The following is a 72089-nucleotide window of genomic DNA, read 5'->3' as shown; positions in this document are numbered from 1 at the left end:
TTTTACGAAAGCTTACAGTAACGAGTTTCCATCAATACTCGAGTCACGTAAAGGAAGCAATTTTGCATTTTGTGGCATGTGCCGTGCTGATTTTTCTATCTCGCATAGTGGAAGAGGAGACATTGTGAAACATGTCGCTACAAAAAAACACAACTAACACGTGAAGTGTATTGCTTCCAATAAAAAGATTAATTTTGCTGTGAACAGTGATAATAGTGTTACACGAGCAGAATGTTATTTTACATCTTTTTTAGTTGCGGCCCTGCATGATCACTACACGACAGCGCTAAATTATGTTCATCTAAATTAAATCTGCAATCTATAATTTGTTGAAATAAATTTTGAAGCAGAGACCATGTAACATATTATGTACAGGTATGTCACTTAAATTTAAAGATTCTCATTTGTTGTTTTTTATTTCTAATTTGTATTTATGGGCCTGAAAATTTTTATCGAGGACCTCATGATTTGTTAAATTGGAATGTTGGCAGGTCTGTGTATATATATTGAAATATGTCTGGGGTGACCATTTATTAGGTAATCAAGTGTCTCTTTTTTTCGGGTTCGAATATCTTATACTCAGTTTCAGTATATAATTAAAATGAACATAAGTTTTTCCTCGGCTATATCAAATAACTTACATCAGTAGAGCTCTGATGCTCTCTCTCCCAGACCACAGGGTAACTAAGGTTGTGTGTTTAATTGTGTGTCAGATTAAATTTACGTAGTTAATTTTAAACTACTTCAGTTTCTCAATATTTTTCTTGAAATTAGGCCACAGAATAACTAAGTATGGATGTGCTACGTGTTTCGTACCAACGTAATGGAGTAACAGATATAGTCATTTCTTACTCTCGTATTTATACACTTCTAATATCTTTATCCTTTTGGATAAAGCCCTATTAATGTTCACTGATGCTTAAACAATACATTTATTACATCCTTTGGTGCGGATGCCTATTCCTGACTAGCTATTTTTCAGGATAAATTTCAGACGATATCTTATGCGTGTTCATCCATTAATAGGCCATTACATTCTTATTAAAACCTTCTTAATTTAAGTAGTTTAACAATGTGTGCCACATTTAATATATGACTCCTGATTGGCCGAGAACTAATGATAGTTACAAATATTTTAAATAAAATACATCAATTCCACGCGCAACAATAGCGCGGAACACAAAATCTTTCATTAAATTTAAATTAAATACATGTACAGTAGAACCCTGATTTAACGAAGTGCTATAGTTACTGAAAATGTTTACTCTAAATCGATGTTTCGTTAAATCCGATTTACCGATTTTCAATGACCCCCGCACTCATAATCGCGTCCCTACGTTTCCATATCGTAGGAAGTGTTGACGCTGATATCTTATGCTGCCGTGCTATCTCAGACTTTGTCAACTTTCCATCTTAAACGTTTTTGATCTCGCTCGTACGGCCCCCGGTTCGTACGTACACCTCGGTCGTACATACAATTTTCAGAAACCGTGAAAAAAGAGGCATAAAAAAAAATTTTTTTAAATTTGAAAAGTGTAAGAAATACGTTAAAGTTTATTAAAATACAGTCGCAACCTGCAGCGTTTATAACAAATACGAGCTACATACACATTGCGTCACAGTAAAAAATTTAAAAAAAAATGGCCGCAAATTGATGGAAATTTACCGTCAATAGCGCGCCGTACGCGGAGAAAGGTCATTGTACTCGGTCAGCTGCTGTTACGGCGCGGCGTAGCCGCCGGCTGGCTCTCTCTGTTCGCTGAGCTGAGTATAACTCACTCTACGCTCTGCCTAGACTCATGACCTTTCATCAGCAGCCAGCCAATAGACGCGAGCTTAACGGAAAAAAATAAAAGCTCCACCGCCCATGTTCCAGTTTTTTCCAGTTCTAATACCAGTTTATTGGTATACGCACCAGTTTTCTCACTGCCTTGACATGTTCAAATTTACGTTCATCTTGACGTCTTGATACCAATGATTAATTATTTACAATCCCCAGAAAGAAATGGTTAGTAAATAAAGTCATGTAAAATAAAAAAGCTAAGCAGGTCGTCAACAGGCAGTGTAGTCAATTCCAATCGCAATCTGTAGTAAAAATCCAAGAAGAAAAGCAAAAAATCGAAGTCCAAACAGCACTTATAAAAAACGTATTCCAAAAACTAAACACCGCACACAAAGCTCTTACTGAGAATAATAGAGCTCTAGCAAATCGTATGTATTCGGTACTGAGTAACGGGTGCGCCGTTTAGTAACGAGAAATGAAACGTTACACAAGGTTGCATCTCGTTACTCACATTTTTCGTATGTTTTACGCATGCGCGTGCATATTCGATGAATTTGCGTTACAAAGAACGATGTTTGTTTATTAAGTAAAGTATAATTTGGAAATTCGTCATCAAAGTTTTTTACTGTTTATTAAAGGTATTGTGTGTGTAGACAAAGTTTTAGATTGGAAGAGAAACAACGTAAGAAAGAATTGTTTACAAATTAGAAATATGTATGTTTTTGTTTTTATTATCGCGTATTTTCACGTTTTTTTGTTCTTATCTTAAAAGAGATAATATAAAAAAGCCGCTCTAATGAGATTTAATTGTTTTTAGTTAACAAAAACTGTTAATTATCAAATATTGTTAATTGTTTATATTCTATTTATTATTTACGCGACATCATACTGTACGCGTACGCAATACGACTCGATTCATTGCTGCAACATAACATAGCATGTTGTTCGGTATCAGAAGTAACGAGTAACGTAACGATACGATAGTAACGAGTACTAATTGTTATAGTAATGAACACATACAGGTACGCTTTTTTTCGTTACTTTTACACCTGTAGAGAATAATGATAGTATTGGTGTGACGTCACAAGTTGAAAAAACCTGGAGGATGGGAAAGGGAATATTTAGAAACGTGTGATTATTGGCTAGCACTGTTACTATGCGTGCATGTTTGGAAGATAACGTGGTGAGTCAAGCCAGGGATAGAGGAGGGGGAGGGGGATGCAGACAAAGAAACTCTTCATGACGTCATGTGTCGCGGACAGTCTATCTATCCAGGCGCGCACAATGGCACGCACCTACACAATTCAGTTACAGCGCCCGGAGTTTTTAAGCAATTTGAACAATTTTTTAAAATTTTTTTTGTATTTGGACAGATGATTCAAAGGCACATATTAATATATAGTACCTCCATTCTATTACTGACACCACACAGTTTTTTTTTTATAAGATTCCATTACAATTTAGTTTCATTTTTTGGAAATCTATATTATTATTTTAATAAATTGGTGTTTTTTGATGGTTCCTGAAAACCTTTACGCTAAATCGCTGTTTTCGTTAAATCCGTGTTCACAAAATCGGGGTTCTACTGTAGTTATAAAATTTTACATTAATAAACACGGTGTCACATTAGCAATTTACCGTTACCATTCCAATTGTTCCTATAGGGATCCTTGTAATTGCTAGTTCTCTAACGTTCGTTTTAGTCATAGAGTTTCAATTACATAGATATACATATCAAATCCAAAAAGTTTTCAAAAAATAATAATATATACACGGAACGAAGAAATATAAATTAAAATTAATTATTGACTTAATCTGGGCTGGAAATTTACATAGTTGCAGTACACAAACAAAGAAGCATCTTTGTTCTTGACATCATCTTTCTCATTGGCTCTTTCCGACAAATAAAAAATTAAGTTACTTGTCCGTTTGGAAAATAAACGCCACTCAGCTCAGTTTCCAAACATGGTGGAACACAGCAAGTGGTAAATAATTACGTAGAAGTATTCCGAAAAGTTTTAATTGTTCTATTTTTTTATATTTCCTATATACCTTATACCAATACGAAAATGGACGAGTAATTAAATATACTTTACTAGTTTCGCGGTGTTCTCCATCTATTTATTTTATTTATTTTCATCCATCTGACCATACAGACATTTGCGCAAATGGTATAGGACATGTCAAGAAATATAAGAAATACAATAACTAGGAAGTCACACAACAATTTTAATAAATGTGCTCGAAAGCAAAGAGAAACATGTCTTCTACAGCTCAATAAGGAAATATTTCATTACTGCATACGATTACATGATTAATAAGTTTCCTTTAAAGAGTGAAGTCTTAAAACATGCAGAAGTGGCACGAGTGAAGGGAATTGAAAATGGACAATTTGGTAAGGGTAATGCTTTCCATTTTAAGTATACCACACAGTAATGCAAACGTATCTTTCGATATACAGTAAAACCTCGTTCGTACGGCCCCTAGTTCATATATACACCTCGGTCGTATGTACAGATTTTCGAGGAAAAAAAAAAGTTTAAAAATATGAAAAATTGTAAGAAATACGTTAAAGTTAATAAATTAAAATACACTCGCATCCTGCAGCATTCAGAACAAATACTGGCTACATTACACATTCGCATTGCACCACAGTAAAAAAAAAGTTTTAAAAAAAATAGCCGCAAATTGATGGAAATTTACCGTCAATAGCGCGCCGTGCGCGGAGAAAGGTCATTGTACTCGATCAGCTGTTGTTACAGCGCAGCGTAGCCGCTGGCTGGCTCTCTCTGTTCTCTGAGCTGCGCATGCGCAGTAAAACACACTCAATGCTCCGCCCAGACTCGTGATCTTCCATCAGCAGCCAGCCAATAGATGCAACTTAGCGAAAAAAAATATATAAGCTCCACCTCCCGTGTACCAGTTTTGTCCAGTTCAAATACCAATGTATTGGTATACGCACCAGCTTTCTCGCTGCCGTGACATGTTCAAATTTACGTTCATCTTGATGTCTTGATACCAATAATTAATTATTTACGATCCCCAGAAATTAATGGTTGTTTTAAAAAATAAACTTCCGAAATTATAAAATACGTATAAAACAGTTACCAAGACTCCGCTCATTTTATCTTGTGAAGTTTATGTCTCGTACCAGTATTTTGGCTAAGTTGTGAAATAAGTACAGTATCAGAACATACAAGCAGCCACGTAATATTCGCGACATTCCCGTTACGTTTATACATTCGTGAGTTTACGTTTTTCCCTCGTGCATTTTAGATTGTCTCCTGCTATAATTACTCGGGCTTTTACACGCCTAGGCTTAAATAATTACATGTTTAGAAATAAATGCAACTTTTCATGTTATAAAATATGTAAAATTTGGAATTTAAAATGTTCATTGCCAACTATAAACGTTACGTTTTTCACGATGTTTTTAGGCCTACTAGCTAATCTTATCTACACTTAAAGTACCCACGGTATTTTTTTATTTGAGCAAATATATTGTGTCAGTGTCGAGTTTTTTATTTTTTTAATTTTTACGTTTGATTAGCTCAAGTGTGGTTTCTGCACGAATACGATATAATTTTGATCAAAAATACATCAGCATAATATATAGACATGGCAGGTCATTTCCCATGGCAGCAGGACACTGCAACGGCAATTCATTTCACGCGGCAGCGGTGAGATAAATTGTGGGGGAGGGGGGGGATAGCCACAAATAGACGTAATTTGGTCTCGCTGGTTCGTACGTACAACTCGGTCGTAAGGACAAATTTTGGAGAACCGTGAGTGTACGTAGAATCGAGTTTTCACTGTATTTTTAAAAAAAAGGGGGGTCATCATTGTAAAGAGAAACACTCCAGTCAATCTCTGTTCTCAAATGCAAGAGGTCTGGACCATGTTATCAACAAAACTTCAGCAGTGTTTTCCTGTAAGCAGCAAAGAAGGCCACTTCATAATTTCAAATGAAGCAGAACACTACAGATAAATTTTTTTCCACATAAAATCATGAATCATTCATCCATCAGTCCAACATTTTGTTTAAGGTAAGACCACCTTAATTTTGGTTTATTGTTCTCAGTGTCAGTTTTTTGTGTAGTTGTTAACATTGTTGTGCTAAGTCTTTAAAAATATTATTACAGCAGTACTAGAAAATATATTTTTAGAGTAGTTTTGCATAAGATTTTGTTGGGTCGAATATAAGGTTATGGGAAAGTCGAGAAATTGATATTGCAGGGTGTCTTCCCAGAATTTCATTATTCATTTTAGTGACTTTTAGTGACCTCTTTTCCCAAATTTTAGTGACCTTCTCAGGAACCATTCAAATACTTGAATAACATAAAAATAATCATATGTCTGCAACCTTGTAAGGTTATACAGTTTGCCAATAAAAAAAAAAGTTTAAGTGCATAAATATCAGGCAAAAATAATTCATTTAAGTTATATACACTAGACACTTTTAAATTGAATCATGCTTACCTTAATATTTTTTTAGTGTTGATTACTCTCCACAGCTCATTAGTCAATTAAAAAAACATTCTAGAGTGCACGACACTTTAAAAACTTAATTATCTCAAAACAGATGTGTAAATCAAAATTTTGCTCAATTACACTCACATTTAAAACACTGCACTCACAGTAAAAAAATTTCAAAAATAATAAATGTTAATGATTTCAGGCAAATTTACAACTGCTGTGATTTTTTGCTAAGAGCTGAAATTTTGTCATCCAGCAACTTAAGCTCTTCTTTTTGTTTCTCAAGCATTTTCCTCTTAGCAAACTGTAATTCTCTTATCTCATCATAACTTCTGTTCTTCGTCCTTTAATTTCTAGCCTTCTCTTCTGCCATCTTGGACAATGCTTCCTTTCGTCTTGCTGAAGAATTTCTGACAAAATGAATCATATATTTTGAAATAACTACATTGGATACATTTCCTACTGAAGAAATTGCTCCATAAACAGATCTATGTGCCACAAAGGTGTCTTCTGTCATATGTTCCACCAAACATTCCTTATTTACAGAAAATCCCCTTTCAACAGCTGCATTTCCATGGAACATTACCAGTATTTTCTGGAAGAAAGCAAGTAGTGCTGTACTATCCATTTTCAGATCAGAAATGAGATTCACAAGGAAACTGTCCAGTCTGTGTTCTTTTTGGTTGAATTTCTCAACAGCCTCGACAACAACAGGGTTTTCACAAAACTTCATGTAAACCCTCTTCACGCAATCAGCAACTGAAGGCGTCATCTGTTGTTTTGTCACAAACACTTCAAGGGCTACAGTGATTCGTGAGCTTCGCAGCACCTGACTTCTCATTATATCAGGATCTATACATGAAGCACCCTTAACAATCTTATATGACAAAGGACATTTTGCCACAAGCTTTGAAAACAAATGTTGAAGGTAGCATTTGCAATCAGTCCAAAATTTCATTACTGTCACTTCTTTTATTCCTTTACTACAAGCTGCTTTAGCACCAAACCCAACATCAATATTTTGAAGTGTCTAAAGAGAAGAGACTTCAATAACATCTAAACTTGCAAAATGAGAACCAGATTTTATACCTTCAACAACAGATTTCTTTACAAATCTGGATGCAATACCTTGCAAAAGGCTGAAAAGCCCCTGGTGCAAAAATGGTAGCAACGGTGCATTTGACTGAAATTCAATCAAAAATGGCTCAAGCTGCAATGCTACCGACAGCAAAAACTCAAGTTTGGCTAGTAAAAGTTCATCAGCTAAAGCTTCCTTTACTTTGTTGAAGTTCTCAGAATTTGGTGGTTTCTTTTCAATGGATTTCACATACTTTTTCAGGTGTGGCAACATTTCTATGGCTTGTTTCAGTACTTTTGAGTTCGCCACCCACCTTACCTGACAGAATTTCAATGCAAATACTGGGGACCCTGTTATCTGCTCTTCTCGATGGAAAATCTTTGAAGAGGTAAAAAAGGGAACAAAGATATCCATGAATATTCCATCGTGTTTTACTGTGAGCAGTTTAATATGCTCCTTGAACAATGTTCAACGAACATGTTCCTACATCAAAAATCTCTCGCCCATCTCCTCCATCTTTCAAAATTTGCTGAATATCTCGCAAAAACTTTAAATTGACATTTGGCCCATCAACAGAAATTTGCAGGATATTCCCCAAGGGTACACTCAGATCAACCAGAGCACTTCTGAACTTGTCAACCAAGTCCTTTGCTGTAGCTCCTTCTAGGAAGGCTGAAGTTAAGTACCTAGTCGAGACTGTGTTAGAATCACTATTCCAAAATCTCACAACTAAATCTATTTGGCTTTTCTGGGAAACTTTGTTCAAGCTCTCGTCAAAGGAGATGGCAAAAAAAGGACACAAATTTACTTGATCTGCAAGGTTGCATTGAAAATATGGACCTAGACCATATGTTACCGCATAAGACAGTTTATCTTTTTGCATTTGAAATTTCTGTGCTATCATACTATCGGGGAACATGAGCGGGAAGAGATCACTACTTGCACCTCCACCCCTAACAGAAGAATTACTCATCACCTTGTGAAGGGCCCAAATAATTTCAGCTTTTGTGACCTCGTCCCTTAGAAGAAATTGTTGTAAACCTGTACTTCCACATGGCACTACAGAAGCAGATGATGGTTCAACAGTTACTGGTACTTCACGCACAGTTTCCTTTTCAGTGTTTGAGACTGTAGCAGAATGTAATGCAGGACTTGTTTCTGGAACATTTGACCTACATCTTTGGTCCACAATGTTTGTTCCAGTCTCCACAGATGCGACACTTTTACAAACAGCTTTTTCTCCTTCGTTGGCACGAGAAAAATTGATTACAGTCTGTTTAGAACTTAGAAGTTGACACATTAAATTTGAGTGACGTTTTCCATTCTCGTGAACCTTAACACTGTTAACCCCAGCATGCGCAATGTCAAAATCAGTGCAACATACACTACAATAGGCACGATGTTTATCATTATTCACGGGCCGTAACCATTTTTTCCAATGTCCTGCGAATGGAAAATTGTTCCAATTTGCTTGAAATCGACACTTCCCGTTCCCCGGCATAATTGGCAGCTACTGTGTTGACGCACTTCACAATGCAGATGAAAACGTTGCACTAACGTATTTTTTACCCGAGGTAATGAAACAGATTCTCTACAAAATTGGACACAATAAATTATGTTGGCGGTACTATAACGTGCCATAACGATGACATTTTACAAGTACTCCTAACATAATTTGCATCTAATAAACTTACTATCTCTCCCGCGCATAAAAACAAACAATAACACTGGTCATGACGCCACCCTTGAATCAATATCTCAACCGCCCTCGATATCTCTCTGGTTTTTTACGTTACCATTTTAGCCGACTTGAAAAACTTTCGTACATACAAAAATACAAGTCGATACTGTGACGACGTTTCGTGGCGAGACGATTTCACGGAAATATGGGATATGGCACCAATGTTTGCCATCTACTGGTGTTCACTCGTCGCTATTACAAAATGGCTGCAGATTTAAGATGATTTTTAATACTTCTGAATGTTATCGTTACTGTTTTTAACACGTTTTCTTTTTAAAATATAAATATTTATGCAAAATCTTAATAGTTAAACTATCATTGACTATAATTTATAGTGACGGGAACATATAGTTTGTACGATCAATACAGGAAAAACGATAATTTGAACATTGGTACAAGCAGACTCTTTTTAACCTTAGTTGTATAGCAATTTCGCCGGGACCATAGCAAGTATACGATAAACACGGACAATCGATACATGCGAGTTCGATAGATAGAGGTTCGATGTAGTTAACATTTCACAATATGGCTTTCATTCTCGTTTGTAAACACATTTTGACGGCGTTTTAAATTATTTCCGCATGTTTAGAAATAAAGAGTACAGTATTATTAAAGCTTCCTAAACCAGAAAAAAATCTCTAGCATGTATTAAGTACTGAAATTTATGACTGCATGAAATATTTTTTCTCTCCCCGATTTTCGTGTCCACTGCTTCAATAACGTGACTTTCCGTGGCTTTCGTGACCACCTTCACGAAAACGTAACTTTTTCGTGACTTTCGGGATTTTCGTGACCGGTAGACATCCTGTATTGGTTACCAGTGCTTAGTAATTGCCGCACATGATTTACGCCATATTTTATAAATTCTAAAAGTTTTACTGATGGGAGTTTCAACTAGTTGGTAGGTATGCAAATACAAAACTGCCCGATGTGAAAATTATCTTTCAGACATGTTTTCAAGTATCTGTATAGCCTGTATAAAGTGTGTGCACGTAGTTGAGTATCGATGTTGATAGTTCACCTATTGTTTTCAGCGTGCTGACTCTGTCTCTTCCCAAGTGAACTAACTTAAAGGGCACACTCTTTCATGGTGTGTATTACGACGATAGTTATCGGTATGCTATGTTAGTTCTGTGTCGTATTTGGGTCACATTTTTAAGTTGATACAAAATAATTTTGTTCCATAGGGTAATATTTATTTACTAGTTAGAGGGTCCAATAAAATTGAAATTAAATGTGAATGTAGCATATTTGTTTGATGAGTAAATTCTCATTCGAAAACTTTTAAACAACTCAATTTTTTATAGATGCTTTATTAACCATATAATACAAATAAGATGAATTAATTTTTTATGTCATGTATTTTGGGCATGGCTTGAATATTGATGGTATACTAGTAGGCTATTATTCATTAAATTTTTCTTTAATACAGAGGCAAAGTATATATTTAAGAAAGAATACCTAAGTACTGGAAATGAGGTACGTACTTATGTATTAGATAAGTTTTTTGCTCCCTCAATTTATGCTTTCCTTCAATACTGACACTGAAACAATCAAAGCCTGACCAATTGTGTGGCTTTGCCAAAGTGTGATTAAAACAAATGAGAAGCAAACCAAATATATATTTTTTTTTACCTAAATCTTCTCAATCTATTAGACATATAATGTGTAGCAACATAACATTCAAAATTGTAAATAATTTTGTGTTAACTTTTATGTAGGCTAACTATGTTTTTACTTAAAAGAATGTTTACTTAAAAGCAGGTTTGTAGTACATAGTACAATAAAAAGGCACATATTTTTATTTTAAGTTAGAATCGAAGTTCCTTTAATTGGCTTTTGTAAACCAGCAAACAGTTACTTAAAAGTATGTATGTGAATAGCTAGCCATCGCACCCAGGTATGTACTAACCTAAAAGAAGGAAGGAGAGAGAGAGAGATGTGAGGAACTGCACCCGTCTCCTGTCATGCAATGTCACAAAAACTTAATATGAAAACTATCCAATGATCCCTCAAGGTGACCATCCAACCGAAAAATCGGGAAACCTTGAATCAGCCGTGAATTTTTGGTGCCGGGAAATCCTTGAGAAACCATTTAATTTTTGAAACCAAGGAGATTTATCCAATTGCCTAGAAAGTTAAAAAGAGCTCAGTTGAAAAATGCTTGTCGTGCCTATAAACTGCATCATTTATACCATTGTTAAGTGCTATTTACTGGTCCAATACAGATGTGAGGAATGACATCTGTCAACACTTTGTGTTGCGGGAGATTAATCAAAGGGTGAGAAATGTACTGCCCACTTTTTCTTTTTTCTCGTGTTTCTTTTTAATTTTTTTATTTTTTCTCATGTTTTTTTTTCACTTTTGCATCTGAAAATTTTCACTGACAATCAGTAAACAGAAGCCATGACCACAAAATAATTCCTTGATTTGTCCATGAAAAATAGGAGGCTCTATTATAGAGAATAAAACAAAAAAATAATTTTGTTGCAGGTGTAAGAAACTTAAGACTAGTGGTTGGTGCCATTATTATTACTTTCGTTAAGTGTCTAATACTTAAGTTACTTTAAGGGCTGCCAGAAGAAAAGATTTTACCAATACATTTAGTTTTTAGATATATATGTTCTACAGTCAGTATTAAAGTGATTTTATAATATTGAGTAGTAAAAAAATTGCATTTGTAGGTACTTTCAAAACTCAAAATGTGCAGACAGATTACTATGATAGAAAATTTCCTTGATGAAGAATTTCAAGCTAGCAACAAGATTTATAATGTTCAACTAACAAAAATACTAGTGAGAATTTTAATTTTTATTGTTAATTATTATTGTGAAGAGTAAACTATTTTTATTCCTGTCAATTGTACTTTTAGTTTGTGTCCATATAGTTTTTTACATTATTTATACCAATGTTGATTTTTCGTAAAATATTGCTATTGATTGCTACTCTTGTAGATTAAACAAAATACAATAGCTACTAAATTAATATCAGGAAAAATTCATCATAGGAGTAATAAAATTTTACATTAATACTTGCTCTATTTCTAGTAACATACTAACATTTCATGAAATCTCTCTTTTTTCTTTAAAAAAAATCCTGGAAAAAAAACCTCGAATTTGATTTTGTCAAAAGAGATGCTTCTGTCAGTTTATATTTTTAGTGTTTTTCAAACTCATATTTAGTTGGTTAAAACTCTGCCTTGTAGAACTAATTGATCTTTATGCTACACCAAGAATAAATACTGATCATCACGTGAAAATAGTGCATAATTTTATATTTATAAGACTGTTTGCTGATACCGTCAGAATAAAATGTTATGCAAAAGAAATTTTACCTCTCGTTTATGGAATTATAGGTAGGAAAAAACTGAAAAATGACAATGTTTGTTTTAGAATAGCATACCATATTTACCAGCAGAAGTCACCCCTACTTATGAGTCACACTATAGATCATTCTACAGTAGAGTACAAGAGAAGTCTTTGTTCCATGTCTCAGCTTATTGGTGTGTAAGAGATAGGGCACTGGTGTTAACCCTCAGTCTTCTTTATGTCTGATCTCTGCACTACTTTATTACTGTAGAAGGGAGTGAGGCCAGCCCATTTTTCTCAGCCTCTCCCCTACTGCGTTACCACCCCTCCTAATAACAAAAGACAGCATGTATCCCTTCCTGGCTATTGTATTTTTTTAAACCAGTCCTCTTCCAAAATAGAAAAAAAAGGCAGCAAGCTACCCTTTCTATTCTTGTCATTTTCTTTTATAAAAACTAGCATGCAGTTACAGTCATCTAGAAATTTGTGCAGGAGCTGAAGAACATAAAAAGCAGGGCTTTGAATTGCGGCTTTCAAAGCACCAAAGATTGCTGTAGTTGCATGGAATTTTGCATTTGTAAGCTGAGGAATCTCGCACAAAAAAACAATTATGTTGGGTCACATTTGCATCTTGAAAACATGTCGAAATAGACACGTGGAGATTGTGTCAGTTCATGGACATTTACATGATGGTCGAGGAGGGGGGAGGTAGGCGATGCTTGCGTGCACACACACACACACTCTTTCTCTCTCTGGCTTATGTTTAGAGTTCCCCTCGTCCAGCCCAATGCCAGCCCAGCAAGTCACATCACTCGCAGCACCAGCTGCAGCTGGGCATCTGGCGCAGCCGGGCAGAGAGCACAATGGTGCCATTCATAGTGCTTTTCACACACTGCTCGGATATTTTAACTAAACAACTCGTACTTACTCGTAACATTCTTATTAAAAACCAACACAGGAGAGTTATTTACACACATACTCACGACACACCGCAATTATACCCTTTTTTAACCCAAAGTTATAAATTCGCGTAAGAATCACACCACACTTTTTTAAACTACAAATCAGCATAAAGTATGCGACCCATATGCGGGTAAATATGGTATTTAGCAACATTTTCAGGAACATGGGTTTCACACAAATTTTAAACTTTATGCATGCTATGCAGTTATTTATTATTACCAGACACTGATACTGTTTACAGAAAATGATATATGTATTGGGTTTGATTCAAAATTTAAATAAATACTTTTGTACTTACTAATCTGAAATTTGTGTCCAGTTATTTTGTGCTAGTTAGCAATTTAAAACCACCACACACAACTAGCAAAGACATCCCTGAAATAATACTTTTCAAATGGAAGTATGTACATTTAAATGTTATCATACTACATATTTTGTAGGTCACAGTGAATGTGAAAACTTACTAATGCAAAAAGGAGATTATCTGTAGGTTCATGATTCACTAAAAATTTAGAGTGAGGGAATGGTAGCACAGTTTAAACAACTATTTAAGAAAGAGTAAATTTTATATATATAATATATATATATAATATATAATATATAATATATATATATATATATATATATAGAGAGAGAGAGAGAGAGAGAGAGAGAGAGAGAGAGAGTTAATTGGACATAGTTATGCAACAAGAGACCAACCAACAATTTGGTTGAAAATCTGATTTTGGCCCCATCTGTTGCTCACTCGCGTAATTAACTGAGAAAAAATCAAGAATTATATACATGTACTCTGCTGACATCTATGAGCATATTTTGTTGTTGCAAATTCAAAATATCTGTATTTTATTTTGCAAAAATAGACTAAGTAATGATCTAGTGTTGATTTAACTGTATAGTTGGTGATTGTTTTGCAACAACAGACCAACTGGCATATTTGAATTTGTTTTTGTTAATATTCATTTATAGTTTATCTTTGCACAGTTGGCATTATCGTTGTTGCTGTCTGATCTTTTCTGAGGAAGTTAAGTTAAGATAACAAATTCTTAGTAGATTTTATATAGTCAGTATTTTAAGTAAATATGGATAACATCTCAGATAGGACAAAACGTATTATGGAAATGTGCACAGTGCCATCTAAGTTAATATACTCTACAGGATACGAAGACAAACCAGAAAGTAGCTTAACCAAAGAGGTAAGAAGAATCCATATTGGTTATAACATGAAACAAGTTTATTGCATATAATATTAATGCATTTTTTAATGTTTCATACTATTGAAGTTAAACAATACAATTCATGCATAAACTTTACTAATTAATTATGTGTTTAGTGTCCCGTTGAAAGTTTTAACACAAATATTTATTATACAGGTGGACCAATACAATTTGAAACAAATACATCCTGTACTTAATGGCAGTGAAGGATGTATGGAAATTCTGAATGATGACAAAGTTCTGAACTCTACAAATGCTAATGAGGTATATTATAATCAATAGCATAATGTAGTCCATAGAAAAAAATAACATATTTATTACAAGGAGGTTAAGGTTGATGCAGTGCCAGTCCTGGGGTACCTGTATTCTATAATGAAATAATGTAGTTTTTAGCATTTTGTCGTAAATTAAATGGCATAGTTATCAATTATATATATTTTATTTGTGTTCCTCCGTCACTATTTTGTGCTTTAAATTATCTTAATGATGTTTATAGGTTAAGGGGCGTTCCCCGCAGTACATAAAACTGACATCACATTACTGTCTATTTGTGTATGTTATGAATCATTGCAAATTAATACATTTGTTTTCCAGGCCTGCCCAATAAATTCTGCAGAAAAATTTAAACACCGAGAAACTGGAGAAGGTGAAGAGGAGACTGTAATTTTTGATGGACTTGTGGATGTTATTGATATCACCGAAAATGAGCTGTTCAGTCATGATAGAGTAGATCTGGCAACATTGCCAGTTATTACAAATAATGAGTATGCAGATGCCATAGAAGTAGAAGAAGAAGGCCAATTCTTACAAGCAGATGAAGATGGCTTAGAACTACCACTTTCCGATTGTGTTGTGTCTATACCAGAAGAGGCTGAAGAAACAGTAGAACTACATTCTTCTGATTGTGTTGTACCTGTACCAGAAGAAGCTGAAGAAACAATAGAAATACTACCTTCTGATTGTGTCGTACCTGTACAAGAAAATGCTGAAGAAGAGACTGGAAAATGTGAGAGTTTTAAAGGACGACCCAGTAGAGGACGGAAGAGAAAGTATGCTGATCAAACAAGGCAGTCAACGAAGAAACATACGAACACAAACCAACCTTATATCAGTTCAAGAGGGGTTCCTGTTGAGCCTAAAGAATTCAGGGATTTTGTAAACTGCAGATGTCGTTGCAGTCATAAAGTTTCGTTAGATGAAAGGAAGATTATTTTCAATAAATTTTGGGGAGCTGGCTCATATGAAGCTAGATGTTTACTGATTGGAACAATGGTTTCTCAAGGAATTACGAAGAGATCAGGCAAAGCAACACATGATAAGAAGAGACATTTCTCAAGAGTTTACACCTTGGGTAGTAAAAAGACACCAGTTTGCAAACCATTCTTTCTGCAAACCCTCCGTATTTCCAGCTGCATGGTACACAGAGCTATGTCAAAGGTTATTGCAGAAAGCCCTGTCAAGGACAAGCGTGGCTCCATGGGTGGCCACAATGCAATTAAAAAAGAACGAAAGGAAGAAGTTGTGAACCATTACAGCAAGTACCCACGGTATATCTCACATTATTCAAGATCAACCAATAATGACCAGTTCCTACCAGCCGAAACCACCCTCCCTATCCTGTACAACATGTATAAAGAAGAGATTGATGAACCTGTTTCATTTGCCACCTATAAGAAAATGTTTTATACCAAATTTAACTTGAAACGAAAACCTTTGAAAAAAGATACCTGTAGTATTTGCGACTCTTTTAGTGCACAGCTCAAAAATGCTTCTACTGAGAATCAAAAGGCAGATTTGAAGGGAAGACATTCTAAACACCTTTTTGCGGCAACTACAGCACGTGACTTAATGAAAAAAAACATGCTTGAAGCTAACAAGACAGTAGAGTGTCTCACATTCGATTTGGAAAAAACACTTCCTCTCCCTCGAATCCCAACAAACGTAGTGTACCTACTACAAACGGCAGCTGATGCTCTACAACTGTGGAATACATTCAGGATCCGCTAATAAGGGCTTTTGCTATTGTTAGCTTGAAGGAGAGGCTGGACGAGGTGCTCAGGAGGTCGGATCATGTCTCAGACAGCACCTCATGGAAGAATGCCCTGAAATACGAGAACTTACATTATGGTCCGACTCTTGTGGGGGCCAGAACCACAACATTAAGATCGTACTGCTTTTAAAAGCTGTCATTGAAGATCATCCAACATTTCAGTGTATCACTCAACGGTTTTTGTTGTCTGGTCATTCTTTCTTGCCAAATGACTCAGATTTCGGTGATATAGAGTCTGCTCTCAAGTACCAGCAACGAATTTATACAGCGGTTGACTACATGAACATCATGAAGTCTTGCAGGAAGAAGAACCCTTTGACTGTAAAGGAAATGAAGAAGCAGCATTTTGTTGGAACTGAAAAGTTAGAAACTATGATAGTCAACAGAAAACACGACACTGACAGAAATAAAATTAACTGGTTGCAAATCAGGGAACTGAAAATCACAAGAGTACAACCATACTCCATATTCATAAAAACAGATTTCACACAAATTGACTACGTAGAGATCAATTTGCAAAAAAAGAATCAGCCTGCTCAACCATATTTCCATAAATGTCTCGCTCAACTCTGGCCAAATGGGAAGCCAATAACACCAGCAAAACTTAAAGATCTCAGATCTCTGATGCATCTTATTCCAAGTGACTGCAGGAAAATGTACAGGAGTCTCGTTGCTCAAGAAGGAATCAAAGATGATATTGATGGTTTTGGCAGGGAGCCAGACTTTGACATAGAAATCCAATAAGAACCTTGTTCCACAAGGATTCTTTAATACAAATGTAGTTTACCAACAACTGAATTTTTATTTATTTAGTTTTAAAATAATAATAATAATAAAAAGCAAAGAAAGATTACTGTTTATTTACTGTTCATTTTATTTATCAATCGGAATATGCAACAAACGACCAACTACATAATATGTCAGAAAATGTCTAGTTCTGTACTATGTAACAGTAGACCAACTGCTCATATCAGTACATTTTTGTCAAAAAAGGTATGTAATGAGTTATACAGAGTACAATATACTGACTAATTAGATACATATAATTATTTTACATATTAAATCACTTATGTGTACAAACATCGATTACTGTGGAATAAATAAGGTACTTCCATCTTTGATGGTCAATATCTCAAAACATTGGTTTTGTCGGTTGGTCTCTTGTTGCATAACTCCATCCAATTATACAAGCAAAGCTACAGAAGTATCACTGCAAATCAAAAACTTGAATTTTCAGGTAAGTGTATTAAATGATGAGGAACTTAAGTGATTATGTACTCTTGGCTCCTATCCCTTCATTGATAGGCAAAATTTTTCCCTGGAAGTATAAACTCAATCATCACTAGGTTTTTGGAACATTTTCTTCTTGTTTTTAGTTTCATATGAAGGGTTGGATTCATTAGCACGTTTGTGAGGTGCTGGGTGGCTTCGCTTGGCAAACTTATTGCTGATGTTCCCCACCAGCGTGCTGTATCTGTTTGCCATTTCCTCTTCTGAAACATCAGCTTCCAGCTTGGGCTGCAACTTCCTCAGCTTCTCCTCTTCCTCTTCCTGCATTATCCTCTCGATGTAGGGGTTCATCCCTTGGAATGACAGTCGGCCCACAATCAGATCTTCACACGGCACGTAACTGCGCTCTATCAGGAACTTGCTCCTGAAACAAGAAAACAAGTCTTCAACAGCAAAGAAATTTGAACTACAAATACCTTAAATACATCAAATACTTAAAGCTGTGCAGTTGTTTCTTAACATTATTAATTAGAAACAACATTATCTGCCAAGCTTATAGTGAAGCATCCTGGAAGAAGTAACCCTTCATGGACAAGTATTACACTAAAGTGTCTACCATCAACAAAGACTTGCTTGTATGAACATCTAATTGCAAATAAATTTGCACATCACATGGAAGAGCCATAATTTATTACTTGTCATGAATATATGAACGAGTCAATGGAGAGGGGAGTGTAATCTAATCTACTCTGAGATGAAGTGTACAATAGAGACGTACTACCTTTTTCGAGACTATGAGAAGGGTCAAGCTTTACAGGATGATATAGTGAAATGTACGCACATCAACTCATCTTGGTAATCAAATCTCTGCAATGTTGAATTTGCATATGCAGTAACACTACATTAAGATATACACATACCCATAAAACAATCTAAATGTATACAGTGATATTTACTGATTTATATTAGCACTGAGACAAGAATTGGATAATAACTTATAATGATAAATCTTTGAATTACTTAAATAGCACTATGAAATAGAGAAATGTAATGTCAATTGCTTAAATTCCTTGTATTTACAGAGATTTGTCATCAGCAACACTATAGGGATATTCAGAATATAATACAATAAACACTCATAAAATGTACCAACACATTATTTACTAAGAACAATGACAGATAAATTAATTAATTTTTCAGGAGAGATATGCAAATGACAATATACACGAAAATTCAAGTATGTCGTGCTATTGTTCTTATACAAACTTTTGATTAATTTTAGTGTCTAGGAAAGTTTATTCAACCATAAATAGTATCCAGAAAAATGATATCAATTATTATGTATACCTGGCTATATCTTGCTCGGTCTTGCACAATATAACTACACTTGAGACCACTGAGTTTTGGTAGAATTTAATGAATATAAAGTTCTAAGTTCTAAGTTTGGACTAATCATGATGACACAATCTTGCCAAACAGGATTTAAACCCACGCTTAAATTTGTGTATCAAATAGTCTGACATTTTTATCAGTTCATCACTTGATTTTCATACATATTGTAGGTGTAGGAATTCAAATTAACAGTATAACTCATCAAATCTCTCCCAATTTATCACAATTACATAAACTGTAATGTTAAATCAATCATATCAGCGATATTCTCAAACTTTAAATACTTCATTTTTTTTTAAACTAGATTTTTAGAACATTTTAATGTTGACTACATTAGTTACTCCTATCTGCATTAAATCCAAAACAAACATAAATTTTCATGCCCATAGACATAACTTTGTAAAGCGATATCTATCACAGATTTTAACTTAGTGAAAGTTTAATAAAAAGTTATATAAATATCATTAGTGCTCCTAAAATGCAGAAATAAATAAAATATTTATATTGTATGACTGTAGGTGTACAATGATAAACAATGATTTATGTTATTGAATTCTAGGTTGGGCCAATGAATAGATTAGAAATTAAGGATTTATTGTTTAAAAAAGTGATTGCCGAGAGGTAGCAGTCCGGAAAAAAACACTTGAGTCACACAATTTAATTTAATTCAAAGTTCATGGTTCCAAAATAACTACAGTTTAATATGCACATCTGAAATTTGGCAGAGGAAGATGATGTTGAGATAAGATAATATTTACTTTTAAACAAGTAAAACAAGGCTTCCCTTAGACCAAAGTGTAGAAATTATTTACTTTATGGGCCTGATGCTCGCCATGTCACAGGACATTAATGTTGAGATGGACTGTGCCATTTGCAAATAGTGACTCGTGATGGTACACGTGATTGCTCATTACCAAAACCTGAACAGTGAAGAAAGGTGAGACACCTCACCTAATGCTATTCCCTTACTTCCACCGGACAACGAGCAACTATGCTCGGAGGAACAATGGAAGAACTTTGGTTTCCGACTTGGCGAGCAGATAAAATACTGGAAAACTGTGTTATAATGTGCACTGATATAAAAACATAGCAGGGAACAGAATATTAAATCTTTAATAGGATATACAGCAAAGACGATATAAATCCTAACATAAATACCATATGAACTGCTATAAATCAACCTTGGGTTATCCCACATGCACAAACTCAATGCTTAAACACAGGAAAAAGATAGTTTAATATATTTACAAATAAAATACACATACGGTGCTGAAACAATAATTAAGTTAAACATGTCCTAATGTTTATAGAGCAGCTTCAGGTAATTGAAGTTTAATTGCTCTATATTATCGTAATTTCCTTAACCTGTGACTTTACAAACATATAACGAAGTCTGTAGCAACTGTGCTTGCTCTTAGCATTCTTTATTTTACATTGTCAATATCACATTATAATGCTTTAAAATAACATAAACATAAAATTGTAGTAATAATATACATTAATTTTATACAATACGACATAACTCTTATTTAAAAACATACATGACACAACAATGTTAAAAACAGTAGATTATATTTACATTTTCTGGTCATTTTTGTATCATCAATACTTTCATTTAACGACTGTAGAAATATTTTCAAATACATCTGTCAATCGACAAAATCACCTTGAATCCGACCCTGAATATTTGGCTATAGCAGTGTCTCACCTTGTTAGTTGTGTGTATCCTGAAGCACTATTTTCATTATAAAACAAGTGAGTTACGACATTTTAACTTATCACAACAAACTATTGTTACCGTTAAATCACTCCCTAAGAGGCTGTATCAACTAAATGATAAGTTGATCTACATCAATGGGTGTCCCCTTAATCAAATGATAAGGCACTATTATTAATCTCATAAGTAGCACGTCAGGAAAATGTTCAGCTCGTGAGTCTCTGTGTTACGTTGGCACTACTGTATAGTAATAAAATGTACCTCATAATTCTTCATAACATAAATTGGAAAGTTTCATTATCATATACACTCTCAATTATTAATATTACAATATATGTATTAAACAATATAGTCTGTGTTCAGACATATTAAAATGATTTTCCTCTCATTACATTGCTAACTTTTCATTATGGATATGACTTAAAAATTTACTAATAATAATGTACAGTAAGTCCTCTATTTACGTCGTACCGATTTACGTCGTTTCGGATTAACTTCGCTAATGTTTGATTACTCATGTTTCAATTTAAGTTGTCGCCGATTCACATTAACGTCGTTTACAATGACCGTAAATCTTTATTTTAACCAAAAAACCGTATATAATTCGTTTATAATTCTTTGTTTCCTTCGGTAGTTATTTATGCTATGTAGCATAAGCTAAACGTTCACCGCTTTATCTTATCATACATCATGAGGGACGCTTCCTGCTCTCCGCGCGGTGATGCAATACTACCAGCCCGCCCGCTCGGCCACCCACGTATCTCGCACGTAGAAGTGTTATCTACTTCCCGCAACGACACAGCATTTTCTCCTACCCCTTTTCGTCCAACTCCTTGGCACTTCAGTAGAGGTGTAAAAGTAACTAAAAAAAGTGTACCCGTATGTATTCGTTACTATAACAATTAGTACTCGTTACTTTCGTATCGTTACTCGTTACTTCTGATACTGCCTAACATGCTATGTTATGTAACAGCAACGAATCGAGTCGTATTTCGTACGCGTACAGTATGACGTCGCGTAAATAATAATAAATCAAATATAAACAATTAAAAGTATTTGATAATTAACAGCTTTTGTTAACCAAGAAACAATAAAATCTCATTAGAGCAGCTTTATTATAATATCTCTTTTAAGATAAGAACAAAAAACGTGAAAATACGCGATAATAAAAAACAAAAACATACATATTTATAATTTGTAAAAAATACTTTCTTAAGTTGTTTCTGTTCCAATCTCAAACTTTGTCTACACCAGGGATGCCAACTTCTGAGTAGTCTCATCAGTAGTCACCCCTCCTCACCAATGGATCATCGACCACACTTTGTAAGAGAGGGGTCCGGAGACCCACCCCCGGAAAAATTTGAATTTCAAGGTGTAAACTGCTATTTACGCAGTTTTTGTATCTGAATATTAAATATACTACCAGTTGGAAATTTGCTATTGTTTTATAATATTTCAGGTTAAAAATTATACACATTGGTAGCCTTGAGGGAAAGAGAGAAAACAATGAACACCTTAAGTGCTATCTGCCCTCTAAAACTCACAAATGACCAAAATTGTTTTTTTGTATACATACAACGCACATGCAAACACAATGAGAGACCAAATAAATCAGAACACTTAAAACATGGTACATTACATTTACCTGCACTCACAACTAAAATATCTCATTTATGGCTAAATTATAAATAAAAAATTGCAAGCTCACCTCAACAGGAATTTCTGATCACATATTTCCGAAAGTTATGAAATAGGCCTAGGCCTACTATTTTTTTTTTTAAATAAGTTGTACACTCATTTCTGGAATGTCTATATACATTTAACTTATATACACACACATATTTACAAAATCGTCTCATTTCAGCAGTGTGCCAACAAGTTAATTTATAAATCCTCCTTATGCACCCCTCCTTGCTTCAACTGGTTAACAGTAGCATGCTTAGCCATTTCTAGTTGCTTCTTGGAAAACTTCTTTTTGTAACATTTATCTCCGTGTGCACCCATTTTTATTTTTTCAACCATTAAAGCATTTAATGTCTCAGTTCCAAGATTTGCACGAAAGTCAGTAGCATTTTGCCTTACTATACTGAAAATACGCTCTGTCGCAGCATTGCTGTGAGGAACTAATAATATGGTCAGCATAAGTTTTGGGAGAACCTTGTACTTAACACTGCCACTCGCATCTACCAATTTGGAGATTTTTCCCCAACATACGTCCATTTTTGGTGAACCTAGGATTTCTTGATTTAGTTCGTCAATCTGGTACCTACTGAATTCAAGCTCTATTTCATCCATCTCACTTTCATTGACAACCCCAGGAAATTGAGACATAAGATACTCTACAGATGAAAAGTTCTTCTCTTTCTTAAGATTGACATCCACTATCTCAGTGTGTTTCAAAAATTTATCCTTCATGGGCAGTTTAGAAATCATATAGTCACAAGCTACAACAAAAAAATTTCTGACAGACTCATAAAATGACTTCAACTGTGATGTAGAAAGTATTTCTTCATTTTCCCTTAAGTAAACTCTTGCTTTGGCTCCAATCACAAGGTTTTCATCTGATTTCTGATGCCGTTTTTTTAACTGTACCTCAGTTATGTCAGAATTAGTTGAAACAACTGCATCTGGTTTCATGAAACGAACCAACAGATCTGTGAACAAGGCCAACAGTTCTCTGCTAACAATGTGTATGGATGGAGCCTCAGATTGCAACTTTACATTGCAAGAAGTGAAAGCGGGTAATACACTACTAAGAAACAAAAAGTACAGCTTGGTGAGAGGAGATTTTAAAATGTTCCTTACACTTAAGAAACGAGAATTATGGCTATCGTTAACTGACTCATCTTCGACACCAAACAACTCTAACAATGCATCCCACTGTTCCAAAAGTCTGTTAATAGCATCCAATAATGACAGCCAGCGGGTCGAAACATATTTCAAAATTTTGTGTGTTTTCAAACCACACAGCTTTTGGCAAGCAACTAATTCCTTTTTCCTCTTTGAGCTTTTTTCAAGGTAATAGTAAATGTCAACAACTAATGTTTCGATGTCACTCCCCAACTGTTTTGCAGCCTTCTGGGCACAAATATGCAATAAATGGCACACGCAACCTTGAACTACTATGCTAGGATTTGCTGTTTTCAAGAAGGATGCTACTCCTCGCAAATGCCCTAACATTCATTGTATTACAATTGTCACTGCCAAATGCCACACAATTTTTCCAAAGTATATTTTTTTCCTTCATCTCTGAATCAATAACAGAGAAAATTCCTTTTCCAGTGTTGTCGTCTGTTTCTAAAATGGAGAGCAAAGCAGTTACTATTTCTCCTTTAGAACTGTCAAAGTAACTGACCAAAATGGGGTAGAGTTTAACACTATTTTGGTCTGTACTGCCATCAGTTGCCATGGAAAACTTACCATGTTGCAGGATGGAAACAACATCGCGTGTTGTATCTTGCGCCATCGACTTGAGAACTGCAGTTGTTTTAGTACGCGCACATGCATATTTCTTAGCAATTGTAGAGTCCGGAAACATGGCCCTAAATAAATCTCCGGCGTGGTCTGCTGATGATAGTGGTAAATTATGTTCTACTATAAAACATGTAAATAGCATTTCCGCATTCATGATGCTGTGAGAATTCTCTGTCTTGGTAAAAAACGAACTTAATGATTTTGTTCCCGCCTTAACCTTCGCAAGTTCGATGTGTTTCTTGGAAGCGATGTGTCGCCTGCAATCATCATGGCCTCCATGTTTGACTGAAAAGTCACAATTATACACGGTACAAAAAGCACTATGTTCCGACACCTCGCTGGTTTTCAAACATTGCCATTCGCGTGCATACTCAGTCCGAAACCGCTGCACTGCGACCTTTTGTCTTTTCGTGGTCGTGCATTCATCGCCCGACATGGTTGTTGAATATTTACTTCGCCTTATATCTTGACTAATTTATTTTAACAACCACTGTTCCACATTTCAACAGATAACGCAAACACAAACTACAACCGGCAAAGGCAAACTAATACTGGCAACCGGGTGTAAACAACAATGTCCCAAACTGAAGTGCGTGGCAACAGTGCAAGTAAGTTAGTCGCTTAGTGAGTATGGTACGCTCGCCGCGTAAGACAGGTACGCACGTAACAGAACATCCTGGAAACTACTGCTACGAGTACCGAAACATCGGTACGTCTACGCATCACTTTAATGGCAACGCTGCACGGATAGCGACGCGCGCGCGCCAGCCTTGTGAAGGTGAACTACACAAAACAAAGAACGCAATAAACATCTTCGCGATGCCTGGCCTGTAGTCCGCATTCTTCACTAACAAATGAATACAACGTAATTAATAAATACATAAAACAAGGAACACGGCTCTCAGAATAATGTTTGTCTGCCGATTAAAAATTTACTGAACGCCAAAAAAGAGGACTACTAACTAATTTGCCGCGCATCCGTAGTCAGCCATACACCGTCCGGAGATTCGTAGTTTACATACTCTGTCCGTAGGAACTACGGAGAATCCGTAGACATTGGTATCCCTGCTACACACACAATACCTTTAATAAACAGTAAAAAACTTGGACGACGAATTTCCAAATTATACTTTTCTTAATAAACAAACATCGTTCTTTGTAACGAATAAGCGCGCGCATGCGTAAAACATACGAAAAATGCAAGTAACGAAATGCATTCGTGTGTAACGTTTTGTTACTCGTTACTAGATGCCGCACCCGTTACTCAGTAACGAATACATACGGTTTGCTACAGGATAGCTCTACACTTCAGTCGCTATGATATCATTGAGTTGGCCGGAGTTTTAAACGTGCCGTTGTTAACTTTATCGTGATTAAATGCGTTTGTAGTAGGCCTACAGTATCAGCTCACTGCAATTTATGATTTTTTCTTCATAAGATGTCTTCCAAACGACTATATATCTGTTTTTATATTTCAATCAATAAAGGTAATAAAGCAGCTGGTTAAATAACCATTCTATAAAGCTGAGAAGTACTAGTTGGACTTGTTTCCCACGCTGTTGGTTGTAATTTGCTGATAAAATTGCCCGTTGTCACGTCTGTATGCCAGCGCTTCCGGTCGACCTTGGGCCGTGGTCGGCCTGTGGCATGAAACATGGCTCATTTTGCGTCGTTTCTATTTACGTCGCGGTTTTCAGGAACGTAACCCCGACGTAAACCGAGGACTTACTGTATTAAAATATATCACATATTCATGTATGACAAGGCATGTGAAAACGAAGGCCACACTTAAATATTAATAACTGCAGCAGCAGTCAAGATTTGACAAGTAAAGAATACTTTGTGTAGTGAAAAAAAAAAAATCATATGCTAAGGTAAACAGATAGGAGTATTCACGAGAGAATAAACAGAAGCATGGATAAGAATCTTTCTCAAGTTAGGATAAACCTTATTCAGCTATAAAAGTCATAAAAAATTATAAATTCATGTGTTTTTGTTTTTCTATTCAGGGGTAGATGTTAGAACAAGTGTAGAAGGACAAATTCAACGAGTTGAAATGATAGTGTTGCGACTGACTCATGGAAAAGCGATACTCGAGGAATAATAAGGGGAACTAATATTGACGTACTTATTCAATCAACAGCTAGTAGTCTTTGATGAAATGGGTCTTGTAGAACAGTAGGTACATTGTAGTGATCTTGTCTGCTGTGAACAAGACAATTGGCAGAAGCAAATAAAATTCCAATTCTTTGATAAAATTTTCACGAACAGAAATGTGGCATCGCTCAATATTTAAACTCGGGGCTAATCACGTCACATTACCTCATCTCAGTGTGGACAAATAAATCAACGTCAATGCACTTGCTGCATGAAAGTCTACATTGCTCAGTGGACAATAATAATGTCGAAATGCTGAGCGCATATCTGTCCTTACTAGTCTCTATTACCCAGTGGATACAAACAAACTAGCTGCCCTAAAAACTCTATTCATTCAGCGATACAACTTATACGTAACCGTTACTATTGCAGGGTACAAATACAGTTGATTGCCAAATAACCACTTCTGCTTCAGGCCTAATTTCACTTCAAAAATGACATTTATCTTGAAACAAAACTTCAACGATGGTATAGGTTACTGCAGTTCATGCTGTCTGTACAGTCTCAGGTGCGACAAATTGTAATTTCCTACAATTTTGCTGTACAATGCTTTCTATGTGTAACAGTTCTTGCTGTTTCTGTCGCGAACTCGAAACGGTCCTTCGTAGAGGAGAAACAGTTTCTTGGTAATTTGTTCCTAAAATTTGCTTACCGGATTCGACTTCCTTAAAATGAGGTCTCCAATACTAAGTTTGTTCTTGCACAACCTCTTCTATACTCTTCTGCGCCGTTCTGTGGAGAGGTGAAGGCGTGTCTTAATAAACTTCTCAATCTGCTACCGTGTTTCCTCTGTGTTGCTTATCTTTGTTGTTTCTGTCAATTCCGAATAGTAAAGATATGGGTAAGACTTCCAAACGATTGTTTCATAAAATCTCGTGGGGAGTTAATCCAGTTGAATAACGTGTGTACTGAGTTGTTAATAATGCATTCCACGAACTGTAGATGATCACACCAGTTTTGTTGAACTTTATAACAATGTGCTCTCAAAATATTGCCTAAGTTCCACATCAGTCTTTCCACAGGATTGAATTGTGGTTGTACCGAAGCGGTTGTAGGTGTAATGCCTAGGTTATGTAAACATTGCTGCCATATGTTGCAGTAAATTGTGTGCCTTTATCTGTTAAAACATGTTCTGATTTTGCTATTTGTGTTGTAAATAGTTTCAATTTTGCGAAGACGGTTTTCGCATCGGCCTTAAGGGGATTGGTGCACCAGCATCGTATTAAAAAAACAATATATTTGTTAATGATTCAGCTACTAGAGAAGATTTGAACCATTCTGGTGTAAAATTATTTTTTTAATTTTTTTATTTTAATTAAGTTATTGCTGATTTTCGGGAATTTTTTAAATTCAAGCTTTATTAAAAAACTATAAAGAATTCAGTGGTAAAACTTTCGCAGATAAATTTTCAGACACGGGAGATATGACTGTGACCATTATTTTATCTGTAATCATTATTAATTTAACGTATTTACAATTTGAATTTTAATAAATGAGCTGCTACGAAATTGCATGATATTCATTTGCGAATTTAATAACATTCGCGTTTTCATTTGTAATTCAAACGCCTACATATATGTCGGCTGAATGATTGACTTTATTTTAGTCTTTAGCTTATTGCAGTCGGACCTAAAGTAAAAACGTAGCTGTAGAAATTTGAGCCGCGTGCAAGCTCGGATACGAGGAATTATGGAGCGCGCTGGACAGTAGTGACACCTTGCGACAGTTTTCCAAACTTTTTGCAGCTCGTTCCAACTCTGCCACAGCTGTCTGCTGTTTACGAAGGGGAGACGGGATTTCGCGGGAAACTGATATGAAGGTCAACGTACTCATTTTCAGTAGATAAGAGAACGTGTTTGGTTTAGCTCGGCGTATAATTGAATGGTTATTCTCTGTTATTATTTAGCTAGATGTTTTTTGTTGCAAGCGTAAGATTTATTCAGGATTAAAATGCAGAAGAAACCTCCACCAAGCAGAGTACACAAAAGAACAAAACTATCGAAAGCCATTAGAGCGCATAGAAAAAAGAATAAAGAAAGTTAAGAGATTATTTTATTATAGCTTTTTTAACCATATATTTATTTTTCAGAGTTGCGTATGTACAACGCGATGGACGCGATGCGACAACAAAAAGATGTGTAAAATTGTAAACATGTTTTTTTTTTTCAGCAATGCGTAAACCATTCATAAACTATACTCAACATGTATCCGTATAATTACATTTGGATATTTTTTTTTATGACAGGCATCAATGTTAACAAGTTTATTAAGCCACGATAGACTTTTTTCAGAAAACTAAGTGTAGCAGAAAACACTCAACATAGTCTCACACAAAATCAGTTTACATGAATGCAGTTTTAAGAAGTAAGCTACGTAAATAATAGTTAAACATTATTTAATATCTGCTGGTAACGTTTCCAAAGTATCAGCTTCGCCTTCATTCACGAACAATATTTGTGAGCTTATTTATGTATTTTGCTGGCTATTCGTTGGTGACTGTTAGGACTGCAAAATTAGTAAATATTTTTTACCCTATCCTGAGTTAAATCTAAGTGTGCGCGGTTAGATGAGGACCTAGATGTCTCTCAGGCTTACTCTACTCATGCGGGGCATTAACCATGCGCGTAAGGGCGCGTTGCCATTGACCTGTAGGATAGTCTCAACAATCCTCTACGGACTCGAAAAATGTCACCTGCTCATTGGCTACTTGACTTGTGACAACTGTTTGTTGTAATGCCTGTGATTCATCGTTTATTTGGTTGATGAGTTTTCAGTGATTCAGAGCCTCCCATTTAACTGTGGCCGAATTGAAGAAGCAGTACACATGTTACATGCTTGAATTCATAGCGAATGGAAACCACAAATATTTACTGATGCAGTGGTTGGTAAAAAAAAATATTATTCGTATTGCGTCCATCGCTTGGCGCCATGTTGGCTCCTATATTATATGGATTTACAAAATATAACGATTCATTTACGACACTTAAGATAAGGTGTGTAGGATTTTAAGAATTCACTTGAATTAATATTTAAGAACATATTTCAGGATAACTTGTGAAGACGCTCGTACAGACGGCACCGGTTGTGATGACTCATTGTTACCAGAGCAGGGGCCATCTCGTGTACACGAAGTGGCATGTGATACCTCAACATAACTCGAAAATCAGTAAGTGTTACATTGAAATGTGTCCGCTACAAATGTTCAAAAATTATAATTTTGAAATCGAGTAGAAATATTCCTGCAATTAATATTAGGTATATTTTAATAGACATTGAAAGCGAATCATTAAGTAGCTTCAAAATCAAAATACCAGAATACAGATAATCTGTAACAATACAGACCTCACCGACTAGATATGGTCCAGATTGTTAATACTAACACATTTGAAAATCTGACTAGTTACTGAATATGTTGAAATTTTGTAAACCTGTTACTTTAGATGATTGGTGATGTAATAATGTCTCTTGGAAACTACATAAGATTTTAACTGCTTTTATTTCTCCATAAATTCGCAAATCACCGTGGCGGCCATTTTACGATCACGATTTAGTTCTTAAATTTTAAATTAGTTTATTTGTTGAGATCCTGGTACAATGTGTCTGACCGCTAAAGCGATCCGAGCCGTGTAGTGTGTACTATTGCGAGGTTGTCGAAGTAGGCTCGGGTCGGGACGAATTTCGCTGTGAAGAAACAAAGGTTTTTAATACATAGAAAATTATCTCAAAGCCGAAAATTTGTACAGTAGTAGAATGAACATTTCTTAGTAACACGTCAAAAGTTTAAGTACTGCCGCAAACCTTGTGCGTCACACCAAAAACGAGCAGTTAAGTCTAAAATGACAATTTTTGCAACGATCCACAATAATGGATATTGCAAATGCAGTTTATGAAGTAGCCCGTCAGTATGGAACCCAAAATAATCTAGAAACATTGCCCCATCTGAGGATAGTGATAAAAAGCACAAAGTTTAAACATGTTTCTATAAAATAGACCTTTTAAATCATTAAAGTTAACGAATTCACTTTCATTCAATTTTAAGGAAATATAAATACATCTTACATAAACTTAAAGAGCCCAAGGTGGAGCTTAAAGTAAACGTTGTTGCATATTTATTCATCTTTAAATTGGTATATTTTTTAAGTGTCTCATACAATTAGTCTGACCACTAAAGCGATCCGAGCCGCGTAGTGTATACTACTGCGAGGTTGTCGAAGTAGGCTCGGGTCGGGACGAATTTCGCTGTTAAGAAACAAAAATTTTTAATACATGGAAAACTATCCCAAAGCAAAAATTTTGTACAGTAGTAGAATGAACATTTCTTAGTAACACGTCAAAAGTTTACCGATGAAACCTTGTGATCACACCAATAATGAGCATTTGAGTCCTTAATGATAATTTCCACAATGATCCACAAAAATGTTTCGTAAATTTAATAACTTTAATTTTTTTTAAGCCGGTTCTCATTATGGCACTAAAGTAATATAAAAGAATGTCCTACATGGTAACTGTGATAAACACCTCAAAGTTTAAACGTCCTATTATTAAATTGGTAATTTTAATCATAAAAGGTAAGAAATATATATTATTTTATAGAAATTTTACTACATGTTACATAAATATGTTGAGCTTAGCGTCAAAATCACTTCATAAATATTGTCTGTGTTTTCTTTGTAAGGTTTAAATGTGTATATTTTGAGTGTCTGGTACAATAGTCTGACCACTGATGTATTTCAAGCTGCATAGTGTGTGTGCAGCAGTGTTAAAGTCGCTCGTGCTGGGTAGTTTTTTGCTCCAGAAAACTAAGGTTTTTAATGTATGGTAATTCCAGACTGAATTTTACTCTGAAAGAATAAAAGTTTCCTAACTGCAAGTGATTTTTGCTGCAAACGTAGATAAAAATCTTCCAGGATGCGATTTGCTTAGGTAAAAATATTATTATGATCGACTCTTTAATTTCTAAATTATAAATAAATAACAACAATAGAACTTCCCGGAAAGTTGTGATAAACTGACGATATTACGCGAGTAGCAGACCCGTACGTGACTACAGAGAAAGGCTATTTTCCTTGACCGTTAGGATTTCTGGGACGAACACCCTCTCACAGCTGGGGTCATAAAATACGGTCAAACTCTTGCAAAAACATCCACCACCGCTCTTTGCCACTAGCAATTCAACGAAGTAAGCTAGGCGCAGCACTCCAATGAATTAACTTAGAAAAAAAATACTAAATATATAATTCTATCAATACATTTTACAACACAACTTATGTTTAATTTATTTTCTGGAAAGAAAATAATATTATCATACAAATTATGTTATAAAAGTGACAAAACTCAATAAGCACATTTACGGTGTATCGTTTTCTTCAATTGTTATGTAGTAAACTAATTTCATACAATTAAATATTTATATTTTATAATATAGGCTACATTAAAATTTTGCACAGTTCTGATCTAAAATAATATAATATATTATAAATAAAAAATAATTATATTTTTTGGTATTAAAATAATTTTTAATAATAAAATTTTTGTAACAAAATACAAACACACACATATAAAACCAGAGGTCCTCTAGAATTTTCATTTACAAGTTCCAAGCAGAAATTGTTTATTGTTAATTTTATTGTATCAAAAATCATTCATATAAGAAAAAAGAATATGTATATCTCAATAGATGTAACATGAATACACCCTATCATATGCATTAAATATATTTTAAGTAATCCCTAAATAAGACCAAGTTTATTGAGTGTCGCAGTACGCAGCGTGTTTCAAAGCCCGCCGGCCGTGAAAGATCAGTACGGCCGCAGTACACTGCAACGCTCGGGCAGCTTTAATGAGGCAACTAATTATGCTAGACTCTTTATAAATATACTATCTTAAAGCTAAAAGTATAACTAAAAACATTTATTTAGACATTTTTTCGCATTGGGCTCTTAAAATCGATGTAAATCGTATTTTTATCTGGGTGGCAAAGATAAAAAAATATATGTCGTGAATTAATCGCTTTATATCATATCTTAAATATTAATAATTTAAATTTTTTCTAACATTAATGGGTGTATTACAGTTTATATATTACTTTGGTAAGTTTACGGACAGTCAAAATTAAAAACTGTATAAATGGGTAGCATTTTAATGGACTGATGCAAGTTGCTGTCACCTAGGACTTAAATGCAAATTTTCGGTGATAACGCACAAGGTCTACAGCGGTAAACTTTCGGTATGTTATTAAGCATAGTCAACTCTACCACAGTACAAAAATTCAGCTTTGGACAAATTTTTCAAAGGTTTTCTTGGTTTCCTGGAGTAACACGAAAGTCTATGCTGGGAAGGGCGGCTACCTGATCCGAGAATGAAGGATAGGGCGAGATGGGAAGCGAAGATAAGAGCTGGTTGGGTGTCAGTGTTGGAGAGAGAGAGAGAGAGAGAGAGAGAGAGAGAGAGAGAGAGAGAGAGAGAGAGAGAGAGAGAGAAAGGCGATATTGTGGAAGACCTTCGAAAGATTCCCGCTAGATGGCAGGCCTCAGAGCTGCAATCTTCGACAACCTCCCCTCACGGAAGCTCTCTCGCCACTAACTTGCCAAATCTCACCCGCTAGCTTATATACATGCTGGCTGGCCGTACAGTAGTAATAAACAAGCATTTATAAAACACTTAAGCTCATTTCCAACAAATTCTGACGAATGACTGTTTTTTGTCCTGCACCAATCCCCGTAACGCTGGCATAGAGTTTGGTGTACTTGGAGAAAATATCCATGGCTACTAGAACATATCGAACTCCAGCTTTTGAAGAAAGTAACGGCCCGAATAAATCAACTGACACAAGCTGCAATGGTTTGTCCGGCAAAATAGGTTGATATTCATCTTCCACGTTCTCTTGCGGATGCTTCGACTTCTGGCATAGGTCATAACTTGTCACATGTTTCCATACAGTCTTTCGCAGGTTGAGACAGCCTTCTTAGTCTTCTTAAGCTAACTTTGACTCCCAGCGCGTAAGCTGATGCATCGGTGTACAAGAGAAACGTGCATCCTTGAACGGGATGATGAATCACATGCTTGTTGTTCCACTTCCATCCAAAAACCAGTTTCATCCTTCTTCAATACCTCAAACAATGGCTATGCTACTCTTGCAATATTATCTGAATTTTTACAATAAAATTCCATGATTCCCAAAAATGGTCTAAGTTGTTTCCCTTTTTTTGGTATAGGGAAGTTCGTGATGGTGCTAAGCTTGTCTGGTGCTGTACATACGCCAGTAGGGGTAAGAATGTGTCCCAGGAATGGTAGTTCTTCCCTACAAAACACATACTTGCATAATTTCACCTTTATGCATGCAGACTGTAATTTTGAAATCACTAAATAGATGTATTGTAGATGTTCCTTGAATATAGATGAAGTGATCAGAATACTATCTACGTAAGCACGTGCAAAACCTCTGCACTATGGACCCAAGGATGCATCTAAGCACCTGGGAAACTCTGCTTCGGCATTACAGAGCTTAAAACGGCATTACTATGAAGACATACTGATAGTTGCAGAATAAAAATGCAGTGTATTGCTGTGATTCTGGTTTTAATGGTATCTGACAGTAACCAGTAGAGATCAAAAGTCGTCAAGAATTTTACCCCCTGATATAACCTCAAAATGTCGCAGGTGAGGTGCTGACTTTCGCAGTCTTTAATCGTGATACAGTTAAGTTAGCGTGCATCCAAACATAGTCTTATGCTGCCACCTTTCTTTCTTACTCAAACTATCGGATTAGCTTAAGGACTGGCTTTTCCGTTTAACTACGTCCCACTCTAGCAACAGTTTTAGATAGTCTCCGGCATCTGCCAAATATTTAGCAGGAACGGGGTAAGATTTGCGGTGGAAAGGTTCCCCCTCTTTTATAATAATCTTGGCCTCATACAGGTTGTTGCGTCCTGGCTTATCTGAAACTAGTAGCTTGGCTTCTGGGTTGTAGCAGTGTCCTTGGCAAATAATTCACCAACGTTTCGGTCGACATTTCAGTCACCATCATCAGGGAGCAGTTACCTAGGATGGCGACTGCAATGTCGACCGAAACATTGGTGAATTATTTGCCAAGGACACGGCTACAACCCAGAAGCCAAGCTACTTGAGACAATGGCTGTGAAAGCCTGCGAACATTATTATCTGAAAATACTATATTGTGATCAGACAGTAAGTTAAATAATGCTTGCTTTTGCTTGTCCTGAATAAATTTAACTTATAAAACGGCCTGCATGAGATCTTCGGAAGTTGCAAAAAGTGAACTACTGACCGAAGAACTGGAAACTTGGTTCAAGAATAATTCTAGTTGCAGAAGTCCTACTAGTTTGTCGGCTACATGCCATCTGGTTGTTGTGGCTGGTACGGTAGAATCAGTGGGTGTGATTAACCATCCGCCGAAATCTAAAATTATGCCATATTTTGACAGAAAATCTATTCCTTAATCAAAGGCTTAGCTAAACCTATAAAAATTAATACTGACATCTCCTTCACTTGGCCTAAACCTTCAATGGTAATTGTCGCTTGTCAAATCACCAAGGTAATCGCACGTGAAGTAACACCATAAATTATAATACTAGGCACAGATAGAATAGGCAGTTTCACACCTGATTTCTCTTTGGCGACCACAAGATCATCGTTGATACAACTTATCTCGGCTCAACTATCTAATAAAGTAGGTACAGGCACTCCACAAATATGTAACAAAATTTCTGTGCAGAATACTTTGTTACTCTAAATCTATTTCCTTTTTGTAAGGAAATCACATTTGTTTTCCTGCATAACGATTGTGTAAACACTTTATATATTTGTTCTTCGGCTACATGCCTAGCGGTGTCCTGGCACGCAACCTCTGCATTCTCTATGGATTGCTGCATGCATTCCATCTGAATTTCGATGGAAGTAAATTTTAAGGTGATTGCCTCACAAAAGTTTTGTACCTCGTCGCGCACGTCCTGTATTTGTGCAGCGACGTGTTGCGTAACCTCGGAGATTTTATTACCTACTCTCACTAACACTTCCGCTTGTGTTTTATTTATGCTTTCGGTTATTTCTGCCTTGACTATGTAAATTAATTTTGCGCTTTGCTCCATTGCTTCAGTTCGATATTCCTCAAAAAGACTACGTGACAACTCCGCTGCTTCCATTTTTGACGTGCCAATTCGTCTCAAATAGTTTTATTTTGTTTGGCCTGTTGCCGTGACAAATCCTCAGAAAGACTACGTGATAACTCCGCCGCTTCCATTCTTTGACGTGCTAATTCATCTGCAGTATTGTTTGTCTATAATGTCTACAACGTGTTTAGCTGTATGGAAACCATGTTAAACGCACGCATGAAATACTCCATGGTGATTAAATTTTTTTCCATCTGTGATGTGTTTACTACTGCACAGAACGCATACTCTTTCTCTTTAGCGCACTGAAACTGTTTTGTTGCGTCAATGGCTCTTGTATAATCAGCCATGTAACCATTGGGCAATAAAACCTCGCTGTCTGTGTCGCTATATATTTCAGCTGGCTCGTGTTCAACTTCCTCTTTGCTCCCTCTGGCTATGCTCTTGCGCCACAGGAAGTACGTACCTTCTTCACTGGAAATGGCAGCTTCCTCGGTAAAGGGACACGGGAAAATGGAGGACTTGACAGCACAAGATGTCTGCAGACTAACCTGATATGACTTAGGACTATCTATAAGCCCTCATTGATGCGCCAGCTGTAAGTGTTACGTAGTTATTACTATGACACCAGCTTGTGAAAATAAGGAGAAATAAAATAAAATAAATTTTAAAACCCTTAAATTCAAAATATTGTTTTTTACTTATCCCAATATTACGTGTGTAATTATATCTGTCCGATTTCAAATCTGTTAACATTTGCTACTCATAATGAACGCTTTTCTCAAATACATATATTGATTGGTGCAGTTATGGGTTTCATTTAGTATATACAATAGTAATTAACTGAAATAAAAAATATTATGTTTAAAACTTGTTTTCTATATTTCAATACTATAAAATACGTACGTGAACTTTTTATGTATTCAAACATAAGCTAGGTATAAAGTTAGAATCGTTGTGACAGAAAAAGATGTAATTTCCATTTCAGCTAGGCACGATTTTAACTGGCCGACTTCATCTAACATCCAATATATTTTAGAACCGTCCTATATAGAAAATATTTGATGAAAAGTTAAGTCATCCGACTTGTCAAACAAACATGCTGCGCTAGTGACTTTTTTGGTGACATTATAACCCTCCAACTTTGTTACGCCTCTCCTTAGTGCGCTAATTACTATTAAGTAATTTCTTAGAGAAACTTCTAAGATACAAAAATTTTGAAACATACTGGAAAGATAAACTTATAATAAAAATATATGTCAAAAATACTTCAGAGGGGCACTCAGGAGGGTGAACAAGAATTTATTACCGCCCCTGTGGGCTTACAGATGGCGGAGAGGATCGTAAGGCTTATAAATGAGAAGTCGAGGTTTGGTTGGCGAGCTATTCGATTTATTCTGATTAAAAATTGATTTTCTATTTTATTTTGACAGTGCTTCCATAATTTTTATATGGTTTGCATATTACAAATTTAAGACATTATTAAATAAAGGTGAAAAACAATTCACAATCGGCCCGGGCCTCAAAAGGGTTACTTATGAAGGTTAACATAAATAATGACACATAATTGTTCCGTTGCATTGGCTAGCACTTGAAATTATAAATTTACAGTTCTGAAATATGAAAAAAACAATAAAATAAAAATAATAAAACATCTATAAACTGGCACGGGTGGTAGGTAGGCTTGATATATGTTGGCGGTCAAGCATAGTGAGCCGCAGACGACGAGAAGAGAGAGATAGCAAAATGACAAAGGCGTTTCACCGAGTGTTGTGAAACTGCTGGGCCAAAATCTTGATGTGGAATGTTCTAGGACAAACTGGGTTCCAGGGGTGTTCTCGAACCTGCACTGCAACAAAAGCCATTCGGTACGAATTGCCTCGGATGCAGGCGTTAGGTAGGGTGGCGGATTTCGCCACCGGGATTGGTGGAAATGGGGTAAAAACATAAACAAACTCACCACTGCGAGGAAAACTCAGCTGACTGGCTGCCACCTCGTAGACCGACGCGGTAGCACACGGATGGCTTTGGAAACCATGATGGATACGAAAAAAGTTGGAAGAAGAGAAAAAATAAATAAAATTTAACTTGCGACTACTTAGGACAGTATAAAAGCTAAAATTAGTAAATCGGCACTTGAGGCCTTACCTGTAGTAGACTACATTCCAATTGATTGATCAGCGGTCTTCTAATTCTCACATAAGTCAGGAGAGTCACTGACCGGAGACGTTCGCGGTTGGCTGCCCTAAGAAAAGTGACCTCGGGGCGCGGTTGGGGCGCTAAATTAAAAGGCCAAGTCTCCCTTGAAAAAGGAAGGAAGGGAGGGGGGGGGGGGGGGGGGGCCTTCGGTATTCATCGGCGCTCGGCGCCATACACTCGAAGTTGGCATCCTTGGCCAGCGCGCTCTGGATGGAGAAGTGAGGAACTCAACACGCCCGGCGAGCGGTCAGGTCAAGGGTCGATTCAACTTGAACTTCTTATGGGCACGACAGTGCTGCCTTCAGGTGGGCAGCCAGGATGTTAGGGAGGGGTTAGTGTCTCGCGGATACGTCTTTTAGCAGTCCGGCGCATCTTAATTCCTCTCATCGCCGGCAGGGTGTGCGGACGAGAGTGTGAGAACGACTGTGGGTTATGACCTCAATGGGCCAGAGAGAAGGGGGGAGGATATGACCGGTGACTGACCCGGCCTGATTTCTGGACGAGGGACTGTCGAGTGCGGGGGAAATTCTGCAAGGTTCGTGAGAACTGAGGCGACGAAACACCGCGACATGTCTGTGACACCGAGAATTTGACCAGGCTGGTTGTCCAAGCTTGCTGATTGCGAGACTTCGGGGAAGTCACCAGGGGCTGAATGTCTGCTTGCCCCCGCAAGTATGGTCACGAAATGGCTTCATGTAACGAGACTTAGTACATGACAGCAAGCGGGGGTTATGGGACCGGGGCACTTCAAGCAGCACTCCAAGTCGCAACGTAGCATTGGCGAAGCTGTGAACCTGATGGTGGGGGGGGGGGGGAGAAAGAGAGAGAGAAAAAAAAACACGCTGAAAAAGAATTGGCCCGGCCGTACACTGGGCTGAATAAAATGGCAGGCAGCAAAGAATTTAAGTAAAAAAAATTTTTAAAAAAAAGGGTGCCTATAATGCACATGATTGGCACAACATTATTTGACACAATATATTGGAATATGTTGGAAGTGAAAATTTCACAGTTTGACAGGGCCTTAAGCAGAACCCAAGCAACACACAGGGAAAATTATATAGAATTAAATACATGCCTGTTCCCATAAACCATTAATAATTTGGCACCAAAATTGTAATTTCTAAACACTTCAATGCATATATTTTAATAATAATTATTACACTAACAAACATAATATGTATAAAAGCGGCACAGTTAAAATTTCAAAACACTTGACTCGTGGAACGACGCTTTAGAAATCTCTTAAAACTCTAACAAAAATTACAGGAACATCATAATTGTTACATATACAAACACAACTTGTAGAAAAGTAAAGACAAAATTCATTAGCCCTAAATTTTTCTTAACAGGAAAATACACATATACACATACCTACACTCACACTTTACAACAATTGTATGATCCTATTACATATTTTGTCGCACATTACCCAGAATATAATCTTACATTGTGTAAATAATTGTAAGTCAACTGGTTATTACTTTTCTTTGTTTTTTTGGCTGTCACAATAAAATCTGGTTCCCAAACTTTCATGCCTCTCAGAATGTGACTGTCTGCGATTTCAGGTAACAAACAACACATGAAAAATCAGTGTAGTTTTGGAAGTAGTTTTCTTCCCAAAACTTTTCAACTGGCTTATCTCGCAACACTTCAATTCCACTATCATTAAACAAAATGAGAACACAATATTGTTTCCAAATTAACAAAAGTTGTCCTTGTATCTGATACCAATATTTATGATTTTTCTTTAGTTTCAGCGACCCATTTTCGTACTGAATGCAAATTTTTCCTATTTTTGCTGCTTCCGAGATTTTGTTTTTCCCGAATGATGGCAAATAATTCACCTCCACAAGTCCAGTATCGCCCACCAATTCATTCTCACAAACAGACCACATTCTTTTTACCTTTACTCTGTTACTTCTTTGTATAAAAAAATTTCTTTCTTTTCATTTATGCGGCCATAAGTAACTGCTTTCGAGTGTATATTCTTTTTACCTTTAATCTGTTCACTTCTTTGTATAAAGAAATTTCTTTCTTTTCATTTATGCGGCCATAAGTAACTGCTTTCGAGTGTATTTCCTTAAGCACTAACATTTTCTTTACCAAGTTGTGGCAGGATGTGGTTTCTCTCATCTTATATAGAAGCAGTCAGGTAATTGCTGCAGGCTTCAATCCACTAGGGATTATCTTCACTTGCTGCTTCTTTCTGCAGTTTTTCTAACACAGCCTTCTTACGTTTCTCCAATTCGTCACCATCTACGTCTACATCCGCTGCTTCTGGACCGTAGTCAAGATCCAGACCATACTGAAGTTTACTTTCTTACTTTGGTGCTTTGAGGACTCCTTATCATCTTAATAAAATAGCAGTTTAGCAGAACGTCTTTTTTCTCGTTGTCTTATTACTTTCTTTGCAGTTTGGCCGGGACTTTTCCTGCATAATAATTTCCAAGGACTCAAAATGTAAATTGGTCCATCTGAATGGGTGAATGCTGCTACATAACAAATGCGCTGGTACGAATGAATGACTTCTTGAGAAGTCATTTCGTTTACCACCAACAACTTACATACTAATGACATAAGATTTTCTACAGTATTTGTAGTAGTGTTTTTCAACAATCTTCCAGACTTTTGCATCACAATGTCGAGACAGTTTTAAATTTGATCTAGCAGCTTGGAATTCACTAACAATGGCAAAACACTAGTACTTTCAGTGTCTTTTCTTTTGCAGTATAATTGCCTGCAGTTACAATGTAGATTTCCAAAATTTTCTCTTACAGCACCACCATACCTGCCAACTTTTTAGTTTGGTCATAAAGAAAACTTTTAAATTGGGAAAATGTATCGTAAATCAAATTCGGCAATTTTTTACATGCTTTATGTGCAATTATTTTCTATTTCTCTATTCCATTTGGTTTCTGCTAATTTACTAATGACATGAAGGGCATATCGATGGCCTAGAATGAAAACCTCATACAGTCAATATTGTAAATGTACTGGGAAACTAAACCTATCCAGAATGTGCCAATTTACACAGTATGCATATGAAAAGCAAAATGATCAAGTACAAAACAAAAGCAATATTATTAACTAAACAAGATTACTTAAAGACATATCTTGCTATATCACATGTTTGTTACATATTTCAGTCATCTCCTGATTATCATCCTTGATGCAATTTTAAGACTTAGAATGTGCAGCAGTTGCCTTCTTTGCTTTACCTAATAAATCTGAGGTAAATCTTTGTTCATAACAAACACAATTCCTTGATTTCAACACAGAAATAGACTGCAAAGTTTTAAATGACATGGAGGACCTAAATTGGGTTCTGTTTATTTTACCATACTGAAAATGCACTCACATTCTGAATTACTGTGGGGGATTGACAGAATTGATAGCATTTGACAGTCTGTTATACTTCAGGAAGCCATCTACTCCACGAACTCTTGATAATTCAGGCGACTTGATATCAACAGTGCCTGCTTTCGTCACTTCCAACCCCGTGTGTGCAGTACTGGTGAAAAAGCTATCAATCTTCTTATTTTCTTCCTCAGAAAGCACGCTTTTCCTATGCTTAGGACACTTAACGTGTGTAGTTATGTCGGACCTATGAGCAATACTAAAATCACACCGGCACACTGTGCAAAACACAAAAGTTTCTCCTTTTTGCAATTTCAGAATACACGAGAATTCGTTGTTATACGCAGCACGGTAAGTCTGAATATATTTCTTGTTGGCTAGCTTACTCATGGTTCCCATCACGTAAATACAAACAAAAAAAAAAACGGTTGCGCAGCACTACATGGGAACTACAAACAATAGTCAGCCATTTTGGACATAATATAAGGAACAAGGAACAGACCAAGGAGGTAGGGCTGACGTCACAATTGTGGTCCGTTCCTCCGTTTAAGGAAGCACTTTTTCGTTGCGTTAAGTGGAAAACAAACGTAGACCAGTCCAAACCATATACAAATAACTATCTATCTCTTGTTTTGTTTTCATTCCGCCTTCCGTCAGTTCGTCGGTAACATTGCCGGTACAGTAAAAATTGGCAGGTATACATGGCCGGTACAGTGAACGGTAATAAACCACCACGCAAAAATAAATCCGTAAGATATTAAAGACGTCCGTAAAACCGTAAAATAGTATTAAAATCCGTAAAACTTACGGACAATCCGTAAAAGTTGGCAGGTATGCACCACCATTGACGACAGTTATGAAATAATAACCTTCATCAATGTCACCACTTTCTATTGTCAATCGTTTCTCTTCATGTATTGCCTCGGCCATTTTCTTAGTTTTTCTTCCAAAACCTTACGACACAAATTATAATCTTCTTTAATCACAAAGTTCAGGAAAGAACGCATGAGCAATAAAGGAGCAAATGTGTGCATTCATTTAAATTTTTCATTTTGTTTCAAACTGTCATTTTATGTTAAACAATTTAATTTGGAGACTAACAAGTCTGAAAATTGTTAATCATTTATTTTATGTATACATATGATCAGTCCTAATAAATTGGTGTGTTGAAAACAAACAGGCATAACTCATGAAATTAAACATTTTCTCTAGCAGATCCCTCCAAGAATAACTCAAGCTACTAACATGAGATTTTAATGGTAGCGTCTCCTTCAAGTACAGGCATATTATAAGAAGAAATGTTACTGAATGTAACCAGTAACAGAAGGAACGGGAATTAAATAGGTATTACTTTACATTATTGCCATGATCTCTGAAACTTTATTAGACATTAGATGGAAACACAAATGTTAGTTCTAAAATTTCATAATAAAATTTTTTCCCGTATTCTGGGAAATAAATCTTTAATTTATTTCCATCTGAGAAAAATTTTATGCGAGTGTGGAAATCCTGTTAGATTCCTCTTAAAGTTTTAATGATGTTTATTTACCGCTCATGTTTATATTATCTAGAGAATTCATATGGCAGACAAGGAAACTATGATTATCGAGTAACACAACATATAACGTATTGGTTTATATTTAATTTGTTACATAGTCCTGTAGGCATGTTGAAATGAAGTGTTGAAATTTAGAAGAAGTGACCACATGATTAGAATCTAAATTACTAGTGCGGGGGTTTGTCGTGATGAAGGAACCAGTCACCTGATCATCAAAGTTCCGGGCTTTTCCTCCGCACATCCTCCCGCAAACATCTTAAAACTTCCAAATTAAAGTGCTGTTTAACAGTCTGGCCAGGGTGAACAAATTCCCGGTGCACAAATCCACAAACATCAAAATAGACAATGATCATCGTCTTAACATTCAACCTCACTAGTTTTGATGTTTTTTTTTGGTCTGAGGAAGTTGGGAGTCTTCCACTGGCTTCACGCTGGCTTGGTTTTTGGGTCATACCCATAACACCAACTCTCATCACATGTAATGACTTTGGTCAAAACGTTTGGATCACTTTCAATCTCTTTTTTCAAGCCCTGGCTCAAATTCAGTCAAATGTTTTTTTTTCATACTGTTTGAGAAGGCGAGGAACAAATTTAGTGGCAACACGTCTCACTTGCAAATCCTCAGTCAAAATCTGCTGGCACAATCTGCAACTCACTCCTGTCTCTTCTGAAATTTCATCAATCGTGAAATGACGATCCTCGTTGATTTTTTGGCTATAATCACAGAACACCATGGAAATTACAAGAATTTTTTTAGTCTATTGCTCGCAACGATGAATCAAAATCACAAAAGTATCAGTCTCAATGTCCATCACAGCTAGAAAAATGCTCATTGATTAGTCGAAATCGCAGGACACGCGATTAAGTATACTGTGGTTTGTTAAATGCCATCTTGTCTGTTGTGTCGGCACCTCATTACAGGAGAATAACCCTGACTTTTCCGAGGTACATTGATTTCCCGGGCATTTCCAGGTTTTCCCGACCGTAGTAACCCAGTTTAGTTTTTATCATATTTTCTGATTGTTTATTGTACGCTTGCCTTACGTATGAGGCCAATTGCAGATGCGCCTACCTGCTGTGGTTCCCCCTCAGAGTCATACCATATGAAAACACCAATGTGTGGTTGCTTGACCATTTTGGAAAATTTAATTTTTTTACCAAATAAAGTCCTGTCAATAATTAGCTCAAAACTATTATTTTTTATATTTTTGTGCCACCATTTTGAATCAAGGCTCGATTATCTTCACTACTGTGTGCAGAAACAGGGCCTCGTATAGGTTTTGATAAATGTTCATTATTGGCCTTTAAAAAAAGATAACTTTATAGGCTTACAAATAATGTATGAAAACATATTAAATAAATTTTGGAAACCTAGCTAAAATGACCTTAAAATGCACCAAAACATTTAACATTTTCAGCATTTTTCATGACCTATTAAGATGACTTGTATTGGAACCACAAGACCAAAATTTCTGTGTAATAACTACCGCTAGAGTGTTTTCAAACTGTGTTGAGTTAAAGTACTGGTTTTAAGCTGTCCTACTTTTGTTTAGCATCAAATATTCCAAATTTTCTAATTTTGCTCATTTCAAGGTCAAATATCTTAAAAGGGGACCAGATAAAACTATTCTGTTTATGCCAAAAAAAAAACTTCAATTAGTGCTTTTCAAAATGTGCAAGTTTCATTTTGTGATTCAAACTGATTTAAAAATTACAGGTATTTTAAACATGTTGAGGCCCAAGGGATCCCCTCATTCGCGTAGCCCGTTATGCCACCTCGACACCTCCCTCCAGAGGGGAGTGCAAAACGATGAACACCAGCCGCCGCGCGCGTCAATCAACTGTGTAACGATGTTCGCCAGTTGATCATCAGCGCTTGAGACGGGAGGGCGTGCACACGGCACAGAGGATGCAACCGGAATTTATTATACCTGCGTGTGCACATCGTTGATTCCTTCAGCACCATCAGAGAGCCACCAGCACTCCTACCGTCTGCTGCAGCCACGCGGCGATGTCACTCCCTGAAACGAGTCTCTACTGCCCTGATGGATGTCCTTTAAATTTTCCATATAGTTCTTTTAAATTGCATACAATTAAACATTTTTGCTTTAGTTCTTTCTTCCCATTTTCAAGATGAACTGATTTAGTATCCTTCATTCCAGGACACATTCTGCTAACTTCATCACTTTCATAAAACAGAACAGCCATATCTCTAGTTTTATTGAGCAATTTTTTCTCTGGTTTCTTAGATGAAGCTGTAGAATGACACCATGTTCTTGAACTACTTTGTGGGTTTTTCTAACTTTTGTTTAGTTTTATTTATTAACCAGCTCTTTCGTATTACACTAATAACTTGTAGTTACTCATTGTTGGATGTGCTGCCATTATTTTTTGCTTTCGATCTTCAACAAGATGTTGTAAGTCTTTTGTGGCAGTACCAACAATCTTCTGTTTTAATTCTTCTTCCTTATATTGGAAGTTCACAGGTGATGTTACAATCGTCACTTAATATTGTAACGGCCAAAAATACTGTTGGATACCAGGGAAGGCTTTTTTTGTTTTTTAATAGCTCGCCAGACGATCAGGAACAGTGGGACACGATGAGGAAATGACAAACGCAGCAGGAAACATTGAATTGTAATTATAAATACAGAAAGTAGAGACTTGATATATGTGTTGAATAAACTGATAGTTGAAACTGCTGAAAATAAACATGTTCTTGTGGAAACATTCACCCTTAACCTCTTTACTTTAAATGTTTGGTAAATAGGGACTCGTCACCCTACCTTAAGGACTGTTTAAGGAAAAACACGAGTGGTGGAACCGCCCCCAGAACCTGATACTCATGACAGGGCCGTCACGATATCAGGAACACAGACGATCCTGGTAGATTCACTTCCATTCCCTTTCCCCATCATCCTTCACGATTCATTTCATGTACATATTCCCTTCATTTCCATCTTTACGGACTTTGGAAAAAGTTCAGAGTTAGTAGGAGAGTACCTGAAAAACTTTAAGAGGGCAGCGATTGTAAACCAGTGGGATGACAAGAAGTGCCTAGCCTATTTTCCTAGCTTTCAGAAAGGAGCAGCAGCCAGATGGTACGATAGCTTAGGTAATAAAACAGAGGAATTTAACACATTTTCTACATTATCAGAAGCACTCAAAAGAGCTTTTTGTAGAGTAGGAGAATCAGAGGATTTAGAAATGAGACAGAATCAGAGTACAGGGTAATGATGAGACAACAGAAGAATACACCTATGATATCCTAAGTATGTGTCAGAAACTAGACAGCCAGATGACAGAAGAAAACAAAATTAGATACATACTAAGGGGCCTTCAGCCAGAAATTGTAGAAAAGGTAACAATGTTGGAAAACAAAAATTTAGAACAGCTGATACAAAACCTAAAGAACATAGAAATAGGATATTATTATTCTAGGAAAAGACAACAGCTGACACATGATTGTATTATGAGGGTTATAACTAATAAAGCCAGGGTAACACAAGTCACACCTAGGAGTGATAATGGAAGTACAGAACAGATCTGCCAGCTTCAAAAGGGTATTGAAGAGCTAGGCCACCAGATGAGTAACATGATGGGACAGATAAAAAGCTTGCAGAATAAAACTAATCAAAATCAACCTGCTAGTAAGGAGGGATGGCAAATGAACATACAAGGGCAAGGCAATCGGGGACAAAGAAGCCATGAACAGGGATATGTGGTATACAATAGGCAAAGGCATTCAAAGGGGATGGCACCACAGAGACCAACCAGGACTCCAGAAGGAGCAACAATATGTTATGGTTGTAACAAGGTGTCTTCCTTTCTATAACCTTTTCCTGACTTCCATTCCCTTTCCCCATCATCCTTCACGATTCATTTCATTATCATCATTTCATATACATATTCCCTTCATTTCCATCTTTACGGTCAACACCGATAAGAGTAAGTCAACAGCCGTAACAATATTTTCTGAATCGCATCAGAAAATTTGCTTACAGATCGATTGGCTTCTAGGTGTTTCTCTTCAGGTCTAAGTTTCATTATTTATTAGGGAAACTCCTAAAACAGAGCCTGATTCATTTATAGATTCCACATCAATTTCAGATGAGAGGAATGGTTCTTCATCAACACTTTTTCCATCATCAAAGTTTTCAAAATCACTACTTGAAGGTGATGAGAGATTTATTACACAAGCAACAAACAGATTTACCTTTGTCTTTCAGACTACTCTTGGGTTATTTCCCTCAACTGTTTTTTTTTTTTTTTTTTTAATTTTTTATGGCATGAAAATGGATCACAACACAAATTTCCAAACCAATGATGGTATTTCTCCAAATATTTTTTTTCGTGATAAGTACACACACTAGCTAAACAATTTATTTTAACTCTTTTTCTGAGAAGGTAACGTTGTGATTCATTTAATTGTGATGCAGTCTTTAATTCTGACTTTCCATAGGACTGATTTTCACAGTATTCATTTGTCAAAAATTCCCACAGAGCACTTCAGAAACACATCTTAGCTCTTTGAGAGCAGTAACAAGACTGGACTGGTTAGGGCTGGCTGGAGCTATCGATGCCTAGACATGTTACAACTTGCCAGGAGGAAGATGAAACTAGCCTTGCTTGTTAGAACATAAACATCAATGTCTCCTTATTTAGATATCTGAAGTGTACAAGTGAATTTCAAACTGTGTAGAGAATGTTATTGTATTTTTACTAAACTTTTATGTACGTATTAAATAACAAGTGCAATTTAATTTGAATGTCTAACATTTTTTTTTTTTTTTTAAATAATAATATAACATGAAAAACTGTTGAATTATAAATGTGTTTACATATATAGATAGCTATTTAACACATGTTTCAAATACCTGTAACTTTTAAACCAGTTTGAACCACAAAATGAAACTTGCACATTTTGATAAGCACTAATAGAAGTGTTTTTTGGCATAAACATTATAGTTAAATCTGGTTCCCTGTTTAAGACATTTGACCTTTAAATAAGCAAAATTTGTAAATTTTGAATATTTAATGCTAAAAAAGCAGGCGGACTTAAAACCCATACTTTAACTCTTAAACACAGTTTGAAAACACTCTAGCGGTAGTTATTACACAGAAATTTTGGTCTTGTGGTTCCAATACCAAGTCATCTTAAAAGGTCATGAAAAATGCTGAAAATGTTCAACAGTTTAGTACATTTCAAGGTCATTTTACTTAGGTTTACAAAAAATATTTAATATATTTTTATTCATTACATGTAAGCCCTTAAAGTTATCTTTTTATCAGCAAAAAAAATAATTCTATCTTTTAGTCAAGGCCACTATAATGAACTCTTATCAAAACCTCTATGAGGCGCTGTTCCTGCACGCAGTAGTGAAATAAATCGAGTCTTGATTCAAAATGGTGGCACAAAAAAAAATAAAATTAAAATAGCTTTGAGCTAACTATTGATAGCGCTATATTTAGTATAATGTATATATTTTTTTTTAATAGCGGAACTATTAATTTTAAAATTTGGTGGTTTCACACGGAGTGACTCCTTGTTCTGAATATGTCGTGATCACCGCCCAAGCCCTCAGCTGTTGGTGGGCATGTGACAAATTTGAAGTAAAAAAATAAAATAATAAATAATTTATTTGAATTATACAAACATGCTATGTGATCACTAAGCCGTCACTCCTACATGCCAAGGACACATGGCACATGCCGCCATCCCGAACCTTCTCTCCCATTGGCCGAGCCTGTCCGACTGGCCACTGGCTGCAGCCCACCTCGCACCAGCAGGCTGCGTGCAGGTGGCACTACTGTAGCCTGGAATTACGAGAAATAGCCGTATGTACAAGGAGCTTTTTCGGAAACGTCTCCTTTTTGTACTCTTTTTAGTGTTTTGTACTGTACTTTGTCACTCGGAACTGCCACGTGAGATTTCTGTGGTCTGTGACTCACGAATTTCACATTTTGATAAGAGCGGGATGAATTTAACAACTGTGGCCCAGACTGCACTGATAAAAAAAGACTGTTTGTACATTCGTTTCCGAATTTTGCTGACTAGTCATCGCCAGGAGCCCACGATAGGACAATAGTGAAATTTGTGTCCTCCCGAAGAACAGTTTCAGAGGCAACCGCGGAACATTTTCATTGAAGAAATAAGTACTTTCAATAATTTGCCGTTGCATTGACATCAAACAAATATTTTTCTGAGCCGAGCGATGAGTGACCATGAATTGTGTTAATTTTGTGAGATTGTGAATAGTGTGACAAATTTTTGGTAAAGTGAAATAAATTTAGAACTTTTGGCTATATACTCTTTTATTCGAACTAGAATGTCACCCTAAATTTAAAAATTAAATTTGCCACTTTGATATTTCCGAACTGTCTTAATCTACGACTTATGGCAGTTCATAATTTTCCATGTGCTTTATGCATGTGCAATTGAGACCACAGGAAGCCAGAGAGGTGTGGATTGTCACACACATATGTGATGCTAAATCTAAAATCAGGATTTCAGAAAACATTTTAAGATAAAATTTTACATCTCTCATGAATACCTTACATGTTGGGAACACAAATTAATTTTATTTTGTGAGCCTTGATTAATGTGCACTAATGAGAAAAGGGTGTAGATTAATCTTGGTTTTAACTGATATTACAAGATTTCTTACTGTTGCATTGTGTAATGCAGACGTATTAGTGTATATACATTTTATATGTACACACATACACTTACCACTGGTTTACTGCCAAAAGTGACAAAAATGAGATAAATTACTACATGCCTAGTAGTATAACTCAAAAAATGCCCAAGAAAACAAGTAATTAAAATGTTGCTATTATGACTAAGTCTCGCTAACTAAAATAATGTTTGAAATATTAACTCATTCAGTTTTGTCACTTTTGGCAGTATAGCAATGATATATAGACACAGACACACTTGATTGTAAAAATTACAATTTTCAAATAGATATTGTCATTTTAAATTATGAAGAAGGATAATACTTAAACAAAACTAAGTCATGTAATTAAAACTCAAAGATCATTTAACAGTGTGAAAATTCCTGATACTTTCAAATCCACCCTTCGCCACTCGGTGCTGAGACTGCAGTAGAGTTCCTTCATGACTGGATGGATGACGAAAGTAAACAAATGAGTTAATTACAGCTCAAGTCTTGTCAACATTGAGATTATTAGTGACGACGTTGGGCGACGAGATGAGGTTTAAGCATTGATGGAATGAATAGATGAGGGAAACAAGGGTTACCATAGAAATCCCTCCGGCTTACTGCAACTTGCATTATGTTTATCACTTGCAAAAACTGGATTTGAACCAGCCAGGAATCAAAGCCAGGTCCCCTTAGCAAGAGGCTTGTGATCTCACCACTCAACAACTGTGAAGTAAGTCTCTACACTAGGGTAGACTGAGTTCAATGCCACAAAAGATTATTACGACCTAGCATGACTTAAAATTTATTACACAATCTGCATAACTCACATGTTTTAGCACCAAGAACACACACTTACGCGCCCTGTCGTAACTTGTCAGTAATTACATCTGAGAACATTAACTCGCTGTCTTCCTTATCTTGTTCTTTCTGTGCTTTCTCTTTGCTTCTCTTCATGAACTGCAAAATGCATTATGAAAACTATCATTGTTCAACTGAAAAAAACTAAATTTAAATAACGCTACTGTAAAAGTACGTGAAGTTAAAAGACAATAATACCATGTAACATCAAAGGCAACACCACAACAGAAATAGCAATGCTAGCATGTAAGCCTATGAATCTGCAAATGTGCAGTCTTAACTGGTGTTTATTCTCACAATTAACTTTTTTAATCAGGCACATATCTAAATTCCAAAAATACTGTTGGTAAAAGTAAATAAATTAGCAGCCAAGTCTTTTATCAGAAAATTTAAAAATCTGAAGACTGTACAACAGTTTTAATTTAGTGCCTAAGTGTACATACCCAAGTCTTTAAATGGATAGCTGACATTAAATATAGAAAAATACAAAACATCCTCAATGAAATCTCTGGGCAGCAACAGAAGAAGCAGTTGAATGCAACTGATTGACCTAATGTGTCACAAGGAATACTGCACAGTCAGCTTACTGTCCCCTTCTAGCATGTACAAAAGAAGCTAAGTGATAAGGTCCACCTTCCCTTGCATTGTTTATGCACATTCAGCCTAAAAACTCAACCACAAAGAAATTACATTTTTTCATTGGAGTTTGAAGCAGTTACAGTTCATTCATTCTCTCAAAATGAACAGGCCTACATGTCTAAAATGCTTACATTTCATATTTTCATTAGACATTTTGTATATTTCAAACAAATATTAATTTAATTGTTTGTTTTTTTTTTTTTTATCCATTTGACCACATATATTTTTTTCACAATGGTATGGACATGCCACAGTTAATTCAAATGTTAAATATACAAAAAAGTACAGACATTAAGTAATAAAAACTATTATAAGTACAAATGTAGCCTAAAATAATAAATGTATACAGATACAAATATACAAAGATGGTTGTAAAACAGTAATACAGGTAAAAATAAAGCCTGTAATTAGAAACACAAGATACTTACAAAATAAATGTTTTGTTGGTGAGGTGGAAGGAATTGATCATGGCCTAGAGAATGAAACTATTCCAGCATTTTCCAGGAGTGATTTAGGGAATCATGGAAAATTTAAATAAGGATGTGTGAACCATGATTCAAAACCAGAAACCTATCTCCCAAACAAGAGTCCAAATGCTTAACATAGTGACACTTTGCTTGGTTATAAAGATGTAAGTATTTTGTGTGTTATGCAAGAATAATATTTTTGGTAAATATGTAGAGTCACGGTATATGCAAAAAGAAATGCTAAAAATCCGAAAATACTTTTATTCTATGCTCTTTCACTTCCTCTTTTCAAATCAACCGGCGGAGATAAGAAATTCCAAATACTTTAGGAGATATCGAATTTTTTAATTTTCATCACAATACCTGGGTATTCATGCGGCGATCACCATTGTTTCTGGTTTACGAGTATCTATTATGTTTCTTATTGGACAATTTTGTTACGTGACAGTTCTGTGATTAGCCAGTATTCAAATGAACCAATACGTGATTATTTATTTATTTATTAATGTTCCGTCAGAGGTATCGCGACGTAGGTGAACGACTACATCATTTCCTTCTAATGGCAAAGGAAATGTACCCGCCTCCAACTTAGGTGGGTTTTTAACGTTTCTAATTTTAAAGTCTTATTTTTTATTTGGATATTGTTGCGCAAGTAATAAGTAACAAAAAAAATTTACGTGAGTTGTTAAATGTTCAACATTTGTCGGGGTTTGTTTGGTCAGGTCAGTTACATTATAAATATTTTACAACTAAACAGCCATTAAAATTAATTCACATTATTTTTAATGTCGGCTTAGATTTAAAGTATTAATAATGTAACTGACCTGACCTAATCGACCATTTGATTTATTACGCATTCACGAACACACGGCAAAATAACAAACATGGCGGCGTTCCAATGGTTGTACAGGTGTTGTATTGCAAAATTAAAAAATTCTAGATCTCCTAAAGTATTTGGAATTTCTTATCTCCGCCGGTTGATTTTAAAAGAGGAAGTGAAAGAGCATAGAATAAAAGTATTTTCAGATTTTTAGCATTTTTTTTTCGCATATACCGCTACTCTACATATTTACCATATGTTTTTATATGTTATTAAAATTATAATTAAAAGTCAAATTTTACTGTAAAAAAAAAATGTTTTTTCCAAATTAAGTGTTTTTCAACTCTACAGATTTTCCTTTATTTAACCTGAAAACAGCATTTGAAAATTCCTACTGGATTCTGAGAAACTCATTTATGTTACATTAGGCAGCCTGTGCAGTGACACGGCCGCCACAATCAGTGAAGACCAGAAGTGGGCAAAAAGGATTTCGCCCCAAAAAATTTTTACCCCTTTAAGTTGGTTCAAAATCAAAAAAGGTGGAAAAAAGTGTGTTTTTCAAATGAGCCGGGACTGTTTTCCACAAAAGATATCCCTCATCGTGTTGCCACTACCCTACTGTTTGCTTGATACTAGCTGCCAAGACTTGCTTTAAAAAATACAGCGATTTTTAATGTAATTTCAGTTATGTTCAATATTCACTTTAAATGGGATTGTTGTGTGGTTTATGGTTTATTGGACTAAGTGGAGTGTGCCAGGAACTGTTGGGATCATAGTCATGTATAGAGGTAGAGCTATCTTGTATGTCACCACAGACAGCAAGTGGTGGGCACTCAAGTGCAGCATTGCTGCTAAATCATTTTTAAGTTCTTTTTTGTTCTGTTCAAGCCTGCTCAGGCAGGCTGGAATTAAGTCTATGCTTGTCAATGCAACCTTACACCAATTTTCCAAACTATGTTCTTGGTTACAAACATTCCTAGTGATTATATTCTATAAATATCTGAAAAAATGGCCTCAAACATACAAGAAAACTCATTTAACAGGCTATCAAATTCACTGACAAACTCTTCCTCTCTTCCCCCTTTAAAAACCCTTTTCATTCACTCAATTGGGTTACCTTTAAATTAATTTACAAGTTTTTTCACAAATTTTGACAGTTGATTGTTGAGTATGTGCTTCTGGGAAATAAGATGATTAACTTACGTGGAATGTTTTTTGATTAGGTAGGCTACATAAATAATACCTACAAAATATCGTTGAAGTATTTACATTCTAACATATAACCTGTTATTAATCTAGCTAACCTAACCAACTTTTCATTCAACTCATTTGCTTATTCCCAATATCCGCTAGTTTATATATTTATATCCTTCGCTATGAATTAATAGCTCTTTTTAACCCTTTAAATTAAATTAATACTGTTGGCACATTCAGATATACGAATGTAATGCATGAGCTAAATTTAACTTAAAAGACCGCCCTTCATGATTGGGTTAAAAGATGTCTCATAGGTTAAACTGCAGGAGTTATATATTTTCAAGACCAAAAATATCTACCTTCATATCTAAAATTGCTTTAGAAAGTTTAACTCCAGTATGACTTCCTGCCATGACTTATTATTATAATATTCACACTTCGTCAGTCGACACTACTAAAACACTAAAATGCTGTGTTTTGAAAATGTATAAACAGAGACACAGTGACCAAAGTCAAAGAGCATATAAAGGATAAGAGTTGACAATAGTGATGGGTCGTTCGTTAACGATTCGTTCAAAAAGAACGAATCTTTGAGAGAACGAAATCTTGCGATTCGTTCGCGATGTAAAGATCCGGCTCTTTGAGAGCCGGTACCTTGAAAGATTCGGAAGAACGAAAACGCGGAGAGAACGAGAGAACGAGAGAACGAGATGAGAGAACCGGCCACGCCCCGGTCCGATTCGTTCGTGAAATGATTCATGACGTCAGGAGTCTGAAGAATTAGTAATCACAGCGTATGCATGTTCACAAGAGCAAACGATAACTGATCAAATAAAATAGGGTAACATGAAAAGTATCTATACCTGAAAATGTCAACTGTTAAGTAGTGGTTTAAAATTGCTTTTTCACATTCACATACACAAATTTGGAAATAAAAAACTAAAAAAAAAAAACAGTATGAATTAAAAAATAACAGGGAAAGTAACTACAAATGTTCACATTTACCATTTTTGGGTTAATTAATGTACTTCATTTGTTTCTCTTCATACTGAATCGCAGTAGTAGTATTAAATTTTTGTCTTTTTTCTCTAAATGTGTTGGTCTACATGTAAACACTTTACTGTCACTAGAGTGTAAATAGCCTATATATTAATATTTGTAACTTAAAAAGTAATAAAATATAAATAATCTTGTTTCATATACGCAACTGTGATTCACTGGTTACGGAAAGCAATGTTCAAATTCAAATACAAAAACACGTACGTAATACTCTAAAGGATGAACGAGTTACGACACCTGATAAAAGAGCCAGATCCTATACACAGAAAAGAACGAATTGACCGAGATGAACGAATCGTTCTGAACGAATCATTTCACGGCACTGATCCAAAAGATCCGTTCTGCCCATCACTAGTTGACAAGAGTCTAGCGACAGCAATGCTACCGTCCTGCAACTGGCAGCAAATGCCGATCCTCTCCGAAGTTGGCCGATCGGGAGCGCCTACCCCCTGGATGTTTGATTTCCAAGTATCTTTAATGTAACTATCCTAACCAAATCAACCGTCCACAAAGTTTTAAAGTATTTATAATGTAGCTAACCTAACCTAATTGATCATTAGTTATCATGTCCTTATCTGAAAATTACAATTTAATTAATAAATTTACTTTTATTTGCATTCATTATTCAAATATATTTATTACTTTTGAAATTATATGTGCTCGTATTTATTTTTACAAGTACAAAAAAAATTCGCACCTGCCGGGATTCGAACCGGCAACCTTACGATTAAATTATAGCACCGCTAAGCGCTCAGCTACGAGGTCATATTTGACGAATAGAGGTTTCAAATGACATATATGATCGTGCCGCCGGCCCCGGAACGAGCGTGAGCGATGCGGCAGCCGGCCCCGGAACGAGCGTAAGCGGTGCGGCAGTTGCAGGAAGGTAGTTGCTGTCGCTAGACTCTTCTTAAGAGTTGTAACTCAACGGTAATCGGCGAGAATCTTATCGAGCTCGTTTGTTCACCGAATATACCCGAAGTCGGCCCTACCGTTTCACCAACTGCTGAACACAAAACTTGTTACAAATTGTTTTTTATTATGTTGGTACTACAAAAAACGTTGTTGGCGGGAATTTCAAAAGCTTTTGTTTATTTTATTTATATATGTAAATTTACTTCACTTAAATTACTAAAATATAACTTTATATCATTTAAATTACTATTATGTGACTATTTTACTTACCTTGAATATATCTTGGGAGTAAATTGTTGATTATCATTTTTTTGATTCAGCTCTCTCTCACACAACTTTCTAAAGAATTTGTCATACTGGTTGCTGGTTGTTTTAACTGGATTACTAAAAAAATGTAATTTACGGTGTTTTTTTTAATACTAAGACAATTACTCGCAACAGTCCAAAGTAATCGAAATACAAAACATACATTGAGATCTTTCCCTAATTAACTCTCATAAACACCAGCTATTAAAATACCAAAGTTTAAGAGTACCATGGGCACGGTCTAAGAAGCAGTGATGTTAGATAGACAGTGCTTCTGTAATGGTACTGCGCATTCAAAATTATGGTACATTGGTAAAAAATATGGTACATAAAAAAATGTCTCAAATCAAAATTTTGAGTTTTCATTGCTCAACACATGATTGAATTTTACACTAATGATATAAAAAAAACTATAAATGATATATAAATTAGCTCATGCTTTTAAAATCACTAAATTACGAACGTTTGGCACTGAAACACTGGCACAATGATTATTCACTATCAGAATTAAAAGAAACTATGTCTGTGACAGTTGGTGTGTTATCGTATGTAGGATGTTCCTTGGAATCAGATTCGGGATACAGGTGTGCTGCTGTCATCCTCTTCAACATCTCGTCAGATGGCTGGAAATTACTGCAGCAAGCACCAGTTTTTTCTTTCACACACTGTGATGCTAGCACAATTCCATTAACAGTCTCTGTTACAAGTCGATTCCTGGTCTTGGTCTTGATGACATTTATTTTACTAAATATGTGCTCACAATCAGCATTCGAGTGGGGAAGAGATAATACTGTGAGAGCAAAATTAAGCAATGCTGTAGACAAAATATTTTCATCTTCATTCTTGAATTTCAGCAACTTATCCCAGAACTTGTCAGGTTCTTCCTCTTTAGCGATATCATCCGCTAAAGTTTTGAATGGTAGGCGCCTTCATTCATCATCAATTTGTTGCATTTCGCACATCTCCAGAGGCTTTGCTCTCTTTACATGGTTTGCAAGATCAAGAAGAGATGGAGTTGTAATGCGTTCCTTCTGCGACAAAGCTTTCTTTGGATGCAATGTAGAAATGGAATCATACATGGGATCTGCAAAATCAATTCGACTTTTTATTCCTTGACACCCTTTTATGAGGAAGTCTCGACATTTCGTTCGTAAGTTTTCGATCAGATACATGTTTTGAATTTGCAAAAAAAAATGCTGTTCAGACTCCGGACAGATAGACCACAGAGGTGTGTGTGCCACAGTCTTGTTCCATATGTGCACAAAGTAATTCCCAGTAGGAACTTACCATCTTCTCTTTTAGAATAGTAAGTAGTACTTTTTCATACTGGAAGTACTTATTCACTGAAACAAACTTTGGAAGTACCCACTTCAGGAAAAGATAAAACAATTTCATGAATGGGTCCCGGAGAGCATTGAATATTTCTTCGGCAGCAATGGTACAGTCTTCTTGCCACTTATCTGAGAAGAATAAAAGCAATGCCTAATGCCTCCCATTGTTCTATTACCCTCTCCACTACAGCAAACAAAGACAGCCATCTAGTTTGTGCAGGGTGTAATACATTGTGCACCTTGATTTCCATAGATTTTTGGAACTCTGAAAGTTGAGATTGCCGTTTTGCACGGCATTTCCTTGCGAGATCTTCACATATACGTGGCAGACATTCACATGATTCACTTGCACACCGATGAAGAGAGTGGCAAACACATTTCATTACAATTATCCCTGGACAAGATTTTTTCAAACGACTTGCCACCGAATTATGTTCGCCAACCATTGTTGAAGCAGAATCTGATCCAAAACCGATTATATTTTCATTTGGAATGCAATAATCAGAAAACGATTTCATTATGAACTCTTACAGATGTGCTCCTGTTGCTCCTTACTCAGCAGAGGCTGCATCACAAGATGGAAACACTTCTGCGAGATCCCAAACTGGCTTACCACTCGCCCAATAAACGAATCATAAAAACGCACCACAACACATAAAGTTTTTGCAGCACCTATATAAGTTGATTCGTCTGTCAAAATAGAAAACTTTACCAGCTTCAACTTTTCTGAAAGTTCGTGTTTATGTGTAGCACCAATAACATTTTTCACAACAGCAGTAGCCTTATTTATTTTCATGACCATGCCTTGAGCTATTTTAGAGTCAGGGAAATTCAGTTTCATAACTTCTACTAAATGATCCATCGCAGAGAAAGGAATATTGTGAGCAGCAAAATATGCTGCAATCCTTATTTCTGCTTCTTTTACCTGGTTTTGATGAGGTGTAACAGATTTACTCTGGTTTAAGAAAAAACTCTGACGTCCCTCGCCCTGCGGTCCCTAAGTCCCTGTTGCGAATGGTCCTGAATCTCGCCCTGATTTGCCCGCGTAGCTCCAGTCGGAGAGATGGTGGAGTTCAGGCCAACGTGGCCGGGACCGGGAAATGTGGGACCGGGAGGGAAACTTGTAGAGGTTAGAGGATAAGAAGAGGGTTGAAAGGAGAAGACGTTGCTGTTCGTTTTCACGGGCTACTTTATTCCGTCGAAGCCCTATCGCAGCCTGGCCGACACGTTGCAGGACGAACGTTCTCCCTCGCCGCGACCCGGACTCCCGGAAATACACTGGTAGCAACTTATACGCGACGGATATTACTACGGAGACAGTCCCGTGACGAACTTGCTTGTTGCGAGAATTCAGCAGTGCAAATCGCGCGACTCGAGCGGAGCGAATTACAAAATAATGAAGACGCGATCTTGTTGACGAGATTTATCACTGGAAAGCCTGTCACAGCCTGGACGACCACGTCGGGTGACGGACGTTTCATCCACGCTGCGACCCGGACTCCGTAACGTGCTACTTCTCGCGGAGCAGAGTGAAGCAGGTCTGCTTCGTGCGGCAGCCAGATAGCAACTATGGTGAGCTATCTCTTATGGGAAAATCGCTTACAGTGTAATTAGTTCGAGGTACACCCACGTGAGTGAATTTGAGCGCTAATAGTCTGTTTTGTTTATGTTGACTGACATTTTTTCCCCCTTTTTCCTCGTGTTTGTGACGTGGAAAGATTTCAGCACTGGAAACGTGTGATTGCTTCGCCGAAATTAGCTCTCATTAGTAATGAGCATACTTACACTGTCTACAGGATATGCAACAGTCACTTTAGTGCAGATTGTTAATTCTGTACCAACCCTCATATTGCCAGGTTCGTAATACCAATTTATGCCCTAGTATTATCTGTTTTTGTTACTACAAATGTATTCGTTCATGTCGGCATGTTTTTTCAACCCCTTTCAGCAATTGTTCGTATTATCAAAAATTGTTTCATGTAACAGTTTTATATACAAATAATAAGATTTATAAACAATTCGAACGGTTTTGATAGTGTGCCTAATGTGGGAGTTATGAATTTTTTTGTTCTTGAACCCCTGTTTTTTTCTCCCCTTGCAATAAATTTGGTCGTATAAAAAAAACTGTTTCAGACAAAAGTTGTACACAATTATACAATGTTTAACAATAAATAAGATGGTATTTAAAATCTATATGTACTAATATTATAAAGCTGAAGAGTTTGTTTGTTTGAACATGCTAATCTCAGGAACCACTGGTCCGATTTGAAAAATTCTTTCAGTGTTGGATAGTACATTTATCGAGGAAGGCTATAGGCTATATTATATTATCAATAACATTAGGGATCCTTACTAAAAGTCCAATTTAGAATCAAATGTGTTGGAGGGGGTTAGATACAACATGCAGTACACGTACGAAGTGTGTGTTGACAATGCCGCAGGCGCTAGAAGTTTATTTCCTATTGCCTATTAACATTGTTGCCACGCACTAGATGCCTTATCATTCTTAATTTTCCCATACAAGTAAAAAACACCCGTGTGATATTAATAACGAAGCAATCAGTACCGTCATAATAGTTCAATTAGTATTTAAATACTTTTTATCGCTTTAAATCGCAAACCTAAACTATTGTTTTTTTTTTCCTCTCTGTGTTTAATTTGTTTTTTATTGCCCTTTTTTTCAAGTATATATATTTTACAGACTTGAAACTTCACAGTAATGTTCCTTATGTTACGCAGGATGACATTTTCCGAAAATTAGATGCCATGGGTGGTTAAAACCAGGCAACAGTGGGTACTTTGTCTGCATGAGAACAGGATTTTGCATTGTTCATGCCTTCTGCATCTCCATGGCAACGGGCATCGCGCGGCAGTGGCGTACCCACAAGGAGGGGCATGTATAATGAGCGGCGCAAGAGTGATCTGCCTGTAGACTGCCGTAGCGAAGTACGAGTACATCAGTTGTGCGTTGCATGCACGAGTCGGGAAACTATCGGTGCTATTAATTTTCTCTCCGGTACATTATACAGCATTGTAATAAATTTTCACTGATTTTTTTTTATTTACCATTACTATAAATGGGAGATGTGGCTTAATTTTTTTCCATTAGTATAGCCGTGCGAAGCTGGGTCGGGCAGCTATCTTACATAGTTCTGAACTTACGAATTTTTATTTATATTCAACCACAGTTTTTTAAACCCCTTCCTGCAATGTTTCGAGTTATCAAAAAATTGTTTTTGATAAAAGTTTCAGATTAAAATTATAAGAATAATCAAAAAATTGAATGATTTTGATAGGTATGAATTTTTTTTGGTCCAGGAAACCCTGTTTTTCTACCCCTAGCAATCATGGTTGGTTGTATAAAAAAATTAGTTTGGACAAAAAAGAATTGTGTTTTCACAACAATTTATTATATGTTCCATCGGATGTGATATTCATCATATTATGGGAGTTATTGCAATTTTTCTGTTTTCGAAAACCATCCCCGTAAATATTTAGTTAAGCGGTATTTGTGAAAGAAAATTTAAAAAATCCGCAATTAATTTTATTATATGATCTTTCACTTCCTCTTTTCATTAAACCCGGCGGAGATAAGAAATTCCAAATACTTTAGGAGATATCGCCGTTCTTATTTTGTAATACAAGACCGGTCCAATCATTTTACCGCCGCCATTTTTTATTTTGCCGAGTGTTTGTGAATGCCTAATTAATTAAAATGGTCGATTATGTCAGGTCAGTTACATTATAAATACTTTCAAACTAAGCGGACATTAAAAATAATATGAATTAATTTTAAGGGTTGTTTAGTTTTAAAGTATTTACTTATAATGTAACTGACCTGACCTAACAAACCGGGACAAATGATGAACAGTAAGAACTCACATATTTTTTTTTTTTACTAATTATTTGCACAACAATATCCAAATAACAAATAAAACATTAAAATTCTGTACAATCACTGTTTCTTGATAGAATTTGTGCTTTTATGGCACAGTACATCATATCATTTATAGTGTAGGTACTAACTGTTTTACTATTCTGCAATGTCAATATAAATGGTGAATAATTTTTTGCCAGTTATATGTACATTCCAATAAATAAATTATATTGTATACAGTTGTCTAGTTGCTCCTTTATACATTTGGCAATATGTTTGCTCTATGCTGTTGCAAATGTACAATCTTACTGCTTGTTTTTGTAGTCACCAGTATCATATATACCTATTTTTGTTTTAATAAAATTATTACAATATTTTATCTCAACTAACAAGTTACATGCACACATGTGGTGGGCAATTCAAAATGCACAGTTAAGGCTTGAAATTCAACTCATAATGTTTTATTTTTTATTTTGCTTTCCTTCTAACAATTTATGTCAATGTTTATTAAAATTTGCAAACAGGACATTCATTTATGGTGTATACTCGGTAAATGGAATTTATTGTTTGTAAAATTTAATTACTCATTGGCTCTTACAGTTAAGCAAATTCATTGATGAAGTTGGAATGCAAGTCTCAATAGTGCACTTTTAACTGCCCGCCACAGTAGTTTTTTTTTTATTTAGTTCGAGGTCCAGCCACCAGGAGCGCTGTAAGCACTGTCAATGTTTGCTCTATGGAAGATATTCATCTATCCCCTCCCTTATCTATGATAGCAACTGACAACTCCGCCGCCCGCCCGCGCGGGCTGTGGAGGAGGGGAAGGGTAAGCAGGCCGGCGTGGGAGAGACGTGACTCGCGCGGCGGGCCAGGTTACGGTTCTACATGTTAACATAGGCACTTAAAAATATATACAAAAATATTTAAATGCAAATTATTAAAAAGTTAATACATTATAAATTATTATACCAAAATGTAAACACAAGTTAAGAACTATGACAACATTACAAAGTATTAACCAAAACGTAGACGCTCGTGAATATTTACAACAGGAAATACAGTGACACGATAATTATTAGATAGAAGAAATTATAAAAACAAAACACGTAGTCGTTTATGGACGTTCCAGGGCGCACGCGGGTGCGTCCCTGATCGTAAACACTACACTGCACTACTGCACTGGTAATGCAAGAGAGGGCGCTGATGAGGCATAACGGCCTGAAGGAGCCTAGGAGACACTTGGGTCGACGTGAACTCATACAGTTTACTGATTTAATGTTCGCATCCTTCATAGATTTTGAATGTTTGCCCGAGTTTCCATGCAGTTTTAAAACAGATGTGTCAGCTTTCATTACAACATTACAAATTTTACATTTTGCTTTAAAACAGTCTCCCAGGACTGGACTCACCCACCGTTTCATGTCATCCAATTTTTCCCATTCCCGACGATATTTCTGAACACGTTTTTTTTATCACTTTTGAGAGCACATTTTTTCTTAACAGGAGAATGTACTCCAGGATCATCACTATCTTCTCTGCATGAACTCATTATGTTAGCACACATTACCTCTAATCTCTAAAAAAAAAAACACTAAAAAGGCAGCTAGCAATATAAACTTTTGATGTATAATTCCGATTATTCCGACTTTATAAAATATTATTACGGAACAGATATCACTCCACCGGTGAGTTGAGGTAACTAACTACTGAAAACAATCAACAATGTACTGTAATTCGTTTCATGTTCAGTGTGATAAGCTTTCCCGCATTTCCTTCCCCCTTCCCTTGTGATCTGACAGTCCCGGCAGCCCAGTTGGAGTATTATATTACAGATAAGTAAGCAGGCGTGTGAACAGGCGACACTACGAAATTAGAATATACACTGGGCACATTTTATCTACATGGAAGCCGATATGGCGAATATAATATACAACAAAAATCGCCAGAAACCTGATAGTCAGATTATGGTACATTTGCGTACTATGACGACCTCGCCATGGTACATAGTACACTAGGTCCAATTATGGTACAAGTACCATGAAAATGGTACGTCTAACAATCCTGCTAAGAAGGGGAGATCTGGAAAACTCCCCAACCAGGCCAGCATGCAAAAGTGGCACACCTAATGTCTCCGTCGTTCTGCTCCGCTCCACCAGCTGACCTGTAGCGCTGCTTGTTCTGCGATGGTATTTTAAGTTTTGTTGTTATGAACAACTCAACATAATAATCATTTAAATTTTCATTTAAAAGTTAAAAATGCATTATTCTCTGGATATCGATACAGTATTAAATTGGATATGTTTTTGTTTTATAGGTTTGGGAATTATTTCATAAATTAGGTAAATTAGGTTATGTAGTATTGTTTCCACATTGGCATTGGCGGGAAGCCGGTAACTTCATTGTGAGCAAGGAGCATTGATTGTTAGTAAAGAGAATAAGCGTATATTGTTGTAATTGTGAAAATGCCTAACCATTGTGTTGCACCTGGGTGCAAAACAAATTATCAGGCAAAGTCGGACGAGAAAGTTGCGATATTCCGCGTTCCAAACGATAACAATGTTTGCAATTGTGGCAAAAAGCAATTCCACGAGACAAGTTTGTCCTTAAAAGATCCCATTATGTATGCGAAAAACATAAATTAAATTTTATTATTTGTATGAATGTAGTCTAAAGATTACTTATTTTTGTATAGGCCCGACTTTTTTAAAAATGGAATGTATGATGTCGAATTTTATTAATGACCAGCACAACCCTGATAATAGCTGGTTTTAAGTAGTTTGACAATACACCAAAACGTCATCCGACCGAAGGCCACCCCAAAGCCCGACCTGCTACCGCCAGTATCCGACCCCGCTAACGGAACGCACCCCTAGCAATAGCCCACCCGAGTCAGGCGAGCCCCTGAGGACCAGGTAGAATGAAGGGCCATCTCTTAATCAATCAGTCACATCGACCCCAGTTCATTAGAAATCAGACACAGATTAATAGTAACGCCACTTTTTATTAAAAACCCCGTCCAAGGAAAGTGCGATGAAGGAGTGCCCGGGTCACTCACATGTGAAATTACATTAATACATTTGTGAGTGTCTCCCTTGCGGCCTTCAGCCTAAATTAATTAGAGTATTGTGTAACGTAATTATGACCTCCCAGTTTTTGTGTATAACTCCCCACTGGAGCAGTCAACTAGTCATGAACAGTTTCTGGTGTGACTCTTATTATTTAAACTTAATTTATGTAATCATGTTAAATCTAATTCTTAGAGAGTATCTGCAAATTAGGTTAACCCTTGTTAATTAATGTATGAATTTAGAGCCGCTTACAGTCTCTTTTTAGTTAAATAATAATTTCCGAATAACAGAACTTTAGAAACTTTGGCGCGAGAGAACGCTGAGGCCTCCCCTCGTGCCAAGGGCAAACGCTAGTACTGAGCGACTCACGGACTGGGGCGGACGTGCGTCCCATGGGGAGTCATCATCCTTTGTCTCCACTGAAATTCACTACTGGTAACTATAGTCATTTATTAAAATCCTTTTCGTTGCTTAAACTCCCTGTGCGTACCCGGTCCTTCTTACAGTGTAGGGCCTAACCCAGCCGCTTAAGTATAAACTCCCCGGACGAAACATTATGCAGGGCAGTTCAGCATACGGCACGGGCCAACTCCCGCCACCAATGACTTTTTGATAATAGTCGAGTGCACAGGCACCAGCAATAACGACACATAGGACTTGCCACTAATTTAACTGCGAGCAGCGGTCCACACAGGTGGACCCAGGTACTGCCGCTTTAGCAATTTTCGGGATTGGCTGCCTCAAATTGACCTCCCCCTTAACCACGACTGGCATGACGGTTTAAGATTAGTGACAGCGTGTCAGAGCACACAGTGTTAATTTAATGTATTTCGTAGGGTAATTCTATTTGCATCGTGTAAGTGTAAACTGTAATTGTAACTGTTCGAACCAATTAAACGATCACTCCGCACACTCCGTGCGCACCGTGTCACCGACAGTACAAAACCGAATTTGTGTGTGTTATTGTGTGAGTCTCTCTAACCCAGCCAGGAATCAGCGTGTTATGCTGCACAGGGCCTGTAACATGTTAAAAGCCAGGAAACCCTCCTACCGCAACCATCGCCGACAGTCCTAGTAAGCCACGCAGGGGCATTCGCACCCAACGACCCAACTTTTGGTTAGACACAGAGCTAGCCTAGCACCCTCCCGGACACATTTTTATTAAGAGTCAGTTTTCCCGCTAGGTACTACGCCCGTTCTCGAACACGAGAACCCAAACGACGGCAACCATTATTTATTAAAATACAAACTTTGCAAAACGAGTGCGGTCTCTTCCTTAAAAATAATAAAAAAATCCCAAAATACCTTTATTCAGTGCTCTAAAAACATGGGAGCATCCAAGGAGTAGGAAGGAGGTGCCCTAAAGGCGAATAATTGAAGCATGTGCCATGCCCACAATGAGACACAAAACATTGATGATGGCACTTATTTGTGGTAAATAATGTTTTGTAAATGCAGGTTTGGTATTGTTATTCAAATACGTAAATCAGCCAAGTGTGCCGGAAATTAGGTATTTCGACACGTTTTTTAAATTGTTATTATAATTTTAAATTATTTTGGAAATTTTATTTTTCTTTATAATTTGGTTACAATTGGGTGATTTACACTTTGCTAGGCTGGTGTACTCTACGTTGTTAAACTTTGCGCTAGTAGACTGAAGCACCTTTTCTCAGGGACCTATCTGATATTTTGTAAATCGAAGACATTGTTGGCAGCCCGTTGACATTTCTCCCGCTTGCAGTCACGTCCCTGGCCTGTAACATTACTTCCCTGCATGACTAAAACTGCATACAGCAGATCTGGACGAGTTGTTACCATTTCTCAGAGACGAGCTTACCATAGCTTTTACCATCACGCATACATCTTAGGTTCTCTCCTCGAATGTCACGGGTAGGATGCTCGTTCCCAGCGTCGTTGCATTTTTGTCCCCCCACCCCTCCCAGCACCCACTCGGTTCTAAGAATTTAGCCCAGGATCATTGTCCTCCTGTAAACCCCGCCAAGCGTTGGCCATTTTCAAGGCCGACTTACCATAGAAAAAATATGTGCAAGTATGGACCACACACGAGATCTAGCAGCGGACAAAGTAACTTCTTCTCTTGTGGCCAGCTCATGAAGCTGACCCCCGCGTCATCTGGTGGCAACATTGCTAACCTCACAGCTACCTTCCCCTGTAGGCCCCCTGCGCGCAGCACCCGACTGTGGCTTTAGCCCCAGGCTATAGCAAAAGTCTCAGGCGAGTCGATTCGTTTATATTTCAGACACCCCTCAACAAGCGTTAAAATCGGCCAGTGCTACCAACTTCGAGATTTCAAAGTCAGAGTTTTTTATGATTCCCACTCGGGGAACTTCGGAAACTTCCGGTCTGGACCACCCGGTCTCTCCCACCACTTTTGATTGAACATTTACTTTTAAATACGAGACGCGGCTCTTCGCCAGATACTTCGCGTCCCGATTCCTGACGGACTGTTTGTGATTATCGGCGGATCAACGAGACACACTACAAGACTTCCATCCGGCCGCAACCGATGATGTAGTCGATAAGATAAGTGATGCTATCCCTGTAATTTTTTTAAGTAGTTTAGTTCGTCTGTATAGTACAATGAATAATAGTTTTTTTAAAATAATTTTCCTTTTAAATGAGGGAAACGTCCGCGCCTGCCGCGTATCCACGAGCTGCAGATCCGTTCTTGTTACAGTTCAGAAAATAGAAGCCAACTTCCCTGTCTGGTGAGTTACGATTTGCGACATTCCCCAACCTCCCCTTACCTTTTTTCGGGCATTTTCTGCCCAGTTTGCTAACTGTCTGTGTACTAGTTCTGATCAGGTTTGATTCGGTCTGTTCGCAGACAGGGTCCAAGAGCCGGATGCCGAATTGGCATTTTGACCGCCCTTCCTCAACAACACACAGGCACCCTAGCGCCATGTTCACTATTTGATCTCCGGGAAGCGAAGCACCGACCTCCAGTGCTACTGTATGTATTAACCTTTTTTTAACTTTCTTAAATTACTTCGTCAGACGAAGTTCCTCAGATAAACATCATTTCTGGACTTTAAGAATATATACTGGGATGATTTAAACATATTTGTATTTTTTATTGGTTTATGTATTTTTAATGAAACCTTTTTATAATCTAATTTAGGGCCGGCCCATATTTTTTGTTTTCAGTATATACTTGAGAGCTCTTTAAGTACCGTCAGTTGGGGTAACATTGGCCCTTTGAGGGTAACTCTGGCCCAAGACAAAAAAAAATGTTAAACCATGTTACAACTCTTCCAAATATTTATTAGATGTGTATTAGAGTTGTAACATGGTTTAACATTTTTTTTGTCTTAGGCCAAAGTTACCCTCAAAGGGCCAATGTTACCCCAACTGATGGTAAGTAATTGATATTGTATGTTAATATTTTTTAATATCTGTTATAAGTTTCCTAAGTATGGAGTAATTATATTCAGATGGAATTACACCCTGTTTCTGTTCATTTCTCATTTCCTTGAGAAACCTTAAAGATCACCAGCACAAAAATGGTAGCAGAGCATGGTTTATATTTTATTAGTGTGTGATTTGGTCTCAAAACAATCCCAGTAAAAATAATGTAAAGTAAAGTAAATTTTTAGATATTTAATTTTTTAATATAAATATTTGAGCGGGCATCTTTATATATTATTTAGCAGAAATATAAGTAACTTTAATTTTTAAATCCTTATAAGTAATAATAATCTTAGTTTTGCGCAAGACATTGCCCAGTGGTCCCCAGCTGTCCCAACCCAGAGACATTACCAGACGTGACACACACAAGGTCACAAACACCCCTGCCCCCTTTCACCTCGCCCGACGGCCTGAGTGCCGTGCCACGTCTGTTGACAGCGGTAACCTTATCAAGCGTGCATGACCGCATGAGGCTACCAACCCCCCCCCCCCTCGCCATTCACCCCTCCTCATCAACTGTGAGGACATTGCTCCCTCTGTTGGCAGGAATGCATAGAGTTATAAGAACACAATCCACTGATTGTGTAGAGTCAGGGTGCAACCAAATAGTTTAAGTGGTAATTTAAGTTTAAGTTAAGAATGTGTTGTGCATTGTATGTAAGCCTAGAGTAAGAGTTATATGTTTCTTTAGAGTTTTTAAAATAAGTTAACACTGATCACTCTGGAGTATCTCCTTAAGGACGAGATAATATATGAGCTCACACTTCGGGGACAACCGACCTCAGGAGATGCCCAAGAGCTCAGGAAACGACTCAGAGCCATTTGCCAGAAAATAGTATCGCCAGTTGCTTGGAATGTAAATTTTGATTCACTAGAGCAGTTCAATATTGTCTGTAGTGAATTCCAAGACATAGCCGCTTATGCTAATGATGTTCACAACGAGACAAACAAAACAAACATATTACGAATCATCATGCGACTTAACCACGTCGCCACTAGATTCCACAACCTGTCCGTATTAACAGGAGGTAAATTAAATTGTATCTACACCAAAGAAATTGACAAATGCCGACAACAAATACCTGACCTCACACATAAATTGAATACAAAACTCATTACCTTAGAGGAACCCCTCTTCGAGAGTATTACTGACATAATTCCCAGCCCTCAGGAACAAATGCCTGGTACAAGTACACAGCCTGAAGCGGCACCGACAGAAATACCGGGACTACAGCCCAAGGTCACTCTGGTGTCTTCATTACCAGTATCGCCCCCGCCTCCGCCTTCACCGCCTCTACTGGTTTCCTTCACATCAATCCCGTTTCCAAGTCATTCTGCAATCACTACTATTGGCTACCCATCCACCCACATATGGTTTCCCTCCGCCTCTATCGCGAGGCCGGTACCTCAGCCAGTCACCAAGGTCACCTACACTCGACTTATTCCCAAGTCATTGCACACCCCTCCCATCTCACCCAACCAATGTACCTTCCACCAACCATGGCAGGAACGTTTAACCCATACTACCAGTTCCAGTCAGCATTTTCATCCTTCCAGACCACGCCAGAACTACACACTCCCTCGGCGGACATTGGCATGCAAATTTCACCCCTACCTCAGGTAAGTGCATCTAGCACCGCGACTTCGTTTGCACAGTCCATCGCCATGACAACCATTCCCCAACCAGACCTACAGATTCCCCAAGTCAGCCCTTCAACCTCGTACCTCCCTCTGGCGCCTGCAGCACCCCTCCCTCCACACAACCCTAATCCTGCACCAAATCACCCACCACCACCTGGCCAAGGTCAAACAACCCATTTCTACAGTAAAATCGCCCATTCAGCAGAAAGGCTACTCACCAATCTCCCGGAAACCAATGGATTGGATCCTAAAAAACTAATTGAGTTTTTGCGGCAGTTACTTAGTATATAAAAACACTTAACACATAAGAGCACTTACACCATAAGAGGAATATATAACTCAGTTCATAAGAGAAACATGAAACTTAGTGCCTAATAATGTAACTTAGTTCATAAGAGAATTATGATACCTAGTACAAAAAGTTATGTGTAAATGATGAATAATCATGTGACTTATTTTTTTAAGTTGTTTTGAATGGCCATGTTACCTAGTAATTTCATCAGGTATTGTAAGTAGATTAACTAAGTCGATTCTGGTACAGGGTAAGTATACCAGGTTTCAATCATTTCATATTCAGTGTTGGTTGCTTACGCCGGCTCCGCCTTTCAGTGGGGGAGTATGTGCCGGAAATTAGGTATTTCGACACTTTTTTAAATTGTTATTATAATTTTAAATTATTTTGGAAATTTTATTTTTCTTTATAATTTGGTTACAATTGGGTGATTAACACTTTGCTAGGCTGGTGTATTCTACGTTGTTAAACTTTGTGCCAGTAGACTGAGGCACCTTTTCTCAGGGACCTATCTGATCTTTTGCAAATATAAGACATTGTTGGCAGCCCGTTTGACATATCTCCCGCTTGCAGTCACGTCCCCGGCCTGTAACATTACTTCCCTGCATGACTAAAACTGCATACAGCAGCTCTGGACGAGTTATTACCATTTCTCAGAGACGAGCTTACCATAGCTTTTACCGTCACGCATACATCTTAGGTTCTCTTCTCGAAAGTCACGGCTAGGATGCTCGTTCCCAGCGTCGTTGCGTTTTTGTCCCCCCACCCCTCCCAGCACCCACTCGGTTCTAAGAATTTAGTTCAGTATCATTGTCCTCCTGTGAACCCCGCCAAGCGTTGGCCATTTTCAAGGCCGACTTACCATAGAAAAAATATGTGCAAGTATGGACCACACACAAGATCTAGCAGCGGACATAGTAACTTCTTCTCTTGTCGTCAGCTCGTGAAGCTTACCCCCGCGTCATCTGGTGGCAACTTTGCTAACCTCACAGCTACCTTCCATTGTAGGCCGCCAGAGTGAGCACCCGACTGCGGCTTTAGCCCCAGGCTATAGCAAAAGTCTCAGGCGAGTCGATTCTCTCTCGATATGCCTGAGATATGCACTCAATGTCAGGGCGGCTCTGACAATTTCTCTTGTACAAGGCGTACTTCTCACGATGCTAACGCAGAAAATAAATTCTCCAGATATTAATATTTCCAGAGGGAATTAACTCCACTACGCACTAAATGGCTTCATTTTTCACTCTTTTCTTCTTCTTCTCTCTTGATTAAAAGTATTGTTAATTAAAATCGGCCAATCACGGCCGTGACACGTACGCATCCTTTTTAAGTAGGCCAATTAAACGTCACTTTAAAACAAGCATAGGCTCGTCGAAGCTGTTCCAAAGCCGTGCGATTTATTTACATCAGCGGTCGTCATGACGACGCAAAAAGAGCTGCGCGCGCCTCTATGCGAGAAACAAAACAAAACACTGCCGAAAGTCCAGAAAGCGGAATTAACCTCAAACGTAAAATAAAAACAAACAGTTTCAGTTAGTCTGATAATGCCGTAGTATTACAGTGCCGCTCCCGATATAAATTTATATTTCACAGTCCAAAAGTTAAATTCAATTTAGATCCTTAAAACTAATAACTGGAACTGGTTACTTCACAAGGTGGCAACACTGCGATGACAGTTGAGAAACGTTATTTTCGTGACAACCGACACTACACTGCGTAGGCTGGAATGTCGCACTGTCGTTTGTAAACATGATCTGTTCACCAGCTGTGGAGTATCAGTTACCTGATTAGGCGAAGCAAGGACGTAGAAGACGGCTCACCAATATCCATATATGGTTAGTAACAGCTGAGCAGAGAGGTCAACTGCGGTGAAAACCACAGTGCTGGGATGGTGGTTTAGCCACAATACACTGTTGTAGGTGGTCGACGTCGTGAAGACTGCTGAACCAGGGTGCTGTTCGTCAGTGACTGCCTCGCCTGATGTCACCTTTGACATCACGAGGATTGCTGTGGTGCCATACTGATGTGGACACACCGGGTCTGCGGCGTGTTTGCTGGGGCTGTACCAACCGGTACGAGCGGCTGAGTCAGGTGTCAAGCACACGACTCTACATGAGCCTTGGACTGCAGGTGCTGCGCTTGCTGCTGCATCTACTGCTGCGTCTACTGCTGCAGATGGTGTCGAAAGGGGACAGCAACCAAGCTCGTTCAGTTCGTCGGTAATCAAAAGACACACACACGTTAGTCACATGTTCTTTAAACAGATCCTATCACTTGCGCGATATGACTATAAAGCGTCCTGTGATTGTGCCATATATTATGGTTAACCCCTCTTCTTCTGTTGCTCCCCTTATCTAACATAAATTAAATGACTCGAGATTCCTCAAACTCCTAACCTAAATAATTCATAGCAACTTAATAATAATTATAAACATTAATTAAACACATAATCAATCTGTTAAATAAATAAGGTGATGCATAAAATAGCAGTACTTGCATCAATAACTTTACATTATACTTTGCAATAACATGTTATTTGTTTACCTTTAACATTATTGTAGGTGATTGATAAATAATGTTTTAAAGATTTACTTTTTCATTGATATTATCAACATAATACCATCAACTAGTGAATAATCATCTTTAATTTCATAATTGAGACTTGTTAATAATATTAAACTTTCATTACTAACCATC

General features: G+C 36.8%; 1 protein-coding gene across 1 annotated transcript; it reads right to left on the bottom strand.

The window, feature by feature from the left end:
- Nucleotides 1–17457: 17457 nt before the first annotated feature.
- On the bottom strand, nt 17458–54050 carry LOC134527368 (M-phase phosphoprotein 6). The gene is made up of 3 exons (XM_063359990.1): nt 53834–54050; nt 50350–50450; nt 17458–18267 (listed from the first exon to the last, which is right to left on the bottom strand). Exons 1-3 carry the CDS (start codon nt 53885–53887, stop codon nt 17946–17948), a joined length of 477 nt encoding a protein of 158 aa, XP_063216060.1. The 5' UTR covers nt 53888–54050; the 3' UTR covers nt 17458–17945.
- Nucleotides 54051–72089: the final 18039 nt, after the last annotated feature.

The sequence above is a fragment of the Bacillus rossius genome, chromosome 1 (genome assembly GCF_032445375.1).
Source record: "Bacillus rossius redtenbacheri isolate Brsri chromosome 1, Brsri_v3, whole genome shotgun sequence".
Taxonomy (NCBI): domain Eukaryota; kingdom Metazoa; phylum Arthropoda; class Insecta; order Phasmatodea; family Bacillidae; genus Bacillus; species Bacillus rossius.
Note: the sequence above shows the minus strand (reverse complement) of the source record. Positions and strands in the feature narration are given on the sequence as shown.

Bases quoted from the DNA above. Each gene is read 5' to 3' on its own strand.
- LOC134527368 (XM_063359990.1), bottom strand. From the start codon at position 53,887: ATGGCAGGAAGTCATACTGGAGTTAAACTTTCTAAAGCAATTTTAGAT. The intron at 50,451-53,833 runs GTAGATATTTTT...TGCATTTTGCAG, and splicing joins AAGCAATTTTAGATATGAAG to TTCATGAAGAGAAGCAAAGA. The intron at 18,268-50,349 runs GTAAGTGTGTGT...TTCTTGTTTCAG, and splicing joins GACAAGTTACGACAGGGCGC to GAGCAAGTTCCTGATAGAGC.